Here is a 72,089-nt window from a genome sequence, read left to right as displayed (position 1 = left end):
CTGAAGTGACTAGCAAGGGGGCTGGCCCTAGTCGCGCAACCGCTGCTGCTGATAAAGGTACTCTTCGCCTTCGACAAAGTGACTTAGACGATTTTGTTATAGTCAGTGACTCACTTGAAGGCTTATCGCGCACAGCTAAAACAAAAACTGGAGCGGGCGGCTCAAAAAGCTCTGGGAGCGCGGGTTCTCGTAACCCTGATGCTGGCGCGACCCCATCTATGCCTAAAGATGATGAGGCTGAAGAAGAAGAGGATGTTGCTGCACGGCTGATTGGCAGGAAGAGAGGTAGGAGCGAAACTACGGCTGGTGTGGCTTCCGCGCCTACTGTTGTTGTGCTTCCCGTGGTTGGGAAAACGAGCAACTTGCGCTCGTTGTATAAATTTTCTCCGGGTATGTTCTTTGCTTCTCTTCTTAATACTTCTCTTTGCTTAAATGTACTTGCATTATTTTTGCAGAGATCAAGAAGAAGACCCCTGAGAAGGGTGTCACGTTCAGTGAGGCTGGGTCGAAGAGGCCGAAGATTACCATCAAGTCCACTGACACTGCTGCTCAGGATGCCGCGAAGGCTGCTGAGGCGCAGCGAAAGGCGGAGGAGAATCAGAAGAGAGAAGGAGAAAAGAAGAAGAAGATTGAGGAGGAGAAGAGGAGGAAGGGTGAAGAAGAGAGAAAGAGGAAGGAGGAGGAGGAGAGAAAAAGGAAGGCGGAGGAGGAGAGGGTGGCCGAAGCGGCGAAGAAGAGGGCCCTGGAGAAGGAGTTAGAAAAGAAGAAGGCTATGGATCAGCCTGTTAATGTTCAAGGGCCTGAGGTCGCAAAACCTACCCACTCCGCGCATGTCATTACTTCTAAGGGGTCAGGTCGTTTCACCTCTAGCGGCGCGAGCTCTGGTGGAGCTGGGGGTTATAACCCAAATGTGACTGGGGCGAAGGACACCGTTGGTGATATCTATTATAAAACTTATAATGAAGAAGAACGCGGTGATGCTCCTCATCAAGCCCCCTGGAACTTAAAACAGAAAGATACCTTCCATGAGTTCGGCCCTTGCCGCGAGTGGTTCTTGAACTCGTTTACTCCTGCAGAGGTCAATCGGCAAAGGGCGAAACCCCATGAATTGTTATATCGCACCTTTATACTTGGAGAGGCCAACACTCGTGCTGCCAATCACCAGATAGTTCGCGAATGGCGAACAATGGTTAGAGAGCGCGCCGACTGGGAGGGTTATCGTGAGCGCACGTTAAAACGCATTGCTGAGTTTGAAAAGTCCAAGGCTGCTTTTGATGAGGAGAGAGCCAAATTTGAAGCCGATAAGAAGGCCGAAGAATGGGGGCGCGAGGGCCTGCAAAAGAAACTCCACAATGTTGAGCAGCAACTGGCCAAGGAGAAGGCCGAGTTCAAACGTATCTGCGCCCAGGACAACGAGCGCGCCTACGCGGCTCGACAGAAGATTGTTGATCTTGAGGCCAAAGTTGCTGATTTGACATCGAAGGTAGAGGAGGCGCATGGTGAGAAGGCAGCCAAACAGCAGATGGAGGTTAGTTTATTTATTCACTCTTCCCTTACAATGTTGCTCACAAACTGACCTAAGTTGTTCCGTCAATTTCCAGGTTGAGCTAACTGAGGCCAAGGTGCAGCTGTCCAGCAAGGACAGAGATCTCCACGCCAAGGACGCTGAGATTGCGGAGCTCAAACGTCGCTTGAACGAGCAAATCGACAGATGTGAGTCGTTGGAGATCGACCTGGAGGCCGAGAAGGTTACAGCTGAGGAGGCGCATGCTGTTAGCACTGCCGCGCTGAACGTGGCTCAGACCAACTACTCCGAGGCCCAAGGCATCGTTGATACGCTTGTCTCGGAGGCTGAATGGATGCGCACTCGTGGAGTAGTGCTGGTAAGTTTGTACTTCTGTCTTTTATGCCTCTATCCTGCTGAGGGTTGTCCTTAATGCTCTGCTTTTGTTGAAGGTTGCCAACTCCATCCTGAATGCTGGCGAGCTAGATCGCGCTGTTGCTGGTCTTACGGATGCTGCGCGCGCTGTAGGTCACCGAGGGGGCTATCTGGAATGTGCTGATCACGTTGAGCAGATGCTCGGGCAAGAATTCGATGCGAGCCATTGCTCGGTGACTGAACAGGCTGATGCTGCGCTTGCTCGTGCGGAAAATTCTTATGATAATCTTACTTTACCTGTGATGGATCTTATTGTTGAGGCTCTAAAGAAAGATGACTGGTGCCAGCGTCTTAAAGCCATTCTCGATCCACCAGTTACTGTTGAGCTGTCAGACGAAGAGCCAGCTGGTGATGACGGTGGAGATGGTGACGAAGGCAATGGCGATGATGGCGATGACGACGGCGATGATGATGGTGATCAACATGATGAATAGAGTAGGTTGCTGATAGGTTTTTATGCCTTGTAATTTTCTTTTGGAACTTGATTGTAAAAAGCTGCGCTGTTGCGCATGTTTACATTATATGAATCGCTTTCGTTTTTTCCGTTGCAATTATTGCATTGCTGTCAAAACTTAGGTTAAATTAGCTCGAATAAATGGAAGTGTTTTTTAAGTAAAAGGTGGCCGCCCGGCCTCGCGCTTAGTTCGCGGAGGACCTTGGAGGCGGCTCTTGTTTAACAAACTCTGAAATGCTGGAGTGTTTTCGCGCTAATCAAAAGTTTAGCATGCATTTGTAACGAAAAAATGTAATAGAGAACATGTCGTATGCTTTCATTAAATCAGAAATTGGCGCTTAGGCCTTCATACATTGATTGCTAATGGCGTATAACCGACGTAGGAAAGTAAAGGGGGGCGCAAGGCCGAAGTTGATTACATATAACATTTGCGCAGTTGTTGCGCGTTCCATGTTCGCGGTAAGATGTGGCCATCTAAGGTACGTAGCTTGTAGGCCCCTTTGCCCAGGACCTCGTGGATCAGATATGGGCCTTCCCATTTAGGTGCCAACTTTCCTGGACGTTCCGCATTAGACGCTTCATTGTCGCGGAAGACGTATTCCCCTGGGGTGAAGGTACAGATGCGGACCCTTGTGTTGTAGTACCTTTCTAGCTGGGTCTTGTACTTGGCCTCTTTGATTCGCGCGATTTCACGCCTTTCTTCTAACAAGTCCAAGTCAAGGCGTCTTTCCGCTTCATTGTCAATTGTGTTGACCGCTGTCATGCGTGGTGAGGGTAGGCCAATCTCCGCCGGGATAACCGCCTCTGAGCCATAGACCAAGCTAAAAGGGGTCTCGCCGGTACTCGTTTTAGGCATGGTTCGATGAGCCCATAGGATGCTAGGGAGCTCATCTACCCAGCCTCGTCGCTTTGTGCCCAGTCTGGCCTTTATTCCGTCGACAATGCATTTGTTCACGCTTTCTACTTGTCCGTTGCCTTGGGGGTGCGCAACAGATGTGAACGTATGTTCAATTTTCATCTCCTTCATCCATTTCTTGAGGTCTTCTGAGGCAAAGTTGGTGCCATTGTCTGTTACAATCTTGAGCGGGAGGCCAAATCTGCATATGATGTGCTCCCAGATGAACTTGCGCACAATCATAGCTGTGGTGGATGCAAGGGCTTTGGCCTCCACCCACTTTGTGAAGTAATCGACAGCCACTATGATGAATTTTACGGCGCCGGGAGCATCCGGGAAGGGTCCAACCATGTCAATTCCCCACTGCTGGAAGGGCCATGCAGTGGATACAGGGATAAGATCGTTCTTAGGGCGCAGTGTTTTTGGAGAATGCCTCTGACAAGAGTCACATTTGCGGATCTCCTTTAGTGCGTCGACATGCATACCAGGCCAGTAGTAACCGGCGCTCATGATCTTCGCGACAACCATCCGTGGTCCGGAGTGAATGCCGCAGATCCCCTCATGGATCTCCCTTATCAGGTAATTCGCATCCTGGGGGTCCACACAGCGCAGTAGTGGCCCCAGGAAGGATTTTCGGTACAAAATACCGCCGTTCATTTCATAGTGTAGGGCTTTGTTTTGGATCTTCCTCGCTTCCGCTTTATTTTCAGGGAGTACCCCTTCTTGCAAGTACTGGATTATCGGGGTCATCCATGAAGGTTGGCCCGTTTCGATCACGTTCACTTGTCGCAGCAGCACCGATGGATTCTTGAGTACCTCTATCCTTACATCTTTGGCAAGATGTTGAAAGGAAGTTGAGGCAAGCTTGCTCAAGGCATCAGCTGGCTTGTTTTCGGAGCGATTGATGTGTATAACCTTGTGAGATTTGAATTGTTGGAGCAATTCTTTCGCTTGTTCCAGATACAAAGCCATGACTTCACCCTTCGCGTCGTATATGCCATTTACTTGACTGGCTATCAGGAGTGAGTCAACATGTGCGCGCAAGCTTTTGGCTCCCATTTTGATGGCCAGGCGTAAGCCTGCCAGAAATGCTTCGTACTCAGCCTCGTTGTTGGTGTTTTTGAAGTCCAACTTAATGGCGTAAGTAAACTCCTGATTCTCTGGGCTCACTAGGCGCAATCCTGCTCCCGCGCCATCTTCATTTGATGCCCCGTCGGTGTAAAGCATCCAAGTTTCATCTGTTGCATCTTTCTCGGGAGTCTCTATCAGCTCGCACTCCTTGATTTTATCGGCCGGCACTTCTGTGATGAAGTCGGCTAGGACCTGACCCTTAATGGCTGGTCGTGGCCTGTACAAGATGTTATGGCCTCCCAGTTCAATGGCCCATTTTGCCAACCTGCCTGATGTCTCAGGCTTCTGTAGTATAGTGCCGATGTGGAAGTTTGTAAGCACAGTTATCACATGGCCTGTGAAGTATCGGCGCAGCCTTCGAGAGGCGTGTAATAGCGCAAGAACCAGCTTTTCCATTGTGGAATATCTTGTTTCTGGGTCAGTGAGTACCCTGCTGACATAATAGATCGGGGTTTGTACTCCGTTTCTGTCGACCAATAATACTGACCCTACTGCCTTATCCGAGGAGGACAAGTACAGTACGAGGGGCTCTTTTTCAAATGGTGCAGTCAGGGTAGGGAGTTCGATCAGGCACGCTTTCATTTGTTGAAAAGTTGTTTCGGCCTCCGGGGTTCATTTGAACTCTTGTTTCTTCACACAATTGCGCAACGTGCTAATGAAGGGATACGACTTTGCGGCGTGATTGGAGAGAAAACGATTAAGCGCGGCCAATCGGCCGGCCAGTCGTTGCATTTCTTTGATGTTTTGCGGTGAGGGCATTCGTTCAATAGCTTGTACTTTCTCTGGATTCACCTTGAAACCGCCGTTTGTGACAATGAAGCCTAGAAACTTCCCTTCTTCCATGCCAAAAGAACACTTGGCTGGATTTAGCTTCATATTTACGCTGCGCAATGAGTTGAACGTTTTTTCGATGTCTTTCAACATTTGGTCCTCCTCGGGACTTTTAACCACTAGATCATCGATGTAAACCTCAATATGCTTTCCGATGTCACCTGCGAAGGTCTTGTCCATCAAGCGTTGATATGTCGCGCCTGCATTCTTCAGGCCGAAAGGCATCTTTGTGTAGCAGAAGATTCCAAGATCAGTTCTGAACGCTGTCTTGTCTTCATCCTCTAGCTTCATCTGAACTTGATGGTATCCTTTGTAGCAATCCAAAAAGCATTTCCATCTGTAAGGTGCGAGGGAGTCAATTTTTTTTATCGATCTCGGGCAAGGAATAGCAATCTTTTGGGCACGCCTTGTTGAGATCGGTGTAGTCTACGCACATGCGCCATCCGCCATTTGACTTTTCCACCATCACTGGGTTCGCAACCCAGCTTTGATATCTTACCTCCCGCAGGATCCCAGCCTTGAGCAGCTCACATACTTGCTCGTTCATTGCTTTTGTCTTATCTGCTCCTAGGCTGCGCCTTCTTTGGACCTTTGGTTCTACAGATGGGTACGTGTTTAAGCAATGCTCTGTTATGTTGCGCGGGACGCCGGTCATGTCTGCCGGGGTCCAGGCAAATATGTCCATGTTTCGAAACAGCAGTTGCTTTAGACGTGTTCTGATGTCTGACGAAATGGCGTGGCCAATTGTCACAGTCTGCTCTGGGTATTTGCGGTTTAGGACCCATTTTTCTGGCTCGGTCGTGGAGACCTTCGCCGCCTTTGTTGGGCGCAGCTCTTCAGTTGACATTACTTCTTTCTTGGCATATATGATTGCTACTCCTGTCTTGGTTGGGAAACCTATCGCAGAATGTGGCGTTGAAGTCACCATGTTTAGCTCGCCTTGTGTTTCCCGCCCAATAAGCACATCATGCCTCGATTTCACTGGCATTACCATGAAGTTCACATTTGTTGTTCTTGAGTGTTTCCCGTCAGAGAACGTGACGGGGAAACTGATCTGGCCGAGTGGAAAAACCATTTCGTTGCAAAAACCCGACAAAGGATAATCGACTGGCTCGAGTCTCGCTTTGTCTTCTTCATCAAATTGATTGAAACACTGTTCGTAAATGATGTCGGCTGTACTTCCTGGGTCAATGAATATGTATTCTGTTTCATAGTGACCGATTATACCGGTAATGACGACGGGACGCGTAGCGCGAGGACCGCCGCGCACTACCGGGAATATGACTTGCTGCTCTTGCCAAGAGGGTTCGTAGGGGCGCTTGCCTTTCTCTCTCGCGCTGTATCTTGGTCCGTTGACCATGTGAGTCTCTAGTCGTCGGACTTTCTTGTGGCTCCCTTCATCGTGGCGCTGGAGTTGACGGGTCTCCTTGCGCACGTTTTTCACCAAATGGCTTAGCTTGCCGCTTTTGAGCGCTCTCTCAATCTCCTGGCGCAAACTATAACAGTCATCGGTCAAATGCCCTGAATCTTTGTGAAAATCGCAGTACTAGTTGGGGTCTTGCCCTTTCTTGTTTGTCATAGGCCTGGGAGCCTTGAAATCATGGTTCTCCGTCATCAACACCTCTTTTGGTGTTTTTGTGAGCGGAGTCCAGTGTTTGTCACGATTGTCGTCTCTGACCGCCTTCTTGTAACCAATTCGGTCAATCGTTTCTCGCGCATCTTCTCTGTAGCGCGGCCTGTCGTCGCGGCCTCTTGGTCTCTCAGACTTCCAGTCATTACTCTTGTATTTGTTACGCTTGTTGTTGTTGTCGCGCGTACTTCCTCTTGAGAATCGATCTTCAGAGTAGTAGCCCTTTCCACCAGCAAGGGACTCCTCAGTTTGCGCGACGATTTTTGCGGCTTCCATTAGTTTATCCCACTCCTTTGGCATTCCATCTTTGCCTGTGATGGTTCTAATGAGACTATCGCAGCGTATGGCCTTCTTGAAGTGACAGCGCATGAGTTGCTCACTGACGCCGCCTATTTCCAGACATTCTTTGTTAAAACGCGTGATGAAGTCCTCCAGACCTTCACCCTCTCTTCGCCAAATATCTTCTACTTCGGCTGTGTCGCGTTGGTAGCGACGTTGTTGGCTAAAGTAGCTCAAGAATTGCGTCTTGAAATCTGTCCATGATTTAATCTTCCCAGGCGGAAGGCTGTCAAACCAGGCGCGAGCCGCCCCGGTAAGAGTTTGAATGAACAGGTGGCACCACATGGGCATGTTCCAACCTCCCATGCAGCCCACACTCGTGAATGTTCTGACGTGATCGTATGGATCAGTCAATCCATTGAATTTCCCGACAGTCGGGGGTAGCTTCTCTCGTGAAAGTGGCGCGAGTGCAATTTTCGGGATAAACTTGGGTGCTCCGCAGCTTCCGCTGGTCGGTATGCCAGGCGGAAATCTCTTTCAGCTTCTTCTGTGTAGCCAATGTGTTGTCTTGGCTTGTAGTACTCATGGTTTTTTGGTAAACGATTAAAGACTGACGATTCCTCGTCACCTTCCCATGTGGGATCATACGGGTCCGTTTCTTCCCATTCGTTGTTCATGTTGCGCGGCGTGAGCCGGCTGTGAACAGGGCCTCGTTGAAGGTTCGACGGATAGTCATAGTAACTATCCGTTTCCCCTCTTGTATCGCGCGTGTCTTGTACGCTTAAACGTCTTGTAGGGGGAGGCCTGTTGATTCTGCCTTGTAGATTGGCTGGCGGGGGCATTTGGCGCACCCCCTGACTCTGAGGGGTGGCCAAGGACGGTTCTGCCGTCAAAACTGCTTGCTGCGCGATCAGCGATTGGTATGCTGCATTGATGGTGGCGATGTTCTTGGCATACCACGAGGCTGGGGTTTCGCCTTCTGGTAAGCCTAGTAATGCAGATACATTTTGAGCTGGCGCTGTGTTCGAAGGTCCTTCTCCGTTGTTCCCTGGGGTGACCACTTGGGTGATGCGGGTGATGCTCCCGCGCGGACCCCCAGTATTGGTGATTTCAACTTCGCCGATTTCTTCGATTTGTTGGGCTTGGAAGTTTTGGATTCCTTCACCCAACGCCGTGTTAGAGTTGGTTCCGAAACCGAACTCTGGAATGGTTCCTTGACCAGCCATAGTCGAAGGATGAAAAAGATGTCAAAGGCTCAAATAAAAGAAGATGAGGGTGGTTATAGAGAAAATCGGTGGGCGCCAATGAAGAAACACTGATCTAATTAGGGATTTAATTAAGATTGGTTTATGTTCCTTTCATAATGGTTAATCTTCTTATGGATATTTGAGCTCCGACTTGATAATCTGATCCTGCAAAACAGAAACACCGTTACTCGTTAAGAGGGGAATGTGGGGGTTTCCCTCTTAACCAGACTCCGGCGTGAGAATAAGCGACTGCTTTGAGAGTAATTAAGTGCTAAGAGTGAGAGTAGAGGGAATAGAATGTTTAACATGTGGGATGAGGTCTCTATTTATAGCCGGAGAGGTGTAAGGGGTTATGGGCTGATGGGCCTTGGGCCGGAAACGGACAACATAGCGGATATGCTCTTTGCCTCGCTGGCGTCGACCGCTTAGTGGCTTCTAGACGTTCGTCGGTGCTGGCGCACCTTGATTGGAGCCACGTGTCATTGTTGTCGGCCTTGTTGTCCTTCTGTCATCAGCAGACAAGTGGAGATCGTGGGACAGTTGTCTCCGTCCTCTGATTGGTGCCACGTAGGTGTCCTTGTGTACTTCTCGTCAGGCGATCGTGGCGCACGATTGACCAGAGCCTGCTAGACGCTCATTGGCTCCTTTTACTGCCACTTGTACCTTGTTTACCACTGTAGGTAGCCGTGCGCTTCCCTACTGTGTGGTTCTTGTTGGACAGCAAACTAACCCGCGCGGGGTTAGTATGCTCATTTGTTCCACTATTTTTATGCTAAGTGCTGATATCTGAGCCTCTTGTGGGCCCTGCCTCGCGCGGGATAGACCATAACGTGTTGTAGGTCGCGCGTGGATATTATTAATAAGTTTTCTGAAATAAGGAGTATGGTCTCGTGCGCAACCTGGGCGGAGGTTTGCGCGACTTTTTGGGACCATACCCCTTCACCTACCGAACAATACACAATAATAACTCATTCCATTCACACATGGTAACCAAACAAGACATGGAATGGTAATGATATATTGCATTCTCTCGCCCATTCCATTACCTCGTCCATTCCATTCCTTCGTCCATTCCATTACTTCATACCAAACAGACACTTAGAGCATTCAGATCCATTCCATCAATTTTTCACCCTAAATTACACTAAGACCGCCCGTAGTGGGGCGTGATTTTTAAAAAAAAATTGAAAAATAACGCCCCAAAACGCCCCCCATCCACTACACTAGGCGTTATAATAAAAAAAAAATTCAAAAAATCACCTTTGGCGTTATAATGAAAACGCTGCATGCATCCAATGGGTTGCTTTTTCCATGTTTGACTAGCCAATATCATTTAGGTTGCTTTTTTTTTTGTTTAATAATTGGAAGGGGCATTATTTGGGCATTATCCCCACTACACCACTTTATGCTATAATGCCCCATGCTGACTGGGTTGCCACGTGTCGGATAATGCCCCATGATGGGGGCATTATAACAAGTTACCACTACACATGGTCTAAAAAACACTATATATTCTCTTTCGTTTTCAATTAAATAATATTTTTTATACCTTTATCATTACCTTTTCTCTCTTCTCTACTCACAATCACTTTCAAAATATATTAAAAAATTATAGGGGGTGAATAGTGTCCCCTCAAATATACAGATGAACAGTAACATTTTCTCTCTCCTCCACTCACAACCACTTTTTATACTCTTTACATTATAAAAACTTCACTCACAGATTTTAGTGGATTGGATGTGAATGCTCTTATACTGTATAATAAAAGTGATCCAATGGGACATAATGTTGGGTAACCCAATAAATCTAGGCAAAATCATCAAACCCAACCAGGACCTGTTGGAGCTACATCTACATTGTCGCGGTTCAGCAAAGTGTAAAAGAGCCTTGTATTCGGTTGTGCAGACTTGTATCTGGTGCATATGACGAGCCCGTAATGAGGCGACCTTTGAAAATAAAAGGATGTCAATGGAAAGAGTTGGAGAGGAAGTCAAAGTTCTGGTTATCTATGGCTAAAACATGGATCGAAGGCAAGCATACTTACGTGGAATCATTGGCGAATGTTTGATTTATCTTGTTTTTATGTGTAATGTTGTTTCTCTGGTACAATATTGGTGGCTGTAACTATAGGTTAACAGGTTGTTAACCTTGTCTAATGGAAAGTTTTTTGTTGGTCATTCAAAAATTAAAGTACTAGATGATCGTAATGATTACTAATTTACCATCTGAATAGTTCAGTGATGGAAAACTAATTACTGACAGGAAACGTTTGTTTTACAACCATGATTATACTCATAAACACTTATTTTGTTATATCTCTTGTTTTATATACTTACAATAATTTGATGGAAGGATAAATGGTAGGTTTATACTTGCAATATTATATATTGAACTAGGTTAGAGCTCGCGTGTACACGCGATTTAACAAATGAGAATACTTTGAATTTATTTAGATTATCAAAAATAAATTTAATAGAAATAAAATAAACTTGAAATAAAAAGCTTTGATAAAATGGGTCAAACGATTGAAAATCACCCTAAAGCTCTGCTAGATCGTTTCTATTCATATGTGGAACCTATTATTGTAGTCATCATAGTTGATACCTTAACTATTTGGTAAAAAGATAGACAGAGAAAAAATGTGTGCAAGAAACCCCAACTCGTCTCATCCCACGCTAAGATAGTCATCCCAACCCAAACCTATTATGACTTGACATGCAATTAACCGAATGTTATGTTCCTCCCTCTTGTTGCAGCTTTGAAGTTTCCATTTCTCATCTTCTTCAGTCTTGTTTCAAATGTTAACCCTCGACACACAAGCATAATTCATTTTTAGTCATATTTTTAAGTAGTAAGCACAATGAAACCAATAACAAAATTGAAATAAATCATTCACCTTCTTGACATACTAATCTATTGTAACTAACCAACTGTTTCCTTCTTGAAAGGAGTCTCAAGGATCTAATCAAATTATTTTAAAAGTATATTAGTGCATGATCAATGGAGCATGCATATCAAATTTACAGCCTAAAGTCGCCATACAATTAGGGCACGTAAGTAATTGGGTATATACAACTAATTGACGATACACATCAATATTCACATTAATAAAAGAATTGGTAGTGTTTTATTTTTCTTTGTTAACTTAATTTTGTTTTTATTCATGCCAAACAGCTGCCTAGCACTCGCTAATTGGTCCTGACAAATTATTGTTTTGCCCCCAACTCTAAGTTACACGCTTGTCATCGTTTTAGTTAAAAAAAATTTATCATAAGTATGGTACTGTTTTCTTTAATTGGTTAACTTGATGTGTCTTTTTTTATATCGTGTTATAGGTAGCATGTACAACTAACCGACATAAAGGCGTACATGTTATTAACCTAAGAAATACTCGGTTTGGTGCCCCGCAACGCGGGCGGCGCATAACTCTAGCTGCCTAACACTGGCTCATTAGTCCTGAAAAATTACAGTTTTGCCCTGAGCCAAAAACTACGGTCTTATCATCGTTTTTTTTTCATAGCAAAATTATAGTAGTCTTTTTAATTGATTGAGAATTATTCGGCCATTGCCCCGCAACGCGGGCGGGGCATCTACTAGTATGTATATAATTTCAATCTTTCAAAAGCTAATCTAGGCCAACAGTAGATTTTGGTAATTGGTGTTCCTAGTCACGATAAGGTCACCGTAACGACACATAAACCCCACTGTATATTAGTGGTACATGCATAACAAATCATGCACTACTCCGTTTTTAGCATATCTTTCAAGAATCATGCATACAAAAATACATGTACAGAACCGGTTTCTTTAACCTATCCCGATACTGAAACGATGCATGTCCTTCACTCAAACGGTACTATGATAAAATCGAGCCTTCCATGCACAAAACTGTCACCCAAAGTACAAAAAGATAACGCGCCGTTAAAAACGTTGGGGACAGAACTGGCGCAAGGCGTTATCCTTTTGGACTGAAGTCGGTGGCGAAGCTTGACCCGAATGACGGGGGGGTCGAAAACGTATATACCAAAAAATTTCTATAGAACCAGGGGGTCGGAAACGTATATACCCAAAAATTTCTATATGAAAACTACATATATAACACTACTGAGCGAAAAGTTTGGGGGGTCGGGCGCCCCTCCCCGCCCCTTCTATACTTCGCCACTGACTGAAGTGGCACGTTTCAAGAATGTTGAGGACGGAACTGGCGCAATTTTTTTTTTTGGAATGAAGTGGCATTTTCCACCAACCACAGGGAGTTAGGGACGAAAATGACAGTTAACTCTAATCTTTAAAATGGCTTATGGGTACTCTTAATATATACATGTTTGCTGTACAAACATGAGCGTTTAGCTTGGTATACAAATTAGGTAAATCTAATATCATTAAACGTTCATGAAGTATCGAAAATTTACCCTTTGGAAGTGACTAGAATATTGTTGGGTTCAACTGCTCCTGCCTCATGTCCTTTCCGGCTAATATTGCTTCTGAATTCTCATCATTCATGTGTCTTTTCAGACACCTTTCTGAAACTAACGCATCAAAAGAACACTCAAGAACATAGTGACTCTATTTAAAAAAAAACATACAATTTGTTTCATAATGAAAGATACCCACATAGAAACCATCAATTTGGCATTATGGCCCAGCAAGAAGTCAATTGTGAAACTTGACAAGCAAATTATACTTTGGTCAGTTATTGGTAAAGAAATCTGCCCACATCAAAATTTAGAAGAAGAAACAAACCTATTTGCAGGTGCTTGTATACTACACAAAGAACTAGATTGCTAATAAAACCCACGCCTATGGAAGTCAATTCTGAATTCTCATCAATCATGCATCTTTAAGAAGCATCTTGCTGAAATTATCACATCAAAAGAACCCTAAAGAAGCAAATACCTGCGTGCAGTACTCTAAAGCGTTGAGCAGAAGAAGTGAAAAGGCAATATGATAGCATACTAGTAACCTTGTCTGAATTAGGATCAAGCTAAGACACCTACATAGTTATATTAAACTCGAACTACCTTATAAATTGATAAACCTTGAAACATCATTATCGAGAAGCAAAATGTAAAACACAAAGAAGATGTCGCGGCTAGCTTTTACAAACTAGCAGAATATCACTGAACTACAACAAACACAATTGTGTAAGCGTTACGAATTCATTAAATGGAAAATGTCTAACAACCAAACACATGAACACCAAATAGAATTTGGTAGAGATTTCCTGCTATCCGCATTTTGCAAGTTATAATCTTCATTTTTCATCCCACAATTACTACCTCAGTTTCATTCCTAGTCGCACAAGCTAGGATCGTTCAATAATTCTTTTGGCACAAGCTTACCTAACAGCTTAAGCATACTTCTATCTAGTAAACCAGCTGCGATATCATCTATAAATAACGATAAAGTTGAAGCATCAAGTGAGTAACCTCTATCATCCATTTCCTGTAAAAGCATCTCCACATCATCATAGTGCCTGTTCTTTAGATATCCTTGGAGTAAAACACAGTAAGTAACATCATCTGGCGGGCAGCCACTCTCGTCCATTTTAAGAAACAACAACTTGGCCTCCCCCAATAGACCTTCCTGACAAAAACCACTTATCATCACAGTATAGGTATGAACATCAGGTTGCAAGCCTTTATCAATTAGGTCATGGAAAAGATTCTTTGCAATATCCACTTTCCCATATTTTCCTGCACCATTGATGAGGATATTGTACACAGCAATATCAGAATTAAGCTTGCCATCACCTACCAAATGAAACAAAGAGAGAGCCTCTTCTACTTGACGGTTTTTGCAAAAGCCCTCTAAAACTATTCGATAAGTGCATTCATTTGGAATTTGGCCTTGTGCATACATCTCATCAAAGAGTCTGCGCGCAGCTACACAACGCCCAACCAGAAAAAATCCTTGTATCATGGTGTTGTAAGTGACTACATTGGGTTTTAAACCTTTTCCAGACATTTCATGAAACATTTGCACAGCCTTCTCAATATTCAGATTCTTGCAATACCCATTCAATAAACTACTGTAAGTAACAACACTAGGAGCGAGACCTCTAAGTGTCATTGAATCAAAAATCTCCCTTGCTTTGATCATTTCCCCTCGCAGACAGTAGCCATCAATAAGTGAGTTGTATGTCACTATGTTTGGAACCTTACCTCTCTCAATCATGATGTTTATAACAGCCTCAGCTTCTTCTACTTTACCTTCCTTGCAAAACGCATCAACTAATACACTAAAGGTCTGCACATCCGGAGAAATGTTATCATCCTCCATTTCTTTTAGCAGCTTTGAGGCCTCATCCCAACGACCTAAGTTACAAAGGCCACGAATTAAAGAGGTGTAGGTAATGACATTTGGTAAAATTCCTTTTTCAAATAGCATCTCTTTAAAGAGCTTGAAAGCATCATCAATCAGTTTATCTTTGCAAAGACTATCAATGATGGTGTTATATGTAACAATACTAGGCTTGCAGTTTGTTTGTTCCATTAGCCTGAGCAAAGCAACTGCTGTAACGTTATTGCTGAACTTGCAAAGGCCTTTAATCATTGTGTTGTACATAACCACATTAGGTTCACAAAGTTTTTGTTTGACGAGCTTCTTGAATAACATCTCTGCTTCAAGAATCCTATCTTCAAGGACGAGTCCATCTAAGAGTGCACTATATATGTACACATTGGGTGGAATAGCTCGCCTAAAGCAGCTTCCTAGGACTGCAAAACCGTCGTTGGTGCGATTCAACTGACAACAACACTTGATTGCAATGCTACGGAGTAATTACTAACAGGAAGGCCAAGAGAACACATTTGGTTGAAAAGATGAAGAGAGGTAGAAAAATGTTTCATTTTAGTAACAGAGGTCAACAACTGATTAAACAGAACAACAGATGGAAAAGGGCGTCTCTGTGACATTTCATCGAACAGGTTGAGTGCATGATTCAAGTTGGTGATTTTATGAAGCATGGATCGATTCGTGGAGAAATTAGAGTGAAGAAGGAAGGGTGTGGTGATAAAATTACCTCTGAATTTGATAAGAAGAGAATTTGTGAGATTCATGATCGTCGATCCGTCGGTGTCGAAACGGAGTTGATGCTTCAACCTAACTAATTAGAAATGATAGAAAGCATGTTCTCTTTGTCTTATTTTGCAAATTTTCACTTTTATCTTAAATGTTAAAAGAGTTATACTGCACAATAATAAAAGTGACCCAATGGGACATTATGTTGGGGTAATTAGTTTGTGAGTCAAGTTATTCTATAAGAAGTGTAAGAAGGATTTATAGAGTGACAAGTGTTCAATAAGGGGTATGTTTAGCAAAAGTAGCTGGTGACTGGTAGCTGGAAACTGATGGCTGGAAGCTGGTAGCTAGTAGCTGTAGCCTTTTAGGGGTCAAGTTATTCTACAAAGGCTTCTAATTGTAAGAAGTGTAAGAAGGATTTATAGAGTGCCAAGTGTCCAATGACCTAAAACTAAACCCACTACATCACCACCAAAAACCTAAACACCCACACCCACCCCACCCCACCACCACCCAAAAACCTAACCCCCCCCCACCCCCCACCCAAAAACCTAAACCCCCCACCCCCCCCCCCCCGGCAAAAAAAAACAAAAAAAAAAACTATGCCTCACCAAAAAACCCCCAAAAAACCTAAACCCCCCCCACCCCCACCCCCCAAAAACCTAAAAAAAACCTAACCCCACCCCCACCCCCTCCTAAAAAAAACCTAAAAAAAAACTAAAAAAAACTAAACACCCACCCCCACCCAAAAACCTAAACCCCCACCCCCCACCCCCTCGGCAAAAAAAAAAAAAAAAAAAAAAAAAAAAAAACGATGTGGGGGTGGAGGGGGGAAGGGGTTAGGTTTTTGGTGGTGGTGGATGTTTAAGGGTTTTTTTTTTTTTTTTTTGTAGTGAAGTTTTTTTGTGTAGTGGGTTTTTTTAGGTTATTGGACACTTGTCACTCTATAAATCCTTCTTACACTTCTTACAATTAGGATTCTTTGTATTTGATCCTAATCCGCTTTTTAGATATATTTGGTGTTTGGTATAATAGCTGGAACTTTTAATAAAATGTATAAAATTACCAAAATGGACATAACTAAAAATTTAGAAAATTGGTGCATTAAAAAGTTCCTTATTTTGAGAGGTTAAAATAGTCATTTTTCCCTAAAAGCTTGTAGTTCCTTCTAAACGCTACTAGTAGTAGCGTTCAACCAAAAACTTCAAGCTCCTAACCTAAAAGCTCCATGCCAAACATACCCAAGCTAAAACTAAACCCACTACATCACCACCAAAAACCTAAACACCCACACCCACCCCCACCACCACCACCACCCAAAAACCTAACCCCCTCTCCACCCAAAAACCTAAACCCCCCCACCCCCCACACCACCCCCCCCCCCCCCCCCCCGGCAAAAAAAAAAAAAAAAAAAAAAAAAAAAAAAAAAAAAAAACTATACCTCACCAAAAAAACCCCCAAAATACCTAACCCCCCCCACCCCACCCCCACCCCCAAAAAACCTAACCCCCCTCCCCCCCCCCCCCCCCCCCCGGCAAAAAAAAAACAAAAAAAAACTAGGATCCTTTGTATTTGATCCTAATCCATTAGTTTGTATCAAATGATGTAGGTATAATTGTTACTGACAGAGTCATGAAATAAATATCATGAACTAGGTGTTCAAATAAAAACGTCATAAAAATAGATAATTTAAAAAAACACCATAAAAATACCTAGTTGAAAACGTCATAAAACACCCAGTTTAGAAAAAAAAAACATGAAAAACTCAGTTGAAAACGCTATAAAAACACACAGTTTAGAAAAACGTCATGTAAATACTTAGTTGAAAACGCCATAAAACACATAGTTCAGAAAGAAAACCCAGTTGAAAACACCATAAAAACACCCACTTCAGAAAAACGTCATAAAAACACAGTTGAAAACGCCATAAAGAAACAAAGTTCAAAACGTCATAAAAAACCCAGTTCATTTTTTTTCGAAAAATATATCAATAGTATACTCGTTGGAAAGATAAAAGAACGTTGAGTTTTATGGTGTAATATTTTTAGAAAAATAATCACGTATAAAAAAGTTATTGGCGTTTAAATATGATGGGGGGAAATGACATGTGATTAGCATGTGCACTCTTGGTTGGATCTTCCATTTTTACCTCTTCTGATAGTTCTAAGGTTCTCATCATTTACAAAAATGTCACCACATCATCAAAGTCACAAATACAAATTGATGTAAAAGTTCCCATCTCTCTGTATACAGTATAAACAAAATAGGATAACTATTATATATTAACATGTTTAGTGTCAGAGAATTGAACTGATATAATCTATTACATATCAAACAATTTATTCCAAGTCAATATAAGAAACTGATTACGACTAGACGAGGTAAGAAACATACATATTTTTAACTTATTATATTGCTTTATTTACCATTTACCAATTAATTTAAATAGTAAATATACTAAAACTCGGGTCAAAGAATCCAAACCTTATGTTTAATGTTTATTGTATGAGTTAGTTGATATTATGATACATAGAAAAAGGCTGAAACTATCCACACACTCTATCTGCCTATTTACACACCCTCTGTCTCGTATATGCCTCGTATAGGCCTATACAGAGCGTATAGGATTACATCAAACTCGGTGTCTGACTCATGTCAGTTCTGGTTTGACTGCTCCTACACGCCGCGTACAGGCCTATACGTGATGTATAGGACCCCTCGTATAGGTCTCATATATGACTCATGCCCCATATATGCCATGTATAGGCCGATATGGGGCGTATATAAGGTTATTTTTTAACATTTTATACAATGTTAATCGTTTTAGCAAACTTATATAAAAATATTATTTTTTTACAATCATTTTATACAATATTAGTTTTTTTAAAAACATTTTATACAATATTAGTTTTTTTATAAACATTTTATACAATATTAATCGTATGAGTAATATTAGTGTTATTATAATTAATATGAGTTTTATAATTAATATTAGTGTTATTGATATTAATATGAGTTTTTTATAATTAATATTAGTGTTATCGATATTAAAAAGAGAAAAAATTGATATTAATATGAGTTTTTTATAATTAATATTAGTGTTATCGATATTAAAAGAGAAAAAAAATACGCCGCATACAGGGCTAGACTGGGCGTCTAGTGTGGTCCAAAAGACCATTATAGCCCTGTTTTGCCCCCAGTCTAGCCCTGACTCAGGGGTAACATGGTCTTTTTTGTCTATACTCCCCGTATAGGCCTAGACTGGGCGTCTAGTGTGGTCCAAAAGACCATTATAGCCCTGTTTTGCCCCTAGTCTAGCCCTAACTCAGGGGTAAAATGGTCCTTTTTTTTGTCTATACGCCCCGTATAAGCCTATGCGAGGCATATACGGGTCATATAAGACAAAATATGACATAATCAGAGATTTTCTTGGAAATTGAAAAAGATTATACGCAACGTATAGACCTATACGAGGCGTATATGAGGGTCTGTAAATAGACACTTGGGTGTGTGAATATATAGACCCTATAAAAATCATATTTACCAATACAAAAAATAAACATCTTGAAACTTGGGTCTGACGCTTAAGCTGGAAAAATTAAGCCACTAATCTACGAATAAACATTAACCAAGTTTAAAAAATATTTACACATTTTTGTTAGATTAGTTTTAGCCTAGCTTACAATCTAATTACGAAAATAGAGCAGTTTGAACGTTACTACAATAGTTGATAGTTTATAGATAAACTGTAACTAAGTCCTTAAAATATTGAGTTCTTATTCGAACTTTGATAAAAAAAAGTTCTTAAGTTGAAAACAAACAATTAGATAGTATTTTATATTCAATAACGTTATTAAAGCTAGTTTCAAATTAATGAGTAAATTACAAAAATCGTCCTTTATGTATGTCACTTATTACAAACTGTGTTCTTTGTCTTTAATAATTACAGAAAACGTACTCGATGTTTGCAAACCCTTGCAAGTTATGTCCTTTATCCCTAACTCAGTTAATTTAAGTTTTGTGTTTAAATCTGACTAAATGGACCCCATATGAGGGTATTTTTGTGGTTAAATCTGACCAAATTGACCCCACATGAGAGTAAAATCACCAAAATACCCTGATGTAGGGTCTATTTGGTCAGATTTAACTACAAAAAATTAATTGAGTTAGGGCTAAAGGACATAACTTGCAAGGGTTTGCAAACATCGTGTACGTTTTCTGTAATTATTGAAGATAAATGACACAGTTTGCAATAAGTGACATACATAAAGGACGATTTTTGTAATTTACTCTAAATAATATATAACTTTTTCACCATTTCAAAAATTATTTAGTTAAATAATTAAATAAAACTTAGTTAAATAAAAAAAAAAAGAAAAATGTGTTTATATTATAAGAGTTAATTGCAGGGTTAGTCTCTGTGGTTCCAAACTAACAAAGTTGGGTACTAAGTTCTGATATGACGAAATACCCTAAGTTTTCGGTTAGTATTTAACAACTGTTAGCCTTAAGGCCCTAGAATGTTACAAAATCAAACGTTAAAACCTTAAATTGTTACTTTAAACTATTAGTACATGAGATTGTTACTTTCCACAAACCAAACCACATGGACTAACGATGTAATTAACTCTTATTTTTAAGTTGTTTGTAATCTTATAATTATTTTATTGAAATTATGTTTTTTTATTTTGTTTTAAATAAAAATGGTATATAAATTAAAAAATATATAAAATAAAAAAACAAATAATTAGGTACTCATGATAGGGGCCTTAAACCATTGGATGCAACTTATAGAGATGTGCTTTAAAGCCCCCTATGTGACATGGAACATACGTGACGTTTGTGTGGCGTGATAAAACCCCTAAGAGCTTTATACCACACCCATCAGCCTCACAACACGGTTTCGAGAAAATAGTTATATTGAGACGTAGATAAAAATTGGCATGTCGCAACGACAAACTCTTAATTTCATAAAACGTCATATATTAAAATTTATAAAAAAACTAAATATACTGACAATCAGTTATAATAATAAAAAAAGATAAAGCTTTAAAATTTTGCAAATCTACGCGACATGAATTTGGTGGGTATCGACTCGGTTCGTTATGGTACCAGCACTCGCTATAAAAACCGAAAGAGAAACAAAAAAAAGTTAAAGTCGTGATATGGAGACGTGTTTTAAATCGGTTAGAAACAATAGAAACGAATATTGATACCAGTACTAACGTTGTTTGGTCGATACTAAGTACTAATGTGCCCGTTTTGTTAATTGTACAATGCCGACAATTAGTATAATTAACGAACACAAGTTTTTTTTAACGGCAAGGAACGACGTGCCAACCACAGTGACATCAGGCGTTGTGGCCAAGGTCGACTACTCGACCGCCGCCAGCCCCTTGGCTCTCTCCAGATGCGCGGAAACCTGACCTCCACCCGCCCGAAGGCACGACAGTTGAATAATTGGTAAAACCTCGCCTCACATCCAAGTCGAACCGGCACCACCCGTATCCGTTCTTCACCTGGATGTCGTAGAAAATAATGAGGAGAGTGGAAATCAAACTTGGGTCACAAGGAACACCAATTCTTTCCCCAACCACTCCGGCACTACCTCGTTAGCACGAACACAAGTTATTTAAACTTTTTTTTGAAAGGCTAACAAAAAGCTTTTATACACCAAAAAGTGAGCAGGCTAACATCTGGTTAACTAGACCACCAAAAACATACATCAACTAAAATACAATTACAAACCCAAACATGCTAAATCAAAAGAAATCCGTGTTTCCCACGTGAGATCCCGCCATTTCGTTCTGCTCCGGAACCATTGGAAGGCAATAACTTTAACTTCCTCAATTAAGTTTGCCACGATAACCCACTTCTGGTAAAAAATCACACAGTTTCGGCATTTCCATATACTCCGGATTGTTGTTTGAATGATCAAATTCACCAGCGTTTTCCAGTTCTTCGACGATTGTGGTTATGTAAGTTTGCTAAATCTTTTAAATTCAACACAAAATAGGATTAATCCTACACCATCCGCTAATACGAGAAATTACTGTTTTGGCTCCTATGGTTTAGCCAGTTTAACCCTCTCAGCCTTATTTTTTTAACATATCAGACCCCAAGTTTGTATTTTATAACAATTTTTGCCACTGACAATAACTTTGTTACTTTTTTACAGTTAAGTGTAAGGGTAATTAGGTCATTATATACCACAGAGACTGTTTTTGATAATTACAAAATTCTTTTAATATTTAAGAGATTATTAATACAATTACTCAAAAAAAAATTTATTATTTCATTATTTTCACGATTATTATTTAACAAAATATGTTTTATATATACAAATAAATGCATATTTTCATTAAGCATTTGTTTTTTATAAACGTCGTTTTTAAAATCATTTGTTTTTTAACCTTTTTTAATCGTCTATCGTTTTTAAAATTATTCCTTTTTTAAATGTTTGTCTATTAACATCGTTCTTTTTAAAGTTGTTTGTCTTTTAAAGGTTTTTTAAACAATACATTTTATTACGTTCTCTTTGAAATCATTTTTAAACTTTTTAAACAATTCGTTTTTTAAGTCGTTTATTTTTAAAAGCGTTTCTTCTGAACCGTTCCTTTTAGAACCGTTTTTGAAATCGTTCATTTTTGAAACTTTGTATTCAGTTTACTTATAGCCGTTAGGGAAAAGGAACTTCAGAAAAATGAATGATAAATAGAAGGAATTTAAAACTATCGATTTTAAATGAAGATTTAAAAAAAACGACGTTTATAAAAAAACAAAACCTAAAAAATATGTTAACAAATGTAAGGTTTTAAAAAACGCACGAATTTAATAAACGAAAGGTTAAAAAATAACGAATTCTGAATAAACAAACGGTCCAAAGAATGGAAGATTTGAAAAAAAGAACCATTTAAAAAAATTGAAAATTGAACGATGTTTTGCAAACTTTTTAATTAAAATGTTTCATCTTTCTTTCAAATCTTACATTTCTTTTGTTTTTTATACACGTCGTTTCGTAAAATCTTAAAAGTGAACGACTTAAAAGGTGAGTTGTTTAAAAATATTTAAAAAACAAACAATTTTAAAAATAATGATGATCCCCAGTCCAAGTGGTTGGGAGGAGGTCAGGAGTTTTCCCCCCTTGGGGGTTTCTTCTGGAGGGGTGCAGGTTCGAGTCTACTCTGGTACCAATATTGGGTAATTCTAGTGCGGCTGGACCTTTGGGGGGGGGTTGGGATTCGAACCCGCAGTGCGGGCGAATTTCTTAAGGGGAGTGAACCGTTAACCGTTCAAAAAAAATAAAAAAATAAAATGAAGTGTTTAAAAAACTTTTAAGACAAACGACTTTTAAAAGAACGATTTTAAAAAATAAACGATTTAAAAAGGGACGATTTTAAAAACGATAGACGGTTTGAACAAAATGTTAAAAAATAAATTATTTTTTAAAACGGATTTTATAAAAACAAACGATTAATGAAAATACATATCTATTTGTATATTTAAAACGTATTGAACCTTTTTTGAATACCTTAGCTAGATGCCAACTTTCCTACATAAACCCGTCTTTTTCAGACAAAGTTGCTTAGTGGCATCCTGTTTTTTGGTGTGATATTCTTGTTTGGTGGCATGTCATTGAAGATCAACTCTTGCTTGATGCTATTTATAATAATGGAGTCCAAAATAGCATTTTACACTTGTGTTGATCCCTGAACCACCCACGCTCGTGAACGTAGACGACACTGGTGACATCGTACCATTTCAACCGGACCTTTTCGTCTCAAACTATTTCGACCCGAATTGGGGTGGTGAGGGTCGGAGTAATAAATTCCAATTTATTTGAGAACAAACACATCAAAAATGAAATTGAGATTCCAATTCTAACAATTTCTATTTCAATTCTTATATAAATTCCAATTCCGTTTCCAAACATTCGGTGAACCAAACACATATTTAAAGTTTATTTTGTTTGTTTAATAACCTAAAGAGTTTGGACCAAATAAAAGCGTGAAGTTCATCTAGTATTTTCTGGTTGATTTTTTTTTTATATAGTAATATTAACATAAAAAGTAATTCAATTAATATTTTAAGTTATATCATAGGCTTTAATGCTTGCTAAATCAGGTGAGGTCCATCCTATCACACCAATCATACTTTTTTTTGTTGTTTTTTTTCCTAATTTTTAGTTAAACTACAATTTGACAACTACATGATGGGTTAGTTAAAGTTCATTATGTGGATTAAAGGCTAGTGACATCTTGGGGTGGGTCCCCCCTTTTCTTCCTTTCTCGAGTTTGGCGGACTCAACCATGGCGCTTGTGCAACGGTGTTGGGGGCGCTATGGGTCTTACGTGACGGAGGGCGTGGTTCCACATCGGGTGATCTTATGATAATACCAATAGAAGGTTTAATAATACTAATACCATTTATGTTTAAAAATTTTCAAAAAGGATGATAACTATAATCATATAATAATACTAATTTCCCACATTTGCAAGCACCATCAATGAGGATATTGTATACCACGATATCAAAATTTAGTTTGCCATCATCCACCAAATGAAACAAAGAGAGAGCCTCTTCTACTTTATGGTTGTTGCAAAGTCCATCTAGAATAATTCGATAAGTGTATCCATTTAGAGCTTCGCCTTATGCTGCATCTCAACAAAGGGTTTGCGTGCAGCTACACAACGTCCGACCAGAAACAATCCCTCTATCATGGTGTTGTAAGTGACTACATCGAGTTTCAAACCCTTCCTAGTTATTTCATAGAGTATATGCATGGCCTCTTGTATATTCGAATTCTTCCAATACCCGTTCAACAAAGTGCTATAAGTTACAATATTTGGTAAAAGATCTCTAGACACCAGTGAATCAAAAATCGCCCTTGCTTTGATCATTTCACCTCATAAAACAGTAACCATCTATAAGTGAACACTATGTCTAGAACCTCACCTCTCTCAAACATGATGTTGATAACAGCCTCAGCTTTTTCCTTTTTTCGGAACCCAGTTTTTCCAAATAAAAGGGGTAGTCAGGCAAGGAGCTATGAACCTTGTCCATCTCTTCCTCATTCGTGAGATAATCTGAGATTTCAAGAAAAGCTCAATTCTGAATTCTCATCAATCATGCGTTTTTTCATACATCGTTTTCTTTAATCTCAGATCCAGTGCAGACTAGCAATCCTGGTTTCAATTATGATCAAGCTATGATATTCACATTGTTATATAAAAATGGAACTAGCTTTCACAAACTAGCAACATATCATTAAACTACAACAAACAAAAATGTATAAGGCTATCTCCAATGCTAAGAACGCCCTTAGACGCCCTTAACTGTCCAGTCAGCTGACATGTCATATCTTTACAAATTCTTAAAAATTCTTAAAAATCCTTACAAATCCTTAAAACCCTCAATTTTACCTCCAACCCTACAAACATCCTTACATTTTACAAATCATCACCTATTTTTATTTTAATTTAATTACTTAAACTGTTAAAATATATTTAAAATAAATATTTAATTATTTAACTAATATAACTACTCAAATATGATATATTCGTAATTTTTTAATTGATTTGTCTCCAAAACAGCTCACATCCCCATAAATATATATTATCACTTTGAAACCATCAAACATCCTTCTCTTACAAGAAGCAATGACGGCTATCGGCCGACACCACCATCAGCGACACCACCAGCAACTCCACCACTTCACATCTTATCTTTCTCTTCCAGTCACAAGAAAATGGTACCAACCCACTGCACGGCATTTAAATAACTTTTCTTTTTAGTTTGGCACAAGAACCGAGACAAAAGGGTGCCCTTGCAGTCGGATATTCCCTTCGGATCCCTCCCCTTCGGATATGCTCCAATGCGCCTGAAAACTTGGATAAATTCCACATCATCTCGGATGGGATTATGGATATTGCGTTGAAGACAGTCTAAGCATTGTGGATTCATTAAATGGACAATGTCTAGTGACCACACACATGTAAAACCACACATATCTAGGAACCAAACACATAACAACCAAATAGAATTTGGAAGAGATTTCCTGCTTTCTACATTTTGTAAGTTATTATCTTCATTTCACATCCCACAATTACTATCTCAGTTTACTCCCAGTCACACAAGCTAGGATCGTTCAATAATTCTTTTGGTACAAGCTTACCGAACAACTTAAGCATACTCCAATCTAGTGAACCAGTTGCGATCTGATCTATTAATAATGATAAAGTTGACGCATCAAGTGTGTAACCTCTATCATCCATTTCCTGTAAAAGCATCACCACATCATCATAGTGCTGGTTCTTTAGATATCCTTGGAGAAGAACACAATAAGTAACATCATTTGGGGGGCAGCCACTCTCGTCCATTTTAAGAAACAACAACTTGGCTTCCCCCAATAGACCTTCCTGACAAAAACCACTTATCATCACAGTGTATGTACGAACATTAGGTTGCAAGCCTTTATCAATTAGACCTTGGAAAAGAACCCTCGCAGTATTCACTCTCCCATATTTCCCTGCACCATCAATGAGGATATTGTACACAACAATATCAGAATTAAGCTTGCTATCACCCATCAAATGAAACAAAGAGAGAGCATCTTCTACTTGACGATTGTTGCAAAGGCCCTCTAAAACTATTCCATAAGTGCATTGGTCTGGGATTTGGCCTTGTGCATGCATCTCATCAAAGAGTTTGCGTGCATCTACACAGCGCCCAACCTGAAACAATCCTTGTAACATGGTGTTGTAAGTGACTACATCGGGTTGTAAACCTTTTCCAGCCATTTCACGAAACATTTGCATAGCCTTCTCAATATTCAGATTCTTGCAATACCCATTCAATAAACTATTATAAGTAACAACATTAGGAATGAGACCTCTAAGTGTCATTGAATCGAAAATCTCCCTTGCTTTGATCATTTCCCCTCGCAGACAGTAGCCATCAATAAGTGAGTTATATGTCACTATGTCTGGAAACTCACCTCTCTCAATCATGATGTTGATAACAGCCTCAGCTTCTTTTACTTTACCTTCCTTGCAAAATGCATCAACTAATGCAGTAAAGGTTTTCACATTTGGAGAAATGTTCTCATCCTCCATTTCTTTTAGCATCTTTGAGGCCTCATCCCAACGACCCATGTTACAAAGGCCACGAATTAAAGAGGTGTAGGTGATGACATCTGGTAAAATTCTTTTGTCATATACCATCTCGTTTAAGAGCTTGAAAGCATCATCCATCAGTTTATCCTTGCAAAGACTATCAATGATGGTGCCATATGTAACAATACTAGGCTTGCAGTTTTTTTGTTCCATTAGCCTAAGCAAAGCAAGTGCTGTAACGTTATTACTGAACTTGCAAAGGCCTTTAATCATTGTGTTGTAAGTAACGACATCAGGTTCACAAAGTTTTTGTTTGATGAGCTTCTTGAATAACATCTCTGCTTCAAGAATCCTATCTTCAAGGACGAGTCCGTCTAAGAGTGCATTAAATATGTACACATTGGGTGCAATAGCTCGCCTAAAGCAGCATCCTAGGAGTGCAAACCCGTCTTTGGTGCGATACAACTGGCAACAACACTTGATTGCAATGCTCATAGTGTAATTACTAACAGGAAGGCCAAGAGAACACATTTGGTTGAAAAGATGAAGAGAGGTAGAAAAATGTTTCATTTTAGTAACAGTGGTCAACAACTGATTAAACAGAACAACAGATGGAAGAGGGCGTCTCTGTGACATTTCATCGAACAGGTTGAGTGCATGATTCAAGTTGGTGATTTTATGAAACATGGATCGATTTGTGGAGAAATTAGAGTGAAGAAGGAAGGATTTGGTGATAAAATTACCTCCGAATTTGATAAGAAGATAATTTTTTAGATTCATGATCACGGAGTTGATGCTTCAACCTAACTAAGAAATGTTAGAAAGCATGTTCTCTTCGTCTTATCTTGCAAATTTTCACTTTTATCTTAAATGTTAAAAGACTTATACTGTACAATAAAAGTGATCCAATGGGACATAATGTTGGGTAACCCAATAAATCTAGGAAAAATCATCAAACTCAACCCAGGATGTGTTGGAAAAATAATTTAATCAAACAATTAATTTATTAATTACCGAGTTATCAGCCAAACCAGTTTGTTCCAACTTGAGCAAACTGATTAAAGAAAGGTAGAAGGAGACTGTCCCGTTGTCGGACGAATTTAAAGAACAAGTAAATTAAAACCAACCTGGCGAGTGAGAACGAAGATCCTTGAACAAAAGCCTTGAACTGCACGGAAAAATTCCTGTCCTTAAAGGATTTTACGCGCTCGTATTGCTGTGAGCTGCAGCGTAAACTCCCAGGATTTAATGCAGAACTGATCTGGTATTCCAACAGCAATGGAAACCAGAAAACGCAGAAGCTGGAACGAAAACAGAATCACACAATAGAGAGACAGAGAGCTGCGAAATTATCAGTAAATAAATGGGTAGCAGGAGCCTTCAATTTATAGGTTTAGGATTTACCAAAGAATGAGAAAAACGGGGAGAGATATACCAATCCCATACGAATTCGTTTTTCTGGATGCATATCCATACGAATTCGGTTACAGAATAGCTATCCCATACGAATTCGAATCAGTATGGGATAACCCCCACTGTTTCGAATTAATCTCTATCTCCCTATCTCATTTGAACCACAGATCTGACCCACCTGACCAGACCTTAGCTAAAAATAAAAGCTCCTCAGCTCCTCGCGTACGTGCGAAGTGCGAAGTGCAAAGTGCAAAGTGCAAAGTGCGCCCATTCGCGAGCTCGCGGCTCGGCTCGGCTCGGCGCGCGTGTGGGCTTCACCCACTTCTCAACCCATTTATCACTATGGAGGCCCATAAGGGGTAATCCCTTATAAACCACCCAAACTTCACTCACTCCACCAATGTGGGATGGAGGAAACATACCAACTTGTATGTTCCTCTTTAAAATTATCTTTAATATTTCCAACAATCCCCCACCAAGTTGGAATGTTTCCTTTCACTTAGACTAATGATGTCACTAAGTGTCACGGAGATTAAACCCAGTTTATGTTGATAAACAAGAAGAGACAGATTAGATGGTGTCCTATGGAATTAAACCATTAACCTGATAGCCCCCTTCGGTTTACCCCCCACACATCACCAGTTGACTTTGCGTTCACACTGAGCGCGAATATGGCCATGCGCTATAAATCCTTTTCATGACCCTTTAGAAGATAAACCACTAATCTTCACTCGAGGCGGCACCACCCCTAGATCATATAGGCAAAGTTTTACATTATCCACGTTGCTTTGTTAAGAGCATAAGCTCACCCTGGTTCTCGGCAACGACGTACTATCATACCTCACATGGATCTATCAAATTTGATAGTACCTTCTATCGTTAAGTGACTTCGTTGTTACCCATTAAACTTGAGAAATAGGAGCACTAAGTTCAAGTTGGGTTTCATCACTAACGATTCTATTGTGGTTTTAGACCCATGTCTCTCGCGGTATTCACAACCAAATCTCTCGTCAGAGGTTTAGTAAATGGATCTGCCAAGTTCTTACTTGTCTTGACATAGACAACCTTGATGGTACCACTTTCAAGAAGTTGTCTCACATAATTGTGCCGAAGACCTATGTGTCTTGATCCCCCATTATACACTGCGTTGTACACTTTAGATAGTGTGGCCTCACTATCACAATACATGGGAATAGACGGCATTGGAACATCCCACAGACGGATGTCAGTAAGTAGATCTCTAATCCACTCTGCTTCCTTACCAGCCGCAGCTAGCGCTATGAGCTCAGCTTCCATAGTCGAGTGGGCAATACACGTCTGTTTCTTGCTCGCCCAAGAAACAGCTCCTCCTGCTAGAGTGAAAATCCACCCACTTGTAGATTTTGAATCATTGGTGCGATCAATCCAGCTTGCATCAGAATAACCTTCAAGTATTCTGGAAGAAGACGTGTATGTCAGTTCTAAGTTACTGGTCCTTTTCAGGTATCCAAGTACTCTACCCACTTCCTTCCAGTGTTCTATCCCTGGATTAACAGTATACTGACTCAGTTTGCTTACAGCAAAAGCAATATCAGGACGAGTGCAATGCGTTGCATACATCATACTTCCAATAGCACTCGCATACTCCAGTTGAGCCACTGCTCTTCCAGAGTTCACATTAAGTTTCACACTTGGATCAAACGGAGTATTAAACTCTTTAATATTTAAGTGTTGAAACTTAGTCAGAATTTTCTCTATGTAATGAGATTGACTAAGAGAAATCTGACTCCCAGTTCTCTTCACCTTGATCCCAAGAATGGTATCAACTTCTCCTAGATCTTTCATCTTAAAGTTCAAGGACAAATATTTCTTAGTTTCAGAAATACCTTCAAGGTGAGTGCTGATGATCAACATATCATCAACATAGAGACAAATCACGACTGTATAACCGGGTTCGCATTTAGTATAAATACATCTGTCAGCACTGTTGTGTCGAAACCCGAAAGCAGTCACAGTGGTGTCAAATCTCTCATGCCACTGTTTAGGAGCTTGCTTCAAACCATACAGAGATTTAATAAGTCTACACACTTTGTTCTCTTGTCCAGGCATCACAAACCCTTCTGGTTGCTCCAAATAAATCTCCTCATTTAGATACCCATTTAGAAATGCCGTCTTTACATCCATTTGATGGATGTAAAGCCCTTTCAAAGCAGACACCGCTATCAGAGTTCTAATAGAACCTATTCTAGCCACAGGTGCATAGGTATCAAAATAGTCGACCCCTTCTCTCTGCCTATACCCTTTAGCGACTAATCTCGCTTTATAGGCAGAGATGGATCCATCTGGATGATACTTCCTTTTGAAAATCCATTTGGATCCAATAGGTTTCTTTCCCTTGGGTAGATCAGCTAACTCCCAAGTTCCATTTCCCATAATGGAATCCATTTCATCATTGACTGCCTCCTTCCACAAAGGAGCATCTCTTGATGACATTGCCTCGTTGAAAGTTTTAGGATCATCATCCAAATTTACAGCAAAAATGACCTCTCTCGTCACTTTCTTTTGAGTTCCTTCAACCAGGTAAGAAAAGAAATCATCTCCATAACTTTTCTCTTTTCTAACTCTAGTACTTTTCCTTGGTTCTTCAACTATTGGTGAGGGTTGAACCCTTTTCTCAGAAGTACTAGAAGTTGTGGTGCCATTTGAGTTTTCATCATCTCTAGAAAACTTGTTCTCAAAGAATTCCACATCTCTGGATTCTACAACTATACCTGATTCGTCATCCAACAATCGGTAAGATTTACTATGCGAAGCATATCCAATGAACACACTCTTGAAAGCTCGTTCTCCCAGTTTGAGTGTCTTTGGATCAGGTACGCGATAGTAAGCAAGACAACCCCAAACCCTCAAATGCTCTAGGTTTGGTTTTCTTCCTTTCCATAACTCATATGGACTCGTAGGTATCACACGACTAGTGATCCTATTATGAACATAACATGCGGTTAACACAGCTTCCCCCCCACATATTACGAGGTAGACCTGATTGGTTTAACATACAGTTAGCCATCTCTACCAAGGTTCGGTTCTTTCTCTCAGCCAAACCATTTTGTTGGGGAGTATATGGTGCAATTCTCTCATGTATGATGCCTTCTTCTTCGCAGAATGCATCAAACTTTCGGTTAAAGTATTCTCCGCCTCTGTCCGAGCGAAGAATTTTAATGCGTTTCTCCTTTTGTTTTTCAACCTCAACCTTATATATTTTGAATGCCTCAAAAGCTTCGTCTTTTGAATGCAACAAATAAACATATAAGTATCGGCTCGAGTCGTCACAGAAAGTGATAAAGTATCTCTTACCCCCACGAGTAAGAACTCCATTCAGTTCACAAATATCTGAATGAATTAGTTCTAGTAGTGATGTATTGCGTTTAGGAACACTTGGAAAAGGTTTCTTTGTGAATTTTGATTTAACACAAGTTTCGCATTTTTCAAAGTCTTTATCATTTAATTTTAATAAACCTTTAGTTTGCATTTTTTCAATGTTTTTAATATTTGTATGAGCTAAGCGTTTATGACATAAAGAAATTGAACAAGCGATATAATCAGAAGACATAATTTCATTCAAATCAAAACCAATTGCATTACATTCACCAATACTAGAACTAACACTACCACCACTATCACTATCACTTTCATTCCCAAACCTGTCAATCACTGAAACGCCTCCTTGATCCGAATCTTCTTCTTCACCAATCCCATCTTCAGCTAAGTCAAGACGATACATTCCACCCGTGTTCTTTGCTTGACCCACATAGATGTCATTTAGAGAAAACTTCACACGGAGATTCTTGATAACCAGCTTGTAACCATTCCGATCAAACTTATCAGCAGAAACAAGACCCTTGGTGATACCAGGAACATGCAACACGTCCTGAAGAGTAACCACTTGACCATCTCTGAAGTTTAGCCGCACCGTGCCTTTACCTCGAACCTCTACACGATGTCCATCAGCACATACCACCACTGTTCCTTGAGGAACAGGAGCATAAGTCAGAAACGAGCCACGATTCCCACAAACATGAACAGTGGCTCCAGAATCCAAAAACCATCCTCTACATGCCACAATGCGTGTATATTGAGAAAGCATGTTAACTTCACCAAGACCCACATTGGCCACTAGATTGGTGACTTTCTCAACATCAATAGCACTCGTAGAACCAACCGTAGATCCAGATTTCCTCTGAGAGCACTCTCGTGCATAATGTCCTATTTCTCCACAAACATGACATTTACCAGATCTCTTTGGTTGATGGTTGTTAGTGTGTTGTGACTTCTTGAATTCTTTTTTCTTTGGTGCTGTAAACTTCTTATTCTTTGATGATGTCCCTTTTCCCTTATGACCAGATCCTCCAGCTACATGATTCACACTCGATCCGACTTTACCTCTTTTGTCCCTGTTGCGCGTTTCCTCCTCAATTCGAAGGTGCTTCAACAGTTCATCCAAAGAGTAGTCCTCAGACTTGTGCATCATTCTCTTTGAGAAATCTTTCCAACCAGGAGGCAATTTTGCAATAATAACCCATACTTGAAATATTTCTGGCAGCGGAATAGAAAGTGCAGTCAATTTGTTAACAAGAACTTGGAGTTCATGCACCTGCTCCAAGATTGACTTGTCATCGACCATTTGGAAGTCTAGGTACTTGGCAATAAGGTATTTGTTAGTACCTTCTTCATGAGCCTTGTACTTATCTTCCAAAGCTTTCCACAATTCTCTAGCACTTTTTATTGGCGCGTACAAGTCATAGAGACGATCCGAAAGGGAATTTTTGATGTGACCCAGGCAAAGATCTTCAGCTTCCTTACGGATAAGTCTTTGCCTTGCCAAATCTTCATTTGGGAGCTCTCCTGCTTCACCAGGAGGGTCATCAGGGATTGCAGGCAAGTCAGGATCAAGGATATAGTAAAGTTTCAGCACAACTAGCATGAACTTAACCTTGTCCGCCCAGCGGGTATAGTTCTGACCATCGAATCTGTCCAACTTGACAAACTCTTGATTCATGAATCTCAGATTGGCTGTTGGTAGTTCAGAGTCCATTAATTCTGTTGATTAAAACACAAAAATAAAATCCTTTAAGATTGTTGGAAAAATAATTTAATCAAACAATTAATTTATTAATTACCGAGTTATCAGCCAAACCAGTTTGTTCCAACTTGAGCAAACTGATTAAAGAAAGGTAGAAGGAGACTGTCCCGTTGTCGGACGAATTTAAAGAACAAGTAAATTAAAACCAACCTGGCGAGTGAGAACGAAGATCCTTGAACAAAAGCCTTGAACTGCACGGAAAAATTCCTGTCCTTAAAGGATTTTACGCGCTCGTATTGCTGTGAGCTGCAGCGTAAACTCCCAGGATTTAATGCAGAACTGATCTGGTATTCCAACAGCAATGGAAACCAGAAAACGCAGAAGCTGGAACGAAAACAGAATCACACAATAGAGAGAGAGAGAGCTGCGAAATTATCAGTAAATAAATGGGTAGCAGGAGCCTTCAATTTATAGGTTTAGGATTTACCAAAGAATGAGAAAAACGGGGAGAGATATACCAATCCCATACGAATTCGTTTTTCTGGATGCATATCCATACGAATTCGGTTACAGAATAGCTATCCCATACGAATTCGAATCAGTATGGGATAACCCCCACTGTTTCGAATTAATCTCTATCTCCCTATCTCATTTGAACCACAGATCTGACCCACCTGACCAGACCTTAGCTAAAAATAAAAGCTCCTCAGCTCCTCGCGTACGTGCGAAGTGCGAAGTGCAAAGTGCAAAGTGCAAAGTGCGCCCATTCGCGAGCTCGCGGCTCGGCTCGGCTCGGCGCGCGTGTGGGCTTCACCCACTTCTCAACCCATTTATCACTATGGAGGCCCATAAGGGGTAATCCCTTATAAACCACCCAAACTTCACTCACTCCACCAATGTGGGATGGAGGAAACATACCAACTTGTATGTTCCTCTTTAAAATTATCTTTAATATTTCCAACAGGATGTGTTGGAGCTACATCTACATTGTCGCGGTTCAGCAAAGTGTAAGAGAGCCTTGTATTCGGTTGTGCAGACTTGTATCTGGTGCATATGACGAGCCCGTAACGAGGCGACCTTTGAAAATAAAAGGATGTCTGTGGAAAGAGTTGTAGAGCAAGTCAAAGTTCTGGTTATCTATGGCTAAAACATCGATTGAAGGCAAGCATACTTGCGTGGAATCATTGGCGAATGTTTGATTTATCTTGTTTTTATGTGTAATGTTGTTTCTCTGGTACAATATTGGTGGCTGTAACTATAGGTTAACACGTTGTTAACCTTGTCTAATGGAAAGTTTTTTGTTGGTCATTCAAAAAAAAAAAAAAATACTAGATGATCGTAATGATTGCTAATTTACCATCTGATTAGTTCTGTCAGGATTATTAAAATGTAACCTTTTATAAAAATTTGACAATAGTATTTATTAGTGGCCATCCACTTAATGATCAAATGTGGTAGGGCATTCACATTCACGCCAATTCCATCATTTTCTTTTCTGTAATATAACTAAAAATCATACTTTTCAATTTTTATCTCTTATTGTAAAACAAGGCCTCTAAGGCCGACTACTCCCCGAGTACTCCCTACAAGGTAGGCTGCCGAGACGGCTTTCTTCAACTCCGCCTAATTACTTTTAATCGATCAAACGCGGTCAACCTCGGTCAGAATTGGATCTAGTAGGTTAACCCATGTCGAGTTTGACTTAAAAAATATAAAACATAATTTCTATGCCCATTATATTAAAGAATAATATCATTTTCACGTGTTTTGTTATAGATATTAGTAAATTTATGTTATTTGACATATATATAATTTTCGAAAACTAATTTCTTTATAATTTAACATATCCGAGTACTCTCCGCCTAGGCGGAGTACTCTCAACTCCTCGGTCGACCGACTAGGGAGCGCCAAGCGACTTTTGCAACCATGCTCTTATATATATAAAAAGAAACATTCAAATCTCATCCATCATTTATGTTTTTATTATACTCATGGTTGTAAAAGTCGCTAGGCGCTCCCTAATCGGTCGATTGGGGAGTTGAGAGTACTTGCGGAGTACTCGGACATGTTAAATTATAAAGAAAATAATTTTTGGAAATTAAATATATGTCAAATAACATAAATTTACTAATATTTATAAGAAAAGACGTGAAAATGATATCTATTCTTTAATATGATAGGCATAAACTGACTAGGGAGCGGCTAGCGACTTTTGCAACCATTCTCTTATATATATAAAAAGAAACATTCAAATCTCATGCATCAAATATGTTTTTATTATAATCGTGGTTGTAAAAGTCGCTAGGCGCTCCCTAATCGGTCGATCGGGGAGTTGAGAGTACTTGGGGAGTACTCGGACATGTTAAATTATAAAGAAATTAATTTTTGGAAATTAAATATATGTCAAATAACATAAATTTACTAATATTTATAAGAAAATACGTGAAAATGATATCTATTCTGTAATATGATAGGCATAGAAATTATGTTTTATTAATAATTTAGTTTTAAAAATCCGATTAATCATTAATTTGGCGATTTATACCATCCGACTTCCATTAATTCCAAAATTTTTACTGAATGGCTGAAATAAGTCCAAATAGTTTCTGTAATATTTTCAAAGTCTACTAAGCTTCCCAAACAGGGTTTTCGGCTGTCGACAGTTTGATAAAACACGATTTTTAAAACCATATCTTGGGTTAACCAATAAACCCCGGATATTGTGTAGAACATTCTCAATCCAAATAAAACAAACGAATGTAAACAAACTTTCCGCTGATTATATAGTGTGAACAATTGTCTTAAGAATTTTGATTTTAAATAGAAGGTTTATAGCTGGAATACATGGTTTAAAATTCTGAACACAAGAGTCAACGTTGACCTGTTGGTCAACGTCGACCAAAAAGTCAAAGATAGTGATCGGGTTACAGACGACGAACGTTTGCTAAGACATATGGCAAGCTCTGATTAACAGTAGCCCCTCAACATTATAAAACACACAAAGTAAGACATCAACCAAAAATGTTTGCTGTTGAATTAATACATTTTTAACATTGAGCAACCCTTCCAATTTGGATTTCCGATTATATAGTTTGGAACTGAGTCAACTGACCCTTTGGACCGTCTACATACCTGAACCGGACATGTTTTAAATGGTTCGGTTCTCGGTTCTATAACCTCATCTCTTTTGGTTCTCGGTTCCGGGTCGGTTCGCTCCAGCTTCGGCGGTTCCGACCCGTTTGGTATCCTCTAATCAAGAACAACCGAAGCTTGATTTTAGTTAATTACAATCAAGCTATGATATCCACATTGAAGATATCAAGCTCGAACTAGCATATAAAGTCGATAAAATGTTAAAACATAATGTCTCAACAAGCAAAAAAAGGTACAAACGAAGAAGATGTTACAACTAGCATTCATTCATGAAATCAACAAAACATCATTCATGAAACGAAGACAGTAACCATCTATAAGTGAATTGTATGTCACTATGTCTGGAACCTCACCTCTCTCAATCATGATGTTGATAACTAGATCCTTTGTCTACACTGAACAAATGTATATATGTTGACACTTTACCAAGTTTGAGCCAAACTGGTTCATCTCTCGTAACCCGGCCCGGATTGCACTACCAAATCGGTTTCAACTGGGCCCAAACCGCCAATTTGTATATTGGTTCCCCCTTTCATCACTCAAACCGGTTTCAACCCAACCCAAAAAAAAAAAAAAAAAAAAAAAATACTTGATACCAGTTTTTGGTTACCGCTTTGTGAACCAAACTCATTTTAACCCGAGCCAAACTGGTTTGAATAGGGTTCGTACTTTTTTCACTCAAAAAGGTTTATGACCCGACAGCAAGGCAAATGAAGTTTTTTGGTCTTTTATCGTTCACACAAATGTTGCATTGTACATAAACACAGATGACCTCCACTCTGGCACTATGATACAATCATCACCTTCTTTCCAGACATATATATAACCAACCTCATAAAAATAAAAAAGAACCATCAATGAAAAGCATCACCAATGGCAAGGTTCAAACATCCCCCTTTGCCATTCCACAAATGGATTGCTAAGTGGCCTTTGCTGTGCTTTTGTGATCTCAAATCTTCATTTTCATTTACTATGTAGGGGTCAGGTTGGGGGATACGGTTAAACAAGTTCTTGAAAACTCTTAAATAACCAACCGTAGCAAGTTCTTGAAAACTCTTAAAAATGTATAAGCGTTGTGAGTTCATTAAATGGACAATGTCTAGTGACCACACACATGTAAAACCACATAACAACCAAATAGAATTTGGTAGAGATTTCCTGCTTTCTACATTTTGTAAGTTATTCTCTTCATTTCTCATCCCACAATTACTATCTCAGTTTCACTCCCAGTCGCACAAGCTAGGATCGTTCAATAATTCTTTTGGCACAAGCTTACCTAACAGCTTAAGCATACTTCTATCTAGTAAACCAGCTGCGATATCATCTATAAATAACGATAAAGTCGAAGCATCAAGTGAGTAACCTCTATCATCCATTTCCTGTAAAAGCATCTCCACATCATCATAGTGCCTGTTCTTTAGATATCCTTGGAGTAAAACACGGTAAGTAACATCATCTGGCGGGCAGCCACTCTCGTCCATTTTAAGAAACAACAACTTGGCTTCCCCCAATAGACCTTCCTGACAAAAACCACTTATCATCACAGTGTATGTACGAACATTAGGTTGCAAGCCTTTATCAGTTAGACCTTGGAAAACAACCCTCGCAATATCCACTTTCCCATTTTTGCTTGCACCATCAATGAGAATGTTGTACACAGCAACATTAGAATTAAGCTTGCTGTTACCCACCAAATGAAACAAAGAGAGCGCATCCTCTACTAGATGGTTGTTGCAAAGGCCATCTAAAACTATTCCATAAGTGCATTCATTTGGAATTTGGCCTTGTGCATGCATCTCATCAAAGAGTTTGCGCGCAGCTACACAACGCCCAACCTGAAAAAATCCTTGTATCATGGTGCTGTAAGTGACTACATCGGGTTTTAAACCTTTTCCAGACATTTCACGAAACATTTGCTCAGCCTTCTCAATATTCAGATTCTTGCAATACCCATTCAATAAACTACTGTAAGTAACAACATCAGGAACGAGGCCTCTAAGTGTAATGGAATCAAAAAGTTTTTTTGCTTTAATCATTTCACCTCGCAGACAGTAACCATCAATAAGTGAGTTGTATGTCACTAAATCTGGAGCCTTACCTCTCTCAATCATGATGTTGATAACAGCCTCAGCTTCTTCTACTTTACCTTCCTTGCAAAAAGCATCAACTAATACAGTAAAGGTCTGCACATCCGGAGAAATGTTCTCATCCTCCATTTCTTTTAGCAGCTTTGAGGCCTCATCCCAACGACCTAAGTTACAAAGGCCACGAATTAAAGAGGTGTAGGTAATGACATCTGGTAAAATTCCTTTTTCAAATAGCATCTCTTTAAAGAGCTTGAAAGCATCATCAATCAGTTTATCCTTGCAAAGACTATCAATGATGGTGCTATATGTTACAATATCAGGCTTGCAGTTTTTTTGCTCCATCAGCCTGAGCAAAGCAAGTGCTGTAACATTATTACCGAACTTGCAAAGGCCTTTAATCATTGTGTTGTACGTAACGACATTAGGTTCACAAAGTTTTTGTTTGATGAGCTTCTTGAATAACATCTCTGCTTCAAGAATCCTATCTTCAAGGACGAGTCCGTCTAAGAGTGCATTAAATATGTACACATTGGGTGGAATAGCTCGCCTAAAGCAGCATCCTAGGAGTGCAAACCCGTCTTTGGAGCGATACAACTGGCAACAACACTTGATTGCAATGCTCATTGAGTATTTATCAACGGGAACACCAATTGCACACATTTGGTTGAAAAGATGAAGAGAAGAAGAAAAATGTTTCATTTTGGTAACAGCATTCAACAACTGAGTGAAATGAACAACAGAGGGCAAAGGGCGTGTGTGTGACATTTCATCAAACAGGTTCAAGGCATCATTCAAGTTGGTAATTTTATGAATCAAAGAGGAAACATTGGAGTGAAGGGAAGCTGTGTGAGTACCGAATTGGAAAGATGAGAGAGAATGAAGAAGGAAGGAGGTGGTACCTCCGAATTTGATGAAAGCTGTGCGATTCATCATCGTCTCCTGCAAGGAAACGGAGTTGAAGTTTAACCTATCTATCAAATGGCAGAAAGCATGTGTTTTTGTTTTTTTTATTTCTAAAAAAACTCAAAATACACCCTCAAGAGTACCATCAAATACAAACCAAATTTCGCCTACCGCCCGTAGTAGGGCGTTTGTTTTAAAATTTTTTCAAAAATAACGCCGTATAACGCCCGGTTGCCGTTACACCCGGCGTTATCGGACGTTATTTTCGAAAAAGAAAATCGTTTCAGCGTTTTAATTAAAACGCTTCAAATGCATTGGGGATCGAGATTGTTACCGTTGACAAACGGTAATATTCTTTATTTTTTTTAATTTAAAATATTACCCACTATATATATATCAACCTACTTTCTCACAATTTTTATAAAAAAACTCCCTTTCTCTCCTACTTTCTCTCCCACTTTCTTCTATTTTTAATAAAAAAAACCATTTTCTCCTATTTTTTATACAATCATGCATCTATACCGACCCCCTTTTGGTGTCCCCGCAAGACCCACGAACCCGAACACAACCCAACCGCAAAACCCGCTTAACCTTCAAGACATGGACCCGAGCTTTTTAACGTACGCGGCTTACTTGAGTGGCGCCACTCCGTTTGTGCCTCCCCCTTTCGGCTATGGTCAAGCCGGCGGGTCGCAACCGTCACAACCACAACCCGAATCCGAATCCGAACCCGATGTCGATGTCGTGCCGGAGACGCAACCCGAACCGGTGCAAGATAAATCGAAAGCGGCAAAAGGTCGCATAAGAAGAAGGAAAAAGACGAACCTCGGCGCACAAAAAATATCATTAAATGGAATGGACGAAGGAAGAGGAATTCACGTTGACTCGGGCATGGCTCGACATTTCTGAGGACGAAGAAACCGGTAACTATTATATATATATAGGGTTGGGCTATATAGAAAACCCTATATATATAAAAAACCCTAGAAAACCCAAGCTCCCGACATTTTTTTTTTTTGAAAAAAATAACACATGTAATATAAATGTTTTTAAGACTTTTGGGCCAAAAAAATCAAAAAAGCGCCGAAGGGATAATTTAAAAAAAAAAAGTTTCAGCAAATTTCAGTAAATTTATGTCTTTTTTGCCTAACACATGTTAGGCACTGAAATTTGTTTATTTTTTAAAAAAAATCCCTTCGGCGCTTTTTTGTTTTTTTTGGCCCAAAACACTCTAAAACATGTATATTACATGTGTAATTTTTTTCAAAAAAAAAAATGTCGGGAGGTTGGGTAAAAATGGGTTCCCATTTGGGTTTCCAGAGTTTTCTAAGAATTTTAGGTTTTTTTGTCTAGCATTACCCTATATATATATATATATACATATATATATATATACATACATATATATATATATATATATATATATATATATATATATATATATATATATAGGTAGAGGATCCTGTAAAAAGTGCTCAAAGTGCTCAAAGTGTATTATAACACTATATATAATATTATATAACACCATATAAACATCGTATAACAATATGTAACACCATATAATACCATATAACACTATGTAACACTATATATCATTATATAACAAATATAACACCTATAGGTTGTCTGATAGGATGTCTATGATAGATGTATAGTGTTATATTTGTTATATAATGAAATATAGTGTTACATAGTGTTATATGGTGTTACATATTGTTATACGGTGTTTATATGGTGTTATATAGTATTATATATAGTGTTATAATACACTTCTCACACTTTAGGCCCTTTTTACACTATCCTTACCCTATATATATATATATATATATATTATTTTACTTATTTTGTTATTTTAATTTTTAACATACAACTTATAATTTTTTTTAATTTGTAGCAAACTTTCAAACGGGCCCCGTTTTTTGGGATAGGGTTCGTGCACTCTTTTTTAGCACGTGTGTAAGACCCTAATTCGTATTTGACAAAAAGTCGCAGCGGAAATTCGTGCCATAAAATTTCCTTCATTACAAACGTCTGGACTTACTTGAAAGTTTGTCTTAATATGTATCTTTTACAAAAATAAAGCATAAGTCCTGTTTACTAATAGTACATACTCAATTATTCCCGTACAATCTATCTTGTGACTCGGTCTTCGATCTCTATTCCTCGTGATAATCGCCCGTGATTCGTACAACCTGCACTCACCACATACATTCATCACATTAGTACACAATACATAAACAAGATCCAATACATGTACACTTTCCCTTCAGTTTTCTCTCTGATTTTAAGCATATCATTCGCATATCCATTCCCTGGTGAGCCTTCAATAATGTACCTGCATAAATCTTCGTTTTCCAGGCACACGATTAATATCATTAACACTCAACGTATCCAAAATCATACTTACATATACACGTGCATACATCCATACCTCTCTACATACATGTATACACTCATATGTATCTCCATATATTCTTAAATACTCTACTACATACGTACCTACATTCGTATGTTTCTACCTACATGCCTACACTCGTACGTATCTTCATACATACATAAATACACATCTGCATACGTACCTACGTTCTTACGCCTTCACATATATACATACTATCCTACGTATCTTCATATATACATAAATACGCTTCTATATACGTACCTACATTCGTACGTCTCTACCTACATGCATACACTCATACATATCTTCCATATATACATAATTACACATCTACATACACGTACAAGATCTTGCATACCTCTTACATACTCATACGTTAATTACATGGGACTTAGACTTTAATTTATAGCCTATAAACATCTAAGGATCGATCAAAATCATGTTTAGAAAGCCCGCCGTAGTCCACGGATAACAAACCGAAGCCTACGATACATAGATCAACTTAAATAACAAATTTCAGAGTTTTGGACTTGGGGAGGGCGTCGGCGACGGCCCTAGGGCCCGTCGGCGACGGCCCGTAGTTTTTCCCGTAGCCAAAAACCCCGTAGGCAGGTAATTAAGGCGTCGGAGAAAAACTGGTTTTCTAGAGCCCGTCGGCGACGGCCCTAACCCCGTCGGCCACGCCCTCTAGAAAACCACTTTTTCTGCAGATCCGTTTCGTCGTCCGTACGCACTAAAACGCGCATAACTTTTGAACCGTTTACCCGTTTAACCTCCCGTTTCTTCCTACATGCTCGTAAATTGGTCCTCTATCCTAAGGACTCAAAATCCCACATCCGGATTAAGTAAATTCTTAACTTATGCGCTATCGGCTTATTATTCCTTTACGGTTATTCGACCCGTTCATGTTCTCATCAAACAACACATTCGTTTTAACATCAAGGCTACGTTTTGACCCGTTACATCTACTTAACAAAAATCATTAGTTTCATACAACACATCCTCATTAGTCCTCACTTAACATACTTAACTAACTAGCACATAACTTTACATAAACAATTAAGAAGTGATTATGGAAATCACTTACCTTTTTGCGTCCGTTCCCTTGCCTCCTTTTCACCCTTTTGCCTTTCTTGCTTGAGTCCATTTCCACATGATCCTTATGCCTTCACATCACGCAATCACATTCTTGTTAGTATGCATGATTGTACACTTAATGATCATGTCGAATGCATGGTTCAAGTCTAACTTTCATTAGTCAAGTCTAACAAACATAAGACATATACCCAACATCACATCTCTTCCAACTCGTATAATTCCTTACATAATTGCATAAAACACACATTTTTAAACACGCACCATATGACTTTATAGCATTGAAATTTGACAAGAGTCTAGCCATACTACTTATGCAAGGTTTGACTTCCAAAAGTCAACGACCCATCTTATGGACTTTCGACTTAACCTCATATATCCGTGTCATCATATTAAGCTATAACAATGGCATTATATACACTTCATATTCATGATGTAATATGCTTACAACCACATGATCAATCCATTACATACACACACATACATATTATCAATACTACCTATACTAAAGCTTTCGGGATCCCATACTAGACGACCATATTTGGGGTACATAACCAACATGATTTTACCATCCTTACTTGCTATACATTAACGCCAATTTCATTTCGTAACCTCAACTAAACCATCGACTAAACACATAGTGTGTACCATACAATGTGAGTGAACAATGAAAGATACTAGTGCACATTTCTACCCAAACAAGATATCAATAAAACCTCCACATGGATTCGATCTTACACATGTTCCTTGTGTAAGCTTAATAACAATTTAATCATTTACACATTGTATGTATGTTCATCCACTACTTGCATACATTTTCACATAATATCGTCGTTTAGTCATTTCATCAAACACTTGGCGTGCGTACCACTATCTAAGCATAATGTACAACTATTTCATGCATCAATCTTCTACATTCATACATAGTTCATCAAATCCTTCTACTCACCATCATGTAGTATTCACAATTAATCATCCAACATATCATCATCACATTTTATTCAATTCATCAAACCATAACTCGTTATACACCGATATTTCATCAATCTTTCAACAAGAATTGGACATAGATGGTGATTAAGTCATCATCATCACCATGACTAATGGGTTTTACTTCTAAACATCAAATTAACACAAACTATACATAACCTATGTTCTACTTGATGATTCTAACCCTTATACATCATCAATTTCATACTAATTCACGGATTAAAACATAACCCACTTCATACATGATCACCAATCTTAGTTTTGAGACATACCTTATGATCCCCTTGTGTTGGTGATCACTAATTCACGTTCGGTTGATAATTTGAGCTTCAATTCACCCTTCAATTTGATGAATATTGTTGAGTTAGGGTTTGGCTCCCTTGGGGAGCTCTGGAACGATCCAGAACACACACACACGAAAATGTGTGTGGTGTGTGTTGATATTTTCTTTTAGTTAGTGACCAAGTTTCATCCCATCCACTTTAACCCCTCAAGTTTACTTCCATCACATTTTTGGCACTACTTTTCTCCTTTAATAGTTTTTACCATGCACTTAACTAGGTTGAATAGCCTAGTTATTTATTTCGTAATATAACGCATAAGGACATATTTCAAATATATGACATTTGGATTTTGGGGCGTTACAAGTCTACCCTCCTTAAAAGAGGTTTCGTCCCCGAAACCTTTCCTATCTTTATTAATCACTAATTTTCTCTCCTCTACGTCCCTTCGACACGACCGCTAGCCCATCACAATGACTATCCTTCATTTTTCAAGAACCCATCTGAGAGTTCTTATTAATGTCACTTTCACTAAATAGTGCTAGCTTTTATCGCACTTCATAGCTAATGGTCCATTCATCATTCTAATACTCGTATATCATGTGCGATATTTCATTTTGTTTACTTGATTCAATTTCAAATATCCTGTTAATAATGGGCCAATATACATGCTTCTTCAACATGTAGTTATACATACATTCATATGATCCGTTCATGACGGATCTAATACCTTCATCTCGTTTCTTAAAATTGCATTCTCTTCATGTACTGTATAATATTTAACTATTGTTTTGTTATCGCAACAAAACTACTATTTCATAGTCACAACTACGTGCCCAACTCTTAATTTAACATCATTCTATGTTTTCTACAATTACCTATACCTTGCATACCTTTACGTTGACTTCAAATCATTTCATGCATTTCATTTTACTATTGCTTTCGCTTCATGCATTACATAATTTATATAAATAATTGTGTCGTGCAAATTCATTGTACAGAGTTCATTAGACACTCAAAATTTCCTCCTCAAACTTTTGAAATCCACTTTTTAATGACATATTTTCTTCTTACATCTGTTGTTAAAAATTTTAACATTCCATACCATACCATACATATCCTATCAGTCATTTCGTAGGTCCTTATCAACCTATCAATTCACACCTATCCAACATGAAGTACACATTTTACTAACCTCGATTTCTTTGCATAATTCAATGGTCCGTAAACCAGACCTATCCGCCTCTTTGTGAGTACTAGCCATACTAGGCTATGTTCCATTCATCCTTGTAATGGGCTTCCACTCGTGCGCATTCTTTCACCAATTCAATTGGTTCCATCACATTCGTAGTTCTACCAGTAACATCTACAAAATCGGCGGTTAGCAGCTTTCATTCAAACATTCATTACTTCATTTCGGTATTCTTGCCAAAACTCACCCTTCCCCATCATACTTAGATTGTTGTCCGGGTTATAGCCCGTCATTCATTACGATTCCTAAGAGTCGATTACTAATACATCTAACACATATCATGTTCAAAATTTCTTTCTTTCATCCAAATTAGGTTTACGTGCTAAACATTATGCTCACCTATAAGTATAAAACTTTACAAATCAAAACATTAAATATATCGGGTTTGAATGGCGATTACCCTTTGATCCGCATGACTTGTTCGTCTCTTTAACCCTTCTTACATAAAAACACATTCGCTTATATATATATATATATACATATATATACACATTCATTCACACATATCTATATATACAAGTTTAAGGCATAACTTGGATAATACTTGCTTTTTAAAGAATATTTACTTACTTAGTCTGTATTTACTTATATATTCGAATCTTTCCATTCTTATCATTCATTATGTTTCGAACCCGCCACGCGGTTCCTAACCTATAGTTCATGCTTTCATTTCTTTCATGTTTCGAATCCGTCTCGCGGATTCTAACATATCATTCATGCTTTCAATTTTTTCATGTTTCGAATCCGTCTCGTAGATTCTAACATATCATCCATGCTTTCAATTCTTTCATGTTTCGAATCCGTCTCACGGATTCTAACATATCATTCGTACTTTCATTCCTGAAAGTCTTACATTTCTTTTCACCCTCACGTCCACCTACTACCTAATTCTAACGGACATACCTGTAGCAATTATCACGGTCTCACGAACGTCATATGCTTCTCGTGTACTGGCCAGGTACACAATTCACATACTAGTTTCGTGTCTTCGTGTAATTGTCACCTTATGTCCGAAGAATTAGGTTTCGGCACGTATAACATTTCCAAAACTTCATTACCATTCTTATCATTATTTTCCATTTTAAAATCTGCCTTTCATTGATAGGTTTTACCATTACATGTACCTACATATATTAAATATACGTACCTGGTCAATATGTCATATTATATACCTTGGTGCCGGTGCTAGACCGCATCCACAGATCGTTCTTTCCAAGCAACCATGCTTACCTTACACATAACATATTGTTAGCTATCTTCCAATACATACCTAAGCACATACTTACCTTGGCTTCTACCCTTAGATCTTGATCGAGTCTTGGATTGTACGGGTTTCTTGTCACAAGAGCACACAGGTTTGAGTTCAAGTATTTGCCTCCTCATACTTGATTTCGCTCAAACCAGGGCTCTGATACCAACTTGTAAGACCCTAATTCGTATTTGACAAAAAGTCGCAGCGGAAATTCGTGCCATAAAATTTCCTTCATTACAAACGTCTGGACTTACTTGAAAGTTTGTCTTAATATGTATCTTTTACAAAAATAAAGCATAAGTCCTGTTTACTAATAGTACATACTCAATTATTCCCGTACAATCTATCTTGTGACTCGGTCTTCGATCTCTATTCCTCGTGATAATCGCCCGTGATTCGTACAACCTGCACTCACCACATACATTCATCACATTAGTACACAATACATAAACAAGATCCAATACATGTACACTTTCCCTTCAGTTTTCTCTCTGATTTTAAGCATATCATTCGCATATCCATTCCCTGGTGAGCCTTCAATAATGTACCTGCATAAATCTTCGTTTTCCAGGCACACGATTAATATCATTAACACTCAACGTATCCAAAATCATACTTACATATACACGTGCATACATCCATACCTCTCTACATACATGTATACACTCATATGTATCTCCATATATTCTTAAATACTCTACTACATACGTACCTACATTCGTATGTTTCTACCTACATGCCTACACTCGTACGTATCTTCATACATACATAAATACACATCTGCATACGTACCTACGTTCTTACGCCTTCACATATATACATACTATCCTACGTATCTTCATATATACATAAATACGCTTCTATATACGTACCTACATTCGTACGTCTCTACCTACATGCATACACTCATACATATCTTCCATATATACATAATTACACATCTACATACACGTACAAGATCTTGCATACCTCTTACATACTCATACGTTAATTACATGGGACTTAGACTTTAATTTATAGCCTATAAACATCTAAGGATCGATCAAAATCATGTTTAGAAAGCCCGCCGTAGTCCACGGATAACAAACCGAAGCCTACGATACATAGATCAACTTAAATAACAAATTTCAGAGTTTTGGACTTGGGGAGGGCGTCGGCGACGGCCCTAGGGCCCGTCGGCGACGGCCCGTAGTTTTTCCCGTAGCCAAAAACCCCGTAGGCAGGTAATTAAGGCGTCGGAGAAAAACTGGTTTTCTAGAGCCCGTCGGCGACGGCCCTAACCCCGTCGGCCACGCCCTCTAGAAAACCACTTTTTCTGCAGATCCGTTTCGTCGTCCGTACGCACTAAAACGCGCATAACTTTTGAACCGTTTACCCGTTTAACCTCCCGTTTCTTCCTACATGCTCGTAAATTGGTCCTCTATCCTAAGGACTCAAAATCCCACATCCGGATTAAGTAAATTCTTAACTTATGCGCTATCGGCTTATTATTCCTTTACGGTTATTCGACCCGTTCATGTTCTCATCAAACAACACATTCGTTTTAACATCAAGGCTACGTTTTGACCCGTTACATCTACTTAACAAAAATCATTAGTTTCATACAACACATCCTCATTAGTCCTCACTTAACATACTTAACTAACTAGCACATAACTTTACATAAACAATTAAGAAGTGATTATGGAAATCACTTACCTTTTTGCGTCCGTTCCCTTGCCTCCTTTTCACCCTTTTGCCTTTCTTGCTTGAGTCCATTTCCACATGATCCTTATGCCTTCACATCACGCAATCACATTCTTGTTAGTATGCATGATTGTACACTTAATGATCATGTCGAATGCATGGTTCAAGTCTAACTTTCATTAGTCAAGTCTAACAAACATAAGACATATACCCAACATCACATCTCTTCCAACTCGTATAATTCCTTACATAATTGCATAAAACACACATTTTTAAACACGCACCATATGACTTTATAGCATTGAAATTTGACAAGAGTCTAGCCATACTACTTATGCAAGGTTTGACTTCCAAAAGTCAACGACCCATCTTATGGACTTTCGACTTAACCTCATATATCCGTGTCATCATATTAAGCTATAACAATGGCATTATATACACTTCATATTCATGATGTAATATGCTTACAACCACATGATCAATCCATTACATACACACACATACATATTATCAATACTACCTATACTAAAGCTTTCGGGATCCCATACTAGACGACCATATTTGGGGTACATAACCAACATGATTTTACCATCCTTACTTGCTATACATTAACGCCAATTTCATTTCGTAACCTCAACTAAACCATCGACTAAACACATAGTGTGTACCATACAATGTGAGTGAACAATGAAAGATACTAGTGCACATTTCTACCCAAACAAGATATCAATAAAACCTCCACATGGATTCGATCTTACACATGTTCCTTGTGTAAGCTTAATAACAATTTAATCATTTACACATTGTATGTATGTTCATCCACTACTTGCATACATTTTCACATAATATCGTCGTTTAGTCATTTCATCAAACACTTGGCGTGCGTACCACTATCTAAGCATAATGTACAACTATTTCATGCATCAATCTTCTACATTCATACATAGTTCATCAAATCCTTCTACTCACCATCATGTAGTATTCACAATTAATCATCCAACATATCATCATCACATTTTATTCAATTCATCAAACCATAACTCGTTATACACCGATATTTCATCAATCTTTCAACAAGAATTGGACATAGATGGTGATTAAGTCATCATCATCACCATGACTAATGGGTTTTACTTCTAAACATCAAATTAACACAAACTATACATAACCTATGTTCTACTTGATGATTCTAACCCTTATACATCATCAATTTCATACTAATTCACGGATTAAAACATAACCCACTTCATACATGATCACCAATCTTAGTTTTGAGACATACCTTATGATCCCCTTGTGTTGGTGATCACTAATTCACGTTCGGTTGATAATTTGAGCTTCAATTCACCCTTCAATTTGATGAATATTGTTGAGTTAGGGTTTGGCTCCCTTAGGGAGCTCTGGAACGATCCAGAACACACACACACGAAAATGTGTGTGGTGTGTGTTGATATTTTCTTTTAGTTAGTGACCAAGTTTCATCCCATCCACTTTAACCCCTCAAGTTTACTTCCATCACATTTTTGGCACTACTTTTCTCCTTTAATAGTTTTTACCATGCACTTAACTAGGTTGAATAGCCTAGTTATTTATTTCGTAATATAACGCATAAGGACATATTTCAAATATATGACATTTGGATTTTGGGGCGTTACAACGTGGGGTCAAGGCGAACATCGGGACAAAGATTCCATTTCTAGCAAATGGACCGACATCAACAACAAGTCTCACGCGTTCCAAGAAGTTTATCAACGTAACTACGATACTCGCCCGAGCGGTGAAAGTGACGTCGGGGTTTTAACGAGGACTTTGGAGGAGTTCGAGAGGACGAAATGCCCTTTCACGTACTATAAGTGTTGGAGCTACTACGAAAAAGTCCAAAGTGGGCGCTAGTTAATCCAATGATGTCTAGTAGTAGACGTCGAGCTAAAAGGTCAAAAACATCATCCTCCGTTGAGCCGTCAACTCCGACATCGGATGCCCGCAATGTTGATTTAAATGAGGCGGTGGACGTTGATGAGGGAATTCAAGAAGAGTTGGTCCGACCCACCAGTAGAAGAAAGGGAACCGGGAAAAAAACGGTCGAGTCGTCTTCCGATCTCGAGTTAAAGGAAGATTTCGAGGAGATGAACCGTCGTCTCCAAGACATTCGTGACCTCGGCCACCAACGTTATGAGATTATGAAAGAACGAGTGGCCGAAACCAAAAAGTTTAACGAGATGCAAGAGGCGAGGCAAATGGAAAAGGACATTGAGTTTTTGTCCAAACCTATCGACCACCTACAAGGCGATGCGTTGATCCTTGCGCAAATGCGTCGCCAAAAAATTAGAGAAAAATATGGACTCTAGATCATGTTCTTTTTTTTTAACTTTATTTTTCTTTTTCGGTTTTTTTTTTCTGTTTTTTTTTTTAATTTCAAGTAGTGTAATTTTTTTTAAATTAATGAAGTTTTTTATGTTTTAAATTAAAAAAAATAATTGTGAAATGATTGAATGGGGGTTATTGGCATAATGCCCCACTATGCCACTTTTGCTATAATACCCCAAGTGTGACTAGGATGCCACGTGTCGGATAATGCTCCATGGTGGGGGCATTATAACAACTTACCACTACACATGGTCTAAGAACCAATTAAAATGTGTCACGTGACAAAACAACCAATTATAGAGAAATGATAAAATAATATTCTAAACAATATAAATTATATAAAATTCTCTATAAACATGCTAATAAGCAATTAATTTCTTATTTGAATCTTGTTTTTGTTTTCAATGTGCTAATTAAAAAAAGTGTTGATATCGTTCAAATATGTGCTAAAATCAATTATCTTATTTAATTTTCATGTGCTAATATAATTAAAACTGCTACTTTTATGTATGTATTGTTTTGATATGTGCTACTTTAACTTTTTTAAGTGCTGTGATCTGTTCTTACGGTTTGTAGGATAAATATGGTTTGTACCGAAACCAACCCCACACACTCAAATCTTTTTTTTTCGAAATGTGTGAATTACTCAGCAAGCAAATATCGGGAGGTCTAGTATACATGTCTTAACCGGGTCTACGCTTGAGAGAGCCCCTCGCAGAATAGATCCCCAAACACAATCAAATCATGAAAAGTTGAAAACCTCGTTTACCTACTTGATATTTATGGTCTATAACCTTTTTTTATGAATAACCAACAAAAGCCCAATCATCCAGGTAAGTCTAATAGCAAAAGGCCATCAATGCCCATGAATACAGACGTTGCTGGTGACCCGACTCACCGCCCAAAGGCACACTATGGTAAAACAAGGTAGACCTAATGGCAAAAGGCCACCCACGCTCGTGAACACAGACGACACTAGTGACATCGTACCGTTTCGACTCGTACCATTTCAACCTGGACCTTTTCGTCTCAAACTATTTCGACCCGAATTAGGGGTGGTGAGGGTCGGAGTGTTAGATTCCAATTTATTTGAGAACAAACATATTAAAAATGGAATTGAGATTCCAATTCCAACAATTTCTATTTCAATTCCTATATAAATTTCAATTCCGATTCCAAACATTCGGTGAACCAAACACATATTCAAAGTTTATTTTGTTCGTTTAATAACCTAAAGAGTTTGCACCAAATAAAAGCGTAAAGTTCATCTATTATTTTCTGGTTGAAATTTTTTTATATAGTAATATTAACATAAAAAGTAATTCAATTTATATTTTAAGTTATATCATAGGCTTTAGTGCTTGCTAAATCAGGTAGGGTCCACCCAACGCACCAATCAAACTTTTTTTGTTGTTTTTTTCTTAATTTTTAGTTAAACTACAACGTTACAACTAAATGATGGGTTAGTTAAAGTTCATTATGTGCATTAAAGCCTAGTGGCATTTTGTGGGTGAGAAAAGGTTTAGGGACCATCAGGTCCTGGGTTCGATTCTCACAATGGAGATTTTTCTCAGATTTATTGGGTTTCCTCCTGAACTGGTGTCCTAATGGAGATGGAAATGATCAGTTGTTCCGCTGATGGCACGAGGATACTCCAGTGGTCCGTCAGTGATATAAATTTACCGTTCAAAAAATAGTTGGTTCATTATGTATGTGGCAGTGACATGCTAGGGCGTTATGTTATACCACATCATTTATTCATTTATAACTCAAATTTCAATCTTTCAAAAGCTAATCTAGGCCAACAGTAGATTTTGGTAATCGGTGTTGCTAGTCACGATATGGTCACCGTAACGACACATAAACCTCACTGTAGATTAGTGGTGGTTCACTGTAGATTTACGGTAATACATGTAAAAAATCATGCACTACTCCGTTTTTAGCTTATCTCTCAAGAATCATGCATACAAAAATACATGTACAGAACCGGTTTCTTTAACCTTTCCTGATACTGAAACGATGCCTGTCCTTCACTCAAACGGTACTATGATAAAATCAAGCCTTCCATGCACAAAACTGTCACCTTAAGTCCAAAAAGATAACGCGCCGTTAAAAACATTGAGGACGGAACTGACGCAAGCCGTTGTCTTTTTGGACTGAAGTGGCATGTTTCAAGAATGTTGAGGACGGAACTGGCACAAATTTTTTTTTTCGACTGAAGTGTTATTTTCCACCAAACCAAATGGACAAAAACGACAGTTAACTCTAATCTTTAAAATGGCTTATGGCTTGCTGTACTAACATCATTAAACGTTCATGAAGTATCGAAAATTTACCCTTTGAAGTGACTAGAATTTAGAAATTAGCATATCATTGTTGGGTTCAACTGCTCCTGCATCATGTCCTTTCCGGCTAATATTGCTTCTGAATTCTCATCATTCATGTGTCTTTTCAGACACCTACCTTTCTGAAACCATGGGCGAAGCTTTTAAGGGGCGGGAGGGGGCGGCCGACCCCCCGAACTTTTTGCTTAGTAGTGGAGAGTATGTAGTTTTCGTATAGAAATTTTTGGGTATACACATTTTCGACCCCCCGATTTTATAGAAATTTTTAGGTCTGGTGACTTCCGCCCCCTCGGTCGGAAATCTCAAGCTTCACCACGACTGAAACTAATGCATCAAAAGAACACTCAAGAACATAGTGACTCTATTTAAAAAAACATACAATTTGGTTTCATAATGAAAGATACCCACATAGAAACCATCAATTTGGCATTATGGCCCAGCAAGAAGTCAATTGTGAAACTTAACAAGCAAATTATACTTTGGTCAGTTATTGGTAAAGAAATCTGGGCACATCAAAATTGAGAAGAAACAAATCTGAACTCTCATCAATCATGCATCTTTAAGAAGCATCTTGCTGAAATTATCACATCAAAAGAATACTGAAGGAACAAATACCTATTTGCAGATTCTCTTATGCTACATAACGATTTGGATAACTGATAAAATCCATAGCCTAAGAACAATGCATTGTTTTTTTTTATCTCAGCAACAGTACCTGCGTGCAGTACTCTAAAGGGTTGAGCAGAAGAAGTGAAAAAGCAATATGATAGCATACTAGTAACCTTGTCTGAATTAGAATCAAGCTAAGACACCTACATAGTTATATTAAACTGAAACAAACACAATTGTGTAAGCGTTACGAATTCATTAAATGGAAAATGTCTAACAACCAAACACATGAACACCAAATAGAATTTGGTAGAGATTTCCTGCTTTCCGCATTTTGCAAGTTAGAATCTTCATTTTTCATCCCACAATTACTATCTCAGTTTCACTCCCAGTCGCACAACCTAGGATCGTTCAATAATTCTTTTGCCACAAGCTTACCGAACAACTTAAGCATACTTCTATCTAGTAAACCAGCTGCGATATGATCTATAAATAACGATAAAGTCGAAGCATCAAGTGAGTAACCTCTACCATCCATTTCCTGTAAAAGCATCTCCACATCATCATAGTGCCTGTTCTTTAGATATCCTTGGAGTAAAACACGGTAAGTAACATCATTAGGCGGGCAGCCACTCTCTTCCATTTTAAGAAACAACAACTTTGCTTCCCCCAATTGACCTTCCCGACAAAAACCACTGATCATCACGTTATATGTACGAACATTAGGTTGCAGGCCTTTATCAATTAGACCTTGGAAAAGAATCCTCGCAACATCTACTTTCCCATATTTTCCTGCACCATTGATGAGGATATTGTACACAACAATATTAGAATTAAGCTTGCTGTTACCCACCAAATGAAACAAAGAGAGCGCATCCTCTACTAGATGGTTGTTGCAAAGGCCATCTAAAACTATTCCATAAGTGCATTCATTTGGAATTTGGCCTTGTGCATGCATCTCATCAAAGAGGTTGCGCGCAGCTACACAACGCCCAACCTGAAAAAATCCTTGTATCATGGTGCTGTAAGTGACTACATCGGGTTTTAAACCTTTTACAGTCATTTCATGAAACATTTGCTCAGCCTTCTCAATATTCAGATTCTTGCAATACCCATTCAATAAACTACTATAAGTAACAACATCGGGAACGAGACCTCTAAGTGTAATGGAATCAAAAATCTCCCTTGCTTTGATCATTTCACCTCGTAGACAGTAACCATCAATAAGTGAGTTGTATGTCACTATGTTTGGAACCTTACCTCTCTCAATCATGATGTTGATAACAGCCTCAGCTTCTTCTACTTTACCTTCTTTGCAAAATGCATCAACTAAAGCAGTAAAGGTTTTCACATTTGGAGAAATGTTCTCATCCTCCATTTCTTTTAGCAGCTTTGAGGCATCATCCCAACGACCTAATTTACAAAGACCACAAATTAAAGAGGTGTAGGTGATGACGTTTGGTAGAATACCTTTGTCAGATACCATTTCTTTAAAGAGCTTGAAAGCATCATCAATCATTTTATCCTTGCAAAGACTATCAATGATGGTGCTATATGTAACAATACTAGGCTCACAATGTTTTTGTTCCATTAATCTGAGCAAAGCAATGGCTGTAACGTTATTACCGAACTTGCAAAGCCCTTTAATCATTGTACTGTAGGTAACGACATCAGGTTCACAAAGTTTTTGTTTGATGAGCTTCTTGAATAACATCTCTGCTTCAAGAGTCCTATCTTCAAGTACAAGTCCATCTAAGAGGGCATTATATATGTACACGTTGGGTGAAATAGCTCGCCTAAAGCAGCATCCTAGGAGTGCAAACCCGTCTTTGGTGCGATACAGCTGACAGCAACACTTGATTGCAATGCCGATGGAGTATTTATCAAGTGGGACACCAAGAGAACACATTTGGTTGAAAAGATGAAGAGAGGTAGAAAAATGTTTGATTTTAGTAACAGCGGTCAACAACTGATTAAACAGAACAACAGATGGAAGAGGGCGTCTCTGTGACATTTCATCGAACAGGTTGAGTGCATGATTCAAGTTGGTGATTTTATGAAGCATGGATCGATTTGTGGAGAAATTAGAGTGAAGAAGGAAGGGTGTGGTGATAAAATTACCTCTGAATTTGATAACAAGAGAAATTTTGAGATTCATGATCGGTCGATTCGTTCAGTGTGGAAACGGAGTTGAAGCTTCAAGTTCAACCAAACTATCAAATGGTGGAAAGCATGTCCTTGTTGTTGTATTTGTATTTCTTAAAAATCAAAAGCAAATTGGAAACAAATAATCCCAACTTATTGTTATTGGCCAATAATAATCCCAACTCATTTAATCACCAATAATAATCCGAACTATTCACTTTTGTTTGTAAAATACTCCCACGTTAAAAAAACACTAACTAGGTTAAAATATTGCTGATGTGGCTTAACATGTGTGGACTGACGTGGCTGATTAACATCTTACTTGTGTATAAAATGATTATCAGCCTCATTTGCACACACAATCGACTGAATTTGCCCAATTTGTAGAATTAGGTTTTTGAAGGAGAGTGCGATTGTGTGTGCAAATGAGGCTGATAATCATTTTATACACAGGTAAGATGTTAACCAGCCACGTCAGTCCACACATGTTAAGCCACATCAGCAATATTTTAACCTAGTTAGTGTTTTTTTAACGTGAGAGTATTTTACAAACAAAAGTGAATAGTTCGGATTATTATTGGTGATTAAATGAGTTGGGATTATTATTGGCCAATAACAGTGAGTTGGGATTATTTATTTCCAATTTGCCAAAATCAAAATGGAATCAGTATCTTTTTTGAGTAACCTACCTGAATGGTTCATGAGATTTCCTTTTGAATATTGGTTCAATTTTATTTTCATTCTCATCTAAAATTAAAATTCATGCAGATATCTAGTTTTTTTTTGTTTTTTTTTTCTCCCCCTTTTTAATAAAAGGCAAAATGTTCTTTTAATGTTTTATTATAACAAACTAGTATTAAGCCTTTGCATTGCAACTGTTATTGTAAAATTGTGTCAAGTAGTATCAATGCTATACCACTGTCAGCGACCACCAACACCGAAAAAACTCGTAAAAACAAATTAAATAAAAACGAAAAAAATAGCGCCGAACGAAAAACAGACATGAAATTTTTGAATCACGAACGCTCGTTGCAAAGAAATTAAACCGAAACATAGAAAAAAATGAAGTCAATCCAGAACCCGCGCGTTGGTCGAACTTGTTAAACAGAGAAAAATAGATGTGCTGCGACGGGTCAGTCAAACGGGAAAAATATACGAAAAAATGTTGAACCACACACGCACGTTGCGATGCATTAACTCACAAAATTTAGAATGAAACGAAAAACTTGGGAAAGATGATAAGTATGGTGGACCAAAATTGAAAATAAAAAAGAGTTGGGATTAAATTGCAATAGATGAAAAATTTTAGGTTAAAAAGTAAAAAAAACAAAGGGTCTAAATTGCAAAATTAAAGTTATTTATTAAAGAGTTAAATGCTATTTTAGTCCCTGTGGTTTGGGCCATTTTGTCAGTTTAGTCCAAATGTTTCATTTTTAACTTGTGGGTCCAAAAATGTTTCACAGTTGCCATTTTAGTCCACTGGGTTAACTTCATCCATTTTTTCTGTTAACGAGAATGCCAATTTGGTCATTTTGTATGTAATTCTGTTAACTAAAAGGGCAATTCAGCCATATAAAATGACCAAATTGGCCTTCTCGTTAACAGAAAAATGGATGAAGTTAACCCAGTGGACTAAAATGGCAACTGTGAAACCTTTTTGGACCCACAGGTTAAAAATGAAACCTTTGGACTAAACTGGCAAAATGGCCCAAACCACAGGGACTAAAATGGCATTTAACTCATTATTAAATTTAGATAAAGATAAAGGATAAAAATAAATGATATCTATATATTAGTTATTAATATTAATATTAAAAGAAATTTATTAAATAATTATAAATAATATTTATGAGGTTGAAGGAGAGAATGTCATGTGACATTATTTGAAGTCTTTTATTATAAGTTAGATTAGATTATAAAAATTTGACAATTTTGCCATTCATTAAAAGCGAGGAAAAAAAACAAAAAAGCTGGATGCTAATTGAAAAATCTAACCAGATTTTACTTTCGGATTAAAATGACAACAAAATTGAAACCATATAAACTTATATTCAAAAGAATTAAGTTTTGGACTAAAAATGACAAAGGTGATATGACCTTAGGGACATTTTGACAATTTACTCATCTTTTTTGTTGTTTCTCATTTATTACTTTTATCTATATCTATCTATATATATACTATTAAAGAAATTAGGTTTTCTACCCTTTTGGTCATTTTACATTATGTATACATTTTGAAGCAACATGTACAAGAGTGCCAAACTATTTTTGAGGGGGCAAAATCGCGCATTAACCAAAGATTTAAGACACTTTAGGGTAATATAGGAATTCTAACCATGAAATCTATTTTCCTCTTTTAATGGCACCGTCTATTCAAGTGTTAAACCGCCCTCATCAATGGAGAATTTGGATGGTCTTCACCTTCACCACTATCAAGATACAATATTACACATATTTTACGATCAAGGGTTTTACTTTCATTCGATTTACTCTCACAAAACTTCATCAACCTTCTCTCTCTGTCGGCGACTCATGAACAGATGTGAGGATTTCACCAGATCTAGGGTGTTACTTTCATTCGATTTCAAATCCATGACCCCATCCTGTGACGGTGATGAAACAATGGTTAGTCGGGCAGGGTTAACACACTGGTCTCGTCAAGAAGGGTTAATCCCTTCCTCTCGAGGATCGCTGGCTGGATCGTCCGCCGGTTGATCTCCTGCACAAGGAAACAAACCGTGACTCGTAACAAGGAGGATGGGGTGGGGGGTGCTCCTTGTTACCACTCTCCGGCGTGAGAATCAGTAATTTGCTTGGGAAGCAAAGTGTGATACTAGTAGTAGAGAGTTGTGAAGAGATACCTCAAACCTGGTTTGGGGTTGGTATTTATAGCCGAGGAGTGAAGGAGGAGTTGAAGGGACGGACTGACGACGTGCTGCCCTTATGCAAGTGTGTCACGCTTGTCGGTTGTGGAGGTGAAGCCACGTCCTACTGCAGTGTCAGTCCGTTGTCCACGTGTGGCCTGACAGGCGACTGCCAGTGGTACCACTTGCTCTGTGGTGTCAGTCCCACTTGCCTAGTGGGCAGGATGCGGTGCGGGCGGCATCGCTGCCTGCGGTAACCTTAGATGTTCCCGTGTCTCAAGCTCTGACAAAGACATATGCGGGATGCGGTGTGGAGCCGCATCGCTGTCAGTGGTGACTGTTGCTGTTGCCCAAATCCCTTGTTGTGACGAAAATGTCCATATGATGCGGTGCCAGCCACATCGCTATGCACATCCGTTTTCCTACTCAAGGTAAGGCTTCTTCTTATCCTTAGACCGATTGGATTCGAAGGATGCGTCCGCGTGGATGTGTTTCTTTGCTGGTGTGGCTTTTTGATAAGGGTAATGGTCACTCGCGGTCAGCTGGCGCGAGATTTAGGACCATAGCCCTTCAGACGGTGTGGTGTGCAGTGTTAAAATCCGCCTATTAGGGTTCGGCAGTGGGATTCTCGAGCAGATTGGTGGCAAATGAGACGAGCATCTGGCGGTAGATGGTGGTTGAGGTAGGCTCTGACAACCCGGTTCCGATTTATCGGCTGCATGTACGTTTTCTAACAGCGAAGGTAATTCTAGCAACTTTTTTTTTCTTATTTTTGTAGGTCATGTGCTTCAGATTTCGTTAGTTCTAGAAATTGATGTTGAAAATTTGTAATTTTGAGGATTGTATTGCTGATTTCAATAGTTTAGACTACGGCAACAATGACTGCTGGTGGCAGAAGCAAACTCCTGGCGCCAAGCGGTGGTGGATGGTGGTGGTTGTATACTTTTAAGAGGGTTTTGTGTTGAACTAGAGCGGGAAATTTCTGAACTTCAAGGTTACAGGTTGCTTCCCACCTTACGAAACTCGAATCTCGAATCTCGGTACAATTATTTCTTATTTACATTTTAATTGTATTGATTCCTTTATAATATATGAATTTGCCTGGAAATCTTTGTTTTGTGTAAAAAACTCCTTTAGAAGCCTCCAAAGTGTTGCTTTTAGGCGCAATTTGTTTTGCTGGAATTAATGGTCTCATGGACCCGGTTGAAATGTAACATAATAAACGCTGAAGTATGTAACAAAAAGTAATGGCTAACCCCGATTCATCAATGTAGCAAAAATGGCTCAGTAATGAACTTTTTAGTTATTTGTTGTATTGTATGTAGCAAAAATGGCTGGAAAGGGTGGGAAGGATCTGTTGGCTAGAAAAACACCTGCAGCCGTAGCTAACAAGGAAAAAAGATAAGAAGACACCGATGTATCACTCTGCTAGAGTAGGTCTACATGTATGCAAACCCTAGCTATTTCATTGCATTACCTGATTTATTGATTTTATTAGTTGTAGTTTTTTCACATTTTATATTAAAGATTTAGTCGAACTGATTGGATGTTTAGATGGTTGATTGACCTAATGTGTTATTTGTTTCATAACACCAATTTGTAAGCACTTATTGCATAAACAGGATTACTTGCAACTCAAGTGTTGATTTATTATTGCTAATTGTGATTAGTATACTGTTCTTTTAGCAGGTTTAATGGTGGCGTGTTTGTGCTGGTTTGACAAAGCCAGAATGCGGAGGCGACGCCGCGACGGCTAGGGTTTCGATTAGTGATCTCGGTCCGATGTTCTTCACAATAAAGATCCACTCGAGATGGTTAAAATGGAATTCCAGCATTGCTTAGGGTTACAGGTGTGCTTGATTTGATGGGGTTGAAGTTGAACGTTTACTTGAGTCCTTTATGTATTTTTCATTTTTACTAATTGCGACTAATTCCGACTTTTCAGCTTGAAAAAAAGCCGAGCTCGAACTCGACTTTTTAGCTCGAAAAAAATAAACGAGCCGAGTTGAGCTGGCTTGTTTAAGTTTAAGTTCGAACTTGAGCGTAAGCCGTAAGTGAATCTGAAACATGTCATTAATTGTTTGTTTAGGAATTGTCGATCATGTTTGGTAAGAAGCAAACATTATGGATTCGCTTTCTGATAAGAAGCAAAGTTCTGGTTCATTCTTCGCAGAGGATGAGAAACTACACTCTGTCAGAACCGAGTTTAACAAGCTCTTTGGGAGACAGAAGCCCGTTCATCATATTTTAGGGGGCGGAAAATGTAATGTTCATCTCATCTTTTATAATATCTGTTTTTACAATGAATCTAATAGGTTTGTTTCTAAATTGAATTTTTTTTGTCGTTTTCAAGCTGCTGATGTGCTCTTGTTGAGGAACAAAAAGATATCAGCAAGTGACTTATTTGGTGCTACTGCAGTTTGAGTGCTTTTTGAATGGCTTGACTACAGTTTTATTCCTTTGGTATGCTTCGGTCTTGTTATATATATATCATTGGCCAATTTATTATGTCACGCCTTTTGAACAGGTACTTTTTTATGTAGTTTCTGTTTTAAGTAGAAATCGTTTGTACTAAAAATTTGAATATTTAAAGACTAATTTCACTTATGATCTTTATTCGTTAACAGCGCCTCACAAAGTCTTCGTCTGTGAACTATTTGTTTTGGAAGCTAAAGTTATTTAATAAACCCGGGTGTTAAATATATTCGTTGACCGAACAATAATGTTGACCGCATATTTTCTTTTTTGTTTTGCGCGGTTTGGAGGGTCACGAGAGCATGCCAAAGTCTATATAGTGGTATTTGTATTTGAGGCCAATTGTGATACTTAGGGAGCCCGGTCTAGGAGTTGACCCAATCAGAAACTGCTCCGGAGTCTTCAGGGATCTCTTCATCAGGATCTCTTCATCAATCAGGTACCATAACGATATACTTTAAATCCATTTTTCGGTTTTCATTTGTCTATATTTCTCTAATGCTATTTATATGTGATATGTTCTCACAGATGAACCTCCTGGACCGGGCAGTGAAGATGGTTGCCGAGCTGGACGAACCATTGGAGGAAAACTACGTGAGAAAACACGCACTTGAGCAGGCTGAGACTCTTGGTGTCGATATTAAAGAAGCTGCGACCCATATCTTCTCCAATGCATCTGGCTCCTACTCATCAAATGTAAACCTGGCTGTCGAAAACTCAACATGGAACGAGGAGAAACAGCTTTAAGACATGTATTTGAGCAGAAAGTCATTCGCACTCGACAGCGACACTCCAGGTGCCGGAATGAGCGAGAAACGAAAACTGTTCGAGATGGCGTTAAGTGCAGCCGAAGCCACTTTCCAAAACCTCGACTCGTCAGAGATTTCTTTAACCGATGTGAGCCTCTACTTCGATTCTGACCAAACTAACCTTATCGGGAGCTTGCGTAAGGACGGGAAGAAACTAAGCGCCTACATTGCATACATAACCACAGCTGTGGAAAATAATTCATATGTAGTGTTTGACTTTGCAAAATACTCAATATGGAAATGATGAAACAATGGGTAACCGGGCAGGGTTAACTCACTGATCTCGTCAAGAAGGGTTAATCCCTTCCTCTCGAGGATCACTGGCTGGATCACCGGTGGGTTGATCTCCTACACAAGGAAACAAACCGTGACTCGTAACAAGGAGGATGGGGTGGGGGGTGCTCCTTGTTACCACTCTCCGGCGTGAGAATCAGTAATCTGCTTGGGAAGCAAAGTATGATAGTAGTAGTAGTGAGAGAGTTGTGAAGAGATACCTCAAACCTGGTTTGGGGTTGGTATTTATAGCCGAGGAGTGAAGGAGGATGATGATGGACAGACTGACGACGTGCTGCACCTTTGCAGGTGTGTCAGGCTTGTCGGGTGTGGAGGTTATGCCACGTCAGTCTGTTGCTTACGTAGCCCTGACAGGTGACTGTCATTGGTGCTACTTGCACTGTGGTGTCAGTCCCACTTGTTGAGCGTACAGGATGCGGTGCGAGCCGCATCGCTGCCTGCGGTAACATCTGATGTTACCGCGTCCCTTGCTTGTGATCAAGAAATACGCGAGATGCGGTGCCTGCCGCATCGTCGTTCATGGAGACTGTTTGCCTGCATCCCTTGTCGTGACGAAAATGCCCATATGATGCGGTGCCAGCCGCATCGTTATGTTCATCTACTTCCACGCACCAGGTAAGGCTTCTTATCTTCTGACCGATTGGATTCGAAGGATGTGACCGCATGGGTGCGGTTCATTACTGGTGGGGGTTTGTTTGATACGGGTGATGGTTGATTTAGGACCATACCCCTTCAAGTCCCCCCAGTCTAGTGTTGCTGCCTCGTGCAAGTTGCATGTGGGAGGAGCACTGGACTATAGTGTAGGAAGGTAATTGGCAGCCTGGAGAAAATTCTAGGCCACATAGGTGGCGTTCGCTTTTCGTAAATCAAGCTGGAGATCTGGTAGAGTCATGTGACGTCTCTTCCGTACCGGTGAAGGAATTTCGTCTGATGCGAAATTCTCAGCCGTTTTACGTCACCAGGTGGGTTGCCACCTATTGGTGTGTCGAAAGCCTCTTGGAGACCTTATTAGTTGTGTGCACAAACTTCAAACCAACCTCTGAGACGGTGGTTGAAGATATGCACAAACTTTGAACCAACCTTTGAGGTGGTGTTCCTGTCTTCGAACCAATTTTTGAAGTGGTGAATGAAGAAGAGAGGACGCTTCGATCCAATCTCTGAGATCGTGATTGAAGGTAGTTTATGCTGCAAGTGCTTTACTCAAGCTCTATGTTCAGCCATTGGACCTGTAATGATGATCTCTCTTTTGCTGGGTGTTCGTGTTCATCATTTCAGCTCTCTAGTAACCGCACGTCCTTTGCGGTTACCTCGTTGCGTCATTGTTGGCCATGTTTGGTCGAACAACCTGAATCCGAACTATGGGTAAATAAACATGGTGATAGGCAAGGGTTTGCCCACCATTGTTTATTCTATGCGGCCCATAGGCGGGTAAACAAAGTCATAAGCAGACTTGTTACCGCTGTCTGGTCGCTTGCTGTTCGACAAGAGTTCGTATGATAATTTGGGAACTCGTCCGCATGTCTTACTTAGCCACTTTCCTTCACGCTCCAATACCGAGGAGTTTTCCTTGAAGTAGTTTCGCTCGTGGATGTGAAGTTAGTTGTGGCTCTTCCGTAGCAACCATTTGCGGAAGCTATGGTTGTGTCCGCAGCGACTCATGAGTGTCTACGGTTTTGTCATCCCATATTTGCTCGAAACGGGTGTGTTGCTCGGATGTGGCTCTTGAAGGTTCAGGAGTCAAGGTTGCTGATGTGCGTGCGCGTACATTCCCTTCCTTCTTCTTGTTAAAGAAGTTATTTATGCACCCTCTGTGGTTGTGAACCGGACAGGAGGGATTTGAAGCTTGAAGAGAATGAAGGCAATGCAGTTTACCTGTTTCTGAGATGCGGTTCAGTCCAAAGAACAACGCTGGTTCTGAGTATCTGACACACCTGAACGGGCTCGTGTGTGTCATTTCCGCATATTCCACGTGTGCTCGTGGGTAGTGCGGATAGGTATTATACCCCTTTATAGTGTAGAGATATATATTTTTGCCTATTTTTAGGGGTATGTAAAAAACGACATGCGGTATGGGTTATGGTGCGGTATACCAGAGAAACCGCATGCCGCTTATAATTGGATAATGTAGTCGCTTTTTGTTGCATACGTGGCTGATCTCACGTGTGAGTTGGTGGAAGTTGGTGAGATCATTCTGGCATGTGCTGAAATGAAAGGACATTTGCATTGCCCGAGGCATTAAATGCACTGTAGCAAGGAGTGTAAAGGTCTCTCTTGTCAGGCGCGTGGGCGGCCACGCGCGCGTGATAACCGTCAGCGGAACTGTCGTAGTCCACGTGTTGTCGCATAATTGGTTCTTTTTGAACGTGATGATTCGTTTTCTCCCTCCGCATTAATTGCGATGGGTATATAAGGGGAAACCGTTTGTGGTTTCCCCTCACTTGTTCGAAATTTCAAAAATTTTCCGGTTAGAGAAACAATTCTTTGTCTTCTCCGAAAAGATTTTCTGAACTTCCGGTGAGGTTGATTTGAGTTTTTCCACTCACGTTCTTTCCTTTGTCCATATTTTCTGATGGCTGAACCATCAAATGTACACAATGTGGAGGGTGAAAACCCTGAACAGCCATTGGCAGGGGCTGAAGAAGATGAAAATGATGATGGTGGTGCCGTCGGCGGTAGTCTACCGGTGTTGAAGTGGTCAAAAGGTGGTTTCCAGAACTTACTGACCACTGTACAAATGGCTGATGACTGGAAAGCCACTTACCCATAAGAGGGGGACACCGGTGCTGATGCTCCGGCCGGTTATATTACCATGTGGGCAGATTTTTTTACTGAAGGTAATCTTCGGTTGCCGGTGACGGTGTTTGTTGCGGAGGTGTTGGAGTACTATCATCTCCACATCTCCCAACTTAGCCCATTTGGGATGTTCCGAATCAGGAACTTCGAGTACACCTTTCGTGCCCATGGCTTGCCCCTTACTGTTGAGAACTTCCGGCGGTTTTACCAGTTGACGGTACACACCGGTTTTTTCTCCTTTAATCAACGTCATGGGAGTTTGAAGTTGATGACACCTCCCAAGGGTGTGACCCACTGGAAGATGAAGTTCTTCTACGTTAAAGCCTGTGCGGTCTACGCCAATATGACTTTCCGGGATGTCAATACTGGTGTTACTGATGAGGATATTCTTGTTGCCTCTGCGGAGACTGTGGACTGGTTCTCTAGGCTGCGGCCTATTGAACTCAAGAAGTTAGACAACAACCAGCTGTGGGTGTTGCGGATGATGCTTACAAGGCCGGACAGGAAGGCAAGGCCCGTTCTGCGGGAAAAGAGTGGTGGTAAGTCTGTTACTCTTTATTGTTTTTCTTGCTTCATTATCCTTTTAGTAATATGCATGCATGTGTTGTATCAAAGGCTGCGGTTGGCCTGTGGAGGATGTTTGAGCCCGATTTCAAGGGCAAAGTTGAGTTGATTCCGGTTGACGTACGGGAAGGTTTCAATCTGGAAATTGTTAGCAACTTCCGCGTACCGAAACGTATAGTGTTGGAAGCACCTGTGCCGGAAGGCGAAAAAGGTATTTTCTAAGTTGTACTTGTTTTCCAAGTTCACCTTTGTAACTTGTTTGCTTGATTCCTTCAATGCAGCTATCCTTGCGGACTTGGGGAAGTTTGAAAAGCGCATCCCCAAAAAGCATGCGGAGAAGAAGCAGGTGAAGAAAACCACGCGGGGCCGTGGTAAGGGAGGGCTGAAGGCTCAGTTGCCCCTCCTCCGGTGTCTCAGGCCGCAGGTACCTATCGATCTTGTTATCGCAGATATACCGATTACGTGGTAGTATCTGATACCCTTGAGGGTTTGGGTGTTCTAGGTAGTGGTGCGGCTGCGGGTGGAACTGCTGCAGGTCCCCCCGTTGTTGGTGAGAAGAGAGAACCAGAGCAAAAGGCTGCTGGTGGTGGTGAACCGAAACGTCGGAAACTACAGTCTAAAAGGGCTGCTCCGGCGCAAAAGAAACCTGCGGTTGCTGCTGGTGCGTATAACTGTTTTCCTTGTTTTGCATGCACAACTTGTTGGGTTAATAGTTATTGCTTTCTTTGTATTGCAGAACCACAAGATGCAGGGTTTTCTTTTTTTGATTTTCCTTCGTCTTCCTCGCATACCGCTGCTGCGGATGCGGGGGTGCCAAAGGAGCCCGCGGCGCCAAAGGAGCCTGCGGCACCTTTTGAGGTGACTCCTAATCCCACCGTGCAGGTGGAGAAGACGGTGGAGAAGACTGTTTCCCAGATATTTGAAACTGTGGATTCCTCCAACAATCTGATCTCTCCCAATGAGGGTGATGGATTGGACTTGAGGTTTTCAGATGCTGGGAAATAGAAGTCGGATGCTGAGCCACGGCAGACTGATGCTGAGCCGCAGAAATCTTCTGTTGGTGAGAAGGTTACCGGTTCTTCTTCCGGTGGTGCGGGTTATGATGGGTCTCCTATTCAGCCTGGGGAGTCTGAATTGGAGTACTATTACCGCACCTACACACAGGATCGAAGTACAGCTTATCATCGACCCCCCCGGACTGTTATGCAGGGGGATGATATTTCGAACGATCCCTCCGCGTGCAAGGAGATTCTGGGTGGTCTGGGCACCCCCTTTGAAACTGAACGTGCCCGTGCCGCACCCCGTGAGCTGCGCATCAACCAACTTTCTACGATGTTAGTAGGAAGTTCCATTGTGGCGAATGCCATTTTGGAAGATTACAAGGTGCTAGGCCACAGGGAAGAAGAAGCTGCTCGTTTGCGGGCCGAAGCGGAAGAGTTGGTGAATGCTGCTCGTGCGGGTGCGGAGCAGCTTGAAAGAGATAGAGCTGCTTTTGATAAGCAGAAACAGACTGCAGAGTGGGCCGCCACTGCTGAGCTGAAACAGGTTCGTACTCTTGCCAAGTTACTTTCTGATGAACGCAAGAGTTGGAACGAAAAGTTTTCCAATGAGCGCAAGAAGTGGAATGAATCTTGGGCCAAGCAGAATGACAATCTGTTTCGTGATCGCCAGGAGTTGACGAATGCCAAGGCAGCTAACACTGCTTTGGGCAAAAAGAAGGCTGCAGCTGAGGCGGTTGCGGTTAAAGCGCAGCAGGCGGAGGACCGGGCTGTAAAGGCGCTTGAAGAGGCCAAGGAAGCGGGAGCTCGTGTTGCAAAGGCCCTTGAGGAGGCCAAAGAGAGGGAGAGTCGCTCTTCTAAGGCTCTTGAAGCGGCGAATGCTGAGCGCACCCGTTTGGATCAAGTTGTTGCCAGCCTCCAGGTATGATTCGTTATTCCTGTTGTATTTTTCTTTCCGCCTTTTGAGAATGTTTACTGATTTTGAGTAAACTGTTTTTTGCTCTTTGAAAGGCTGAAGTTCAGACCCGGGAGGTCGCGGTTACAGACCTCACAGCCCGCGTGACTGTTGCGGAAGAGCGGGCTAATGCTGCTGTTGAAGCCAGAGATGCTCTGACTTCTTCGTTCCACCAACTGGAGGCTGATCGTGAGTGGATGCGGAGTCATGGCATTGCACATGTAAGTATTTTGTGACTTTGTATCAAAGGTTGACCACATGATGACCTTTGTATCCTTTTGTTGCAGATTGTTCAGGCCATCATGGATGCTCCTGAAACCGCAACTGGCATAGATCTGATCAAGCAGCGTGCGCGTGATGTTGGGTTTAAAGCTGGTTATAACCGCTGCATTGGTCATATGAACATTATGTCCAAGGGCGGCTATACTGATGAACGGTCTGGGTTCAATGGTGTGGATACCGAATCGCTTCTTAATGCGGCCGTTGCCTCCTTTTACGATACGTCTCTTTCTTGCGTGGAGGAATTGGACGGATGTTTAGAAGCCGCGGATTATGTAGACCGGCTGCGGGTGCTATATGCCGATGTGGAAGAGGAGAATCTTGTTGGTGGTGGCCAAGATGGCGCGGGTTCCAGTGGTACAAAATAGGGTTTAGGTTGGCCAATGTGCCCCTTTTTTTGTTTTCCTATTGTATATGTTGGAAACTTCATGTAAATCCATTGAGCACCGCGTGGGTGCTTGAATTTTTTGAATATAAAGTTTTTTGTTCAATTTGTACAAGTGTTTTAATTTCTTGCATGTTTGAACGTGTATATGCGGGACTCTACCCATTGTGAATGGGGTCGAGTATACTCCATACTGCTGCCGTATGAGTATGCGTCAATTCCATTGTTTGCCTTGTTAAGGTTCAGGAATTGTGTTAAGGTTAATAAAAACTTGTCTATCCGGCCGGATAGACGCTTATCGTTCTGCCTTTTGCTGGCCTATTACAATATTTGTGTGTGGTTACCACTTTGTGTGAGTATCGCGAATGAAGATTTTGCCAATCTGTTTTTGCGGATACCGCAAAGTGGAACACGCATTTGTAATAGTAGTAACAAACAATAATGTATAAAATTGCTTATTTATTTATTTGCAAATGGCCTGCGGCCCGATAGGTTACATAGAAAATGTAAGAACATGGCTTACATATAGCAGCGTCGAAGCTGTTGTGCATTCCATGTTCGTACGATAGGTTCGCCTTCTAACGTTTGTAATTTATACGCGCCTTTCCCCAAGACCTCTTTGATGAGGTAGGGTCCTTCCCACTTGGGGGCAAGTTTTCCTGGGCGCTCAGCATTAGATGCTTCATTGTCGCGTACTACGTAGTCTCCTGGATTGAAAGTACAAACGCGGACAAGTGAGTTGTAGTACTTTTCAAGTTTGAATTTGTATTTGGCCTCGTTGATGGCAGCGTTTTCGCGCCTTTCTTCCAAGAGGTCCAAGTCAATCCTGCGTTCCGTATTGTTGTCCATTTTTTCAATAGACAACATTCTGGGTGAGGGGAGGCCTACTTCCGCGGGGATCACCGCTTCTGAACCATAGACTAGGCTGAAGGGTGTTTCCCCATTGCTCGTTTTTGGGTTTGTACGGTGAGCCCATAAGATACTTGGGAGTTCATCGACCCAACCACGTCTGGCTGTTCCCAACCGTGCTTTAATGCCTTCGACTAGACTTTTATTGATAATCTCGACTTGGCCATTCCCTTGCGGGTGTGCCACTGATGAGAATATGTGCTCAATATGCAGTTCTTCTAGCCATTTTTGGAATTCGTCGGCAACAAAGTTGGTGCCGTTATCGGTGACGATGCACATTGGTAGACCGAAACGGTAGATGATGTGTTCCCAGATGAATTTTCTTGTTATCATAGCAGTGGTTGAGGCGAGCGGTTTTGCCTCTACCCATTTTGTGAAGTAATCAACCGCTACTATGATAAATTTGACCGCACCTGGTGCGTCAGGGAAAGGTCCCACAACGTCGATTGCCTATTTCTGAAAGGGCCAGGCGGTAGTGATGGGGACTAAGTAGTTCTTTGGGCGCAAAGTTTTTGGAGCATGTCGCTGACAGTCGATGCATTTGCGCAACTCTTTGACGGCGTCCAGGTGCATGCCGGGCCAGTAATACCCCGCATTCATGATTTTGGCCACTACCATGCGTGGTCCAGCGTGTATGCCACATATTCCCTCGTGTATTTCTCGGATGAGGTATGTGGCATCCTGGGGGTTGACGCATCGCAGGAGTGGCCCTAGGTATGATTTTCGGTATAAGATACCGTCTCCCATTTGATAGTGGCACGCTTTGTATTGTAACTTGCGTGCCTCTGACTTGCTTTCGGGAGTCACACCTGATTGCAGATATGCAATGATTGGTGTCATCCACGATGTTGTGCCGTATTGGATGACATTGACTTGGCGCAGGGGTACCGAAGGATTCTGCAGAATTTCGATGCGTATCTCCTTTGCCAGATGTTGGAATGTAACACCCGGCTATTTGGTACTTTCCATTTATAGCAAGTTTGATTCGTAATTCTATTTTTGGAAACTTTGTATTCTTGTAATCGTTTCTTCCCTTGTAATCTTTATCAAATCGAGACTTGGATCATTAATGAAGCTTGTATTTTGTTACATCTATGTTAAACGCATTCTATGTATACTAGTATGTTCGATTTGGTGAATCAATCTATGTTTAATCGTGATTCTTGGAAACTATGTGCGAAACTTGTCATTAAACTAAACTTATGCATGGAACGTGTTTTGAACGAGAATGACACTTGATTTGATACTTATACGCTTGATTATACTTGGTTTATACTCCTCGTGCTTAATCATAACCTAATCTATGCTTTTGTGGCGAAAATGGTCCTTAAAACACCTTAATTGCATTAAATAACAACTATAGGGGCCAAATATGTCAAAAATCAAACTTGTTTCCAAACCCCAAAGGGCTCACGGCCCGCGTGAACTTACCTGGATATCCCAGGCGGGCCGCGTGAGGTCCCTGTTCGGCAGAAACTTGGACAGTCGCGACCAGCACCAATTTTGAGCGGGATTCTTGAGTTTAAACCGAGTTTTGGCTCTTGTAATCACCTCTAATCAACCCTAATCACACCCCTATAAGTACCCAAGCTCCCCCAAGCACTTGGACACTTTCACCACTCTCAAACCTCACCAAAACACTCTCAAATTCAAGCTCAAAGCTGCATTTTCGGGCAGATTGGTACACCTACACTAAAAGTGGTATAACTTGCTCATTTCTTAACGAAATTGCTTGATTCTTTTTCCTACTTGCTTGGTTAATCATGTAGTTTGATTCCTTGACTTCTCCTTGGAGAAATCAGACCTGGAATTGCTCCGAAATTGACCAAAAACTTTATGTTTTGTTTCAAACTTATGCAAACTTCATCTAACTTGTGTGAAACACATCTCAAACCAATGTCCTAATGCTTACAACCCCTCTTATGGTTGGTTAAGCTTAAAAACATGGTTGAGACATCTAAATCAGAGGTTAAAATCTCATAAACTTTCTGTTTTTAATTAGGGTTTTACCCACAAGTAATGTTCAAGTGTGAAACTTGTTGAATGTGTGATGGTTGGATTAGCTTGGGCTATCCTTCATAAGAATCCACTCATTACTTGATGTTTTGCTATAGATTAGTTGTTGTTAATACCTTGATACTTGTATGTTCATGACCCTCCTTGTTGTTTATAACAACAAGTGTAGTGGTGAACAATAGAGGTGCCTAAATGGAAGCTTGTTCTTCCTACCTCATGTATGTATTCTATGACACAAAGAGGTACCTAAATGGAGACATTAATCTCCTACCTCATGCTTGAATCATAAGACTTGTAAACTATATAATATCTAAGTTATTCTATATGTATACATCTAAGTAACTAAGACTTGATGATGACTTAATAGTTATTTGTTAAGTGGACGTTACATCATCTATGACCATGCCCTTGTTACGACTCTAATGGATCTTAGAATCCATGAAATCATACCAACTCTTTTGAGTTTCAATAGTGTCAAGAACAAGAGTTATGCGTACAAGATGATTATTTTCACCTATGTTACTTTCTATATATTAAAAACTCCGAATCTATAATCTTCCGTTATACGCCAAACTCACACACCTACGTTTCCTTGTGTAGAAGGACAAGGTGCTCCGAACTAATTCATCTACAAACTTGCTCTCGGAATTTCAAGTCACCACTTGTAAACCGTGAGTATACTCGTACTTTTCCCCTTTTTACTTTTACTACTTTTGGGGTGTAACATGTTTACCTATTGAAACTTACACATGAACTTTTGTCTAAACACATGAACATTCCTATAACATGCTTGTATATGTGATGACTTGATACTTTAAATTTGGGTGATTCTTATGTGTTGAACTTATCATTAACTTCGTACGAGCCAAACCTTGACATATGTAGCGCTATAGGATTAACGACCCGCCTCTACTGAAACTTTGGTTATGTCATGAGCAAGTTGCGTTTTCTTGGTTTGATATGTTATACACATGCCATGTTTAATGTTTATCTTGAATCGCATGCTTGCTATGAGGAATTGTTCACACTTTTATCTTATGCTATGTATGTACCAAACTTGTATACTCGCCTTTGCTTTTGCATTGAATTGTATTTTAAACATGTTACAGGTTGATGATGATGAAATGAAAGAGGTAGCACGATGCCTAGATACACACTTTAGACGTTAG

The 72,089-nt window shown here is 39.8% G+C and overlaps 4 protein-coding genes and 3 long non-coding RNA genes across 9 annotated transcripts; 1 reads left to right on the top strand and 6 right to left on the bottom strand.

The window, feature by feature from the left end:
- Window positions 1-13,475: 13,475 nt before the first annotated feature.
- Window positions 13,476-15,503, bottom strand: LOC110928352 (pentatricopeptide repeat-containing protein At3g22470, mitochondrial-like). The gene is made up of 2 exons (XM_035988278.1): window positions 15,168-15,503; window positions 13,476-15,126 (listed from the first exon to the last, which is right to left on the bottom strand). The coding sequence occupies exons 1-2, from the start codon at window positions 15,466-15,468 to the stop codon at window positions 13,700-13,702; spliced, it is 1,728 nt and encodes a 575-aa protein (XP_035844171.1). The 5' UTR covers window positions 15,469-15,503; the 3' UTR covers window positions 13,476-13,699.
- Window positions 15,504-25,497: 9,994 nt separating this feature from the next.
- On the bottom strand, window positions 25,498-27,370 carry LOC110930866 (pentatricopeptide repeat-containing protein At3g22470, mitochondrial). The gene has a single exon (XM_022174255.2). It carries the CDS (start codon window positions 27,322-27,324, stop codon window positions 25,549-25,551), a length of 1,776 nt encoding a protein of 591 aa, XP_022029947.1. The 5' UTR covers window positions 27,325-27,370; the 3' UTR covers window positions 25,498-25,548.
- Window positions 27,371-36,874: 9,504 nt separating this feature from the next.
- LOC110930864 (putative pentatricopeptide repeat-containing protein At1g12700, mitochondrial) lies at window positions 36,875-39,186 on the bottom strand. The gene has a single exon (XM_022174254.2). It carries the CDS (start codon window positions 39,184-39,186, stop codon window positions 37,390-37,392), a length of 1,797 nt encoding a protein of 598 aa, XP_022029946.2. The 3' UTR covers window positions 36,875-37,389.
- A 1,971-nt stretch (window positions 39,187-41,157) lies between these two features.
- LOC110928351 lies at window positions 41,158-44,048 on the bottom strand. Of its 2 annotated transcripts, none has more exons than XR_004888959.1 (3): window positions 43,915-44,048; window positions 42,645-42,723; window positions 41,158-41,351 (listed from the first exon to the last, which is right to left on the bottom strand). It is a non-coding gene; the product is annotated as an uncharacterized LOC110928351 (long non-coding RNA). The 2 variants fall into 2 exon arrangements; XR_002586310.2 differs by lacking the exon at window positions 41,158-41,351 and adding an exon at window positions 41,390-41,504.
- A 2,590-nt stretch (window positions 44,049-46,638) lies between these two features.
- Window positions 46,639-49,502, bottom strand: LOC110928350. 2 transcript variants are annotated; one of them, XR_004888958.1, is made up of 3 exons: window positions 49,396-49,502; window positions 48,126-48,204; window positions 46,639-46,832 (listed from the first exon to the last, which is right to left on the bottom strand). It is a non-coding gene; the product is annotated as an uncharacterized LOC110928350 (long non-coding RNA). The 2 variants fall into 2 exon arrangements; XR_002586309.2 differs by lacking the exon at window positions 46,639-46,832 and adding an exon at window positions 46,868-46,985.
- Window positions 49,503-53,668: 4,166 nt separating this feature from the next.
- On the bottom strand, window positions 53,669-55,637 carry LOC110932616 (putative pentatricopeptide repeat-containing protein At1g12700, mitochondrial). Its single transcript, XM_022175940.2, has one exon. It carries the CDS (start codon window positions 55,590-55,592, stop codon window positions 53,817-53,819), a length of 1,776 nt encoding a protein of 591 aa, XP_022031632.2. The 5' UTR covers window positions 55,593-55,637; the 3' UTR covers window positions 53,669-53,816.
- A 5,689-nt stretch (window positions 55,638-61,326) lies between these two features.
- Window positions 61,327-61,832, top strand: LOC110932615. The gene is made up of 2 exons (XR_004888957.1): window positions 61,327-61,357; window positions 61,447-61,832. It is a non-coding gene; the product is annotated as an uncharacterized LOC110932615 (long non-coding RNA).
- The last annotated feature ends 10,257 nt before the right edge of the window (window positions 61,833-72,089 follow it).

This window comes from Helianthus annuus, chromosome 3 (assembly GCF_002127325.2).
Source record: "Helianthus annuus cultivar XRQ/B chromosome 3, HanXRQr2.0-SUNRISE, whole genome shotgun sequence".
Classification (NCBI taxonomy): Eukaryota; Viridiplantae; Streptophyta; class Magnoliopsida; order Asterales; family Asteraceae; genus Helianthus; species Helianthus annuus.
This window is presented reverse-complemented; position numbering and strand designations above follow the sequence as displayed.

What these genes read in the sequence shown, in the direction of transcription:
- LOC110930864 (XM_022174254.2), bottom strand. Translation starts at nt 39,186, where the DNA reads ATGAATCGCACAGCTTTCATCAAATTCGGAGGTACCACCTCCTTCCTT.
- LOC110932616 (XM_022175940.2), bottom strand. Translation starts at nt 55,592, where the DNA reads ATGAATCTCAAAATTTCTCTTGTTATCAAATTCAGAGGTAATTTTATC.
- LOC110928352 (XM_035988278.1), bottom strand. Translation starts at nt 15,468, where the DNA reads ATGAATCTCACAAATTCTCTTCTTATCAAATTCAGAGGTAATTTTATC. An exon ending in CTCCGTAGCATTGCAATCAA is followed by an intron (nt 15,127 to 15,167) that starts GTGTTGTTGTCA and finishes ACGGTTTTGCAG; the next exon opens with TCCTAGGAAGCTGCTTTAGG.
- LOC110930866 (XM_022174255.2), bottom strand. Translation starts at nt 27,324, where the DNA reads ATGAATCTAAAAAATTATCTTCTTATCAAATTCGGAGGTAATTTTATC.